At 48.6% G+C, this 72,089-nt stretch overlaps 1 long non-coding RNA gene across 1 annotated transcript; it reads left to right on the plus strand.

The window, feature by feature from the left end:
• Window positions 1-26,122: 26,122 nt before the first annotated feature.
• Window positions 26,123-51,489, plus strand: LOC140386030 (uncharacterized). The gene is made up of 4 exons (XR_011933543.1): window positions 26,123-26,175; window positions 41,178-41,269; window positions 43,012-43,121; window positions 51,180-51,489. It is a non-coding gene; the product is annotated as an uncharacterized lncRNA (long non-coding RNA).
• Window positions 51,490-72,089: the final 20,600 nt, after the last annotated feature.

A 72,089-nucleotide genomic window follows, 5' to 3' on the forward strand; every position in this document is an offset into this window, starting at 1 on the left:
GCGTGGGACGCGTGTGGTCTCGCCCGTTGTGAACTTAGCGTGGCGGCTGAGGACTCAGTCCGACGCCGCCACAGTCGGGGGAGGGCCGATCCGTGGGCAGGGGCCTTTATTCGGCACTGTGGGTGGGCGGTCCGGGGCACGCGAACGGCCGAAGGGGGGAACTACCTTTGCGGTCTGAGTACGCAGGCTGAGTCTGCCATGAAGCACGGCGCGGCCGCTGCGGGCCACCGTCGTGCGCACGCGCGGCCTCGGAACTGGAAGTGCTCAGGGCCGTATCAGCAGCTAGAGCTGCGACCCTGCCTCCCTGCCAGCCCCCAGCAAAATGGGGAATCTGTGGCCTTTTTGCGCCAGTTTTCCTGGTATAAAACACCATTGTTTTCACGCTGGTGCGGGGACTTTGTCTCCCAAACGGTGAAACCAGCTCACTAAGTTTACAGGCGGGACTGAAGCGGGAACTTTCTCAAGTAAAATAAAGGTGATAATAAGTGCACTAGGGAAGTGAGTGCGAATCCCCGCACTCCGGACAGATGAGAACTCACCATCGATCCCCAGCTCTAATTCCACATTGGCCGCTGGTCCTCCTGGTCATGCTGCCCGCACTGACAGCCGCTGCCACGGCCTCCGAGGTGATACTGGTGGCCCTCCAACCCCCTCGTAGGAACAGAATGCCCTGTCTCTCAGTCACAGTGCCAAGAAACCTATTCAGGTCGGCATCCACAAAGCGAGGAGCAGGTCTGCACGCTGCCATGCTTGTGCGTTGACTGGGAGTGAGTGATGAGGGTGCGTTTAAAAAAAGCTCCCCTTTGTTAGCGGCGAGACGCTGAGGTGCAAATCTGGCAAATCAGACGGTGACGCAGCCAGTAAGATCGAGACGCTCATGTGGGCTCATTTCCTGCACTAAGTGCCATTTAATTTGGGCCGGGATCTCGCCAACACTGCTGTCGAGAAACACCTTGCCAATCACGCCCAAACTGACAGGTAGAATTTTTCCATTAAATCGCAACCAAGATGGAAGAACAAAGGCAAAAGATCCTTGTAACTATTTATTTCAGTATAGCTTCCTTCCTGCCAATTATATTTATGAAAGAAACTCAAGACTATAATCATCTATTTATTACAATCTAAATAGGAACTTTAATATATTTTGATGATAGGCTTATAATGATTATCTACAGTGGTGGCAACTTCAGAGCATACCTTATATGAGCTTTTGCATTATTCAAAATGCATATTGTGGGCTTGTATTTCCATGAATAACTAGGACTTCAAACTATGCAACCACTGAAATACTAAACAGATTGCTTCTGGCATCAAACTTATATTTAAAAGCTTAACTTAACATGTTAGACAAGTATAAAAAGTAAAATAAAGTCACCATAATACCAGATGACCATTGGCTGCTTTCCTCTCTGAGGGGGAGAGCTGACCGGTGGTGGTTTAACCTGAGGATTACCACACCTTAGGCAAGGTTAGGCCTTCATGAATAACCTCAGTCGGTATGAGAATTGAACTCACACAGTTAGCCACACACTGTTGGTATGTCAATTGAACCCACACTGTTAGCCTCACACTGCTGATATAGATTTCATAGAATTTACAGTGCAGAAGGAGGCCATTCGGCCCATCGAGTCTGCACCGGCTCTTGGAAAGAGCACCCTACCCAAGGTCCACACCTCCACCCTATCCCCATAACCCAGTAACCCCACCCAACACTAAGGGCAATTTTGGATACTATGGGCAATTTAGCATGGCCAATCCACCTAACCCGCACATCTTTCGACTGTGGGAGGAAACTGAAGCACCCGGAGGAAACCCACGCACACACGGGGAAAATGTGCAGACTCCGCACAGACAGTGACCCAAGCCGGGAATCGAACCTGGGACCCTGGAGCTGTGAATCAATTGTGCTATCCACAATGCTACTGTGCTGCCCTAAATCCTATCCACCCAATCTATGTCCCTCATAATTTTATACACCTCAATTAGGTCCCCGCACCCTCAGTCTTCTCTGCTCCAAGGAAAATATCCCCAGCCTAACCAGCCTCTCTTCATGGCTGAAACGCTCCAGACCAGACAACATCCAGGTGAATCTCTTCTGGATCTTCTCCAGAGCAATCACTTCCTTCCTGTAGTGTGGCGACCAGAACTGCACACAGTACTCTAGCTGTGACCTAACCAGCGTTTTATACAGGCCCATCATAACCTTCCTACTCTTATATTCTATGTCTTGACTAATCAAGGCATGCCTTCTTTACCACCTTATCTACCTGCCCTGCTGTCGAGGGATCAATGGACGTGCTCCCCAAGGTCCCTCTGGTCCTCTGTACTTCCTAGTGTTCTACCATTCTGAGTGCATTCCCTTGCCTTGTTAATCTTTCCAAAATGCACCATCTCACACTTTTCAGGGTTAAATTCCATTTGCCACTGTACCGCCCGTCTGACCAGCCCGTCTATATCGCCCTGTTATCTAACACTTTCTTCCTCCCTATTCACCACACCCCTAAATTAATTGACTTGATTTCAAGCTGCCCCACTGAGCTATAAGATACAGTCCACATTTAAGTACTTTCACAATAATGGACCATGAGGCACTCTGTTCCTGCTGATGCAAGAAGGAGCCCAGAGTGGATCTTTTCACCGACCCCCAGGACTTTTGAGCACAAAAACCTAGGCTTGGCACTGCCCTAATCCGCTATCATCCAGAAAGACTGATATCATCTGAAGGGTCCTAAAATCCGAACCTTTTCCATGGATGATGAATAGGAGCAGGCCCAACATCAATTCCTGCAGAGCTGTACTTCCACCGTCAACTGGACTAAGTTACTATGTTTAACCTCTCCTATTGCAAAGTCAGTTTGCTATCCACTCTGCTTTTTGTTCTAACGCCACACACTCTGACTTCAGTCATATGTCCATGGTGCCACCCCCCCCCCTCAACCTAGCTTGTTTGAAAGTCTACACACATCACAGTGTTATGGGCCAGGATTTAGAGAACCCCAAAGTGTATCATGGAGTTCACCTGACCCACAACTTTTACTACATTGTGGTATGGGGAGCACACGGCCCACTCTACAGGTGTGGTAGAGCAGAAATGGAAAAGTAATTTTTAAAGCAAAACAATGTTTATTCTATGAACTCAAGTTAACCTTTTTAAACATACAGTGAACATCTTAGCAACAATCAATTCAAATACAACCCCCAAAGAATACAACACTAAGTAATCTGCTTTCCTTTTAACATCCATAAGACTTAAACACCTTTTACCAGAATCACATCAGGTTAAAGTCACTACTGTTATTAGTTTTAAATCACCAGGATCGATTTACAGTCTTTAGATTACAGAGACTCTAATACACCTTCTGGCTGTGACTGCAGCTATCCAGCTCTGAAAACGAAACTAAAACACACCCTGCAGCAAACAGCCTAAAACAAAAGTAAAAAGCTGACAGACAGCCCAGCTCCACCCAGACTCTGACATCACTGATAAACACCCATTTCTTAAAGGTACATTTCTTAAACACCCATTTCTTAAAGGTACTCTCACATGACAACAGCCATCGCATTTGTGGGGAGACGGTGGCAATACTGATAATGTCACTGGACTTGTGAATGCAGAGACACAGGTTAATGTCTGGGATCGTGGGGTCTGACCCCAAGATGGCAGCTAATAATAATAATAATCGCTTATTGTCCCAAGTAGGCTTCAATGAAGTTACTGTGAAAAGCCCCGAGTCGCCACATTCCGGCGCCTGTTCGGGGAGGCCGGTACGGGAATTGAACCCGCACTGCTGGCCTTGTTCTGCATTACAAGCCAGCTGCTTAGCCCACTGTGCTAAACCAGCCCCAGCCCAGCTGGTGGAATTTTAATGCAATTAATAAAATCTGGAATGTAAAGGTGGTGTTAACCGTGGTGGCCACGACAATGAAAATCAATTTTTGTCAAAAAAAAACCCAAATGGTTCACTGCTGGCCTTTAGGGCATCCTTACATGGTCTGGCCTACATGTGACTCCAGACCCGCAGACCACAAGATGTAGGAGCAGCAGTTGGCCATTCGGCCCATCGGGTTTAGTCCGCCATTCAATGGGTTCGTGACTGATCTCTGCAACACTGTGGTTGACTCTTTTGTTTTATAAATTTAGAGTACCCAATTTTTCCCCCCCCCCCCCCAATTAAGGTGCAATTCATCTAACCTGTACATCTTAGGGTTGTGGGGGTGAAACCCATGCCGACAGGGGGAGAATGTACAAACTCCACACGGACAACGACCCAGGGCCGGGTCCTCAGCGTCGTAGTCCCAGTGCTAACCACTGCACCACATACCGCCCTTACTGTGGTTGACTCTTAACTGCCCTCTGCAATGGCCCAGCAAGTCATTCCCAGGCAATTAAAAAAAAATAATAATTTAGAGTACTCAATTCATTTTTTGCCAATTAAGGGGCAATTTAGCATGGCCAATCCACCGAGCCTGCACATCTTTTGGGTTGTGGGGGTGAAACCATGGGAATTGTACCCATACTGTTAGTCTCACGCTACATCATAAACCAGCTATCCAGCCAACTAAACTAAACTGGCCTAGTGTCAATGGAATAGCCACATGTGGCTAACTGAGAATCCAGATATAGCTAATCAAATGTTTGAATAGTGAATAAAAAAATGAGTAAGGGACATGACTTTAATCATGTCAACTCAATACTCATATTTGCATGACCTAGGCATGCACACTTTACCCTTTATTGTGTATCTCCTAATAAAACAATAAGACAAAAAAAATTAATGGGTTTCTCAGTGGGTTAAGAGCGATGGATGCAGAGAAAAGACTCTTCTCATGAAACCCAAACACCAAATAATGAAGGTGCTGAGGACTGAATGATGGCTACTCGTGCATAGTGAGTTCACTTATTCAGGCCACTGGTAAGAAAAGTCTTGATGACCACAGTTGTGTCATTTGCAATGCTTTACACCAGAGGAAAGGTGGCTGCCCAGTGAAAGGTCTACACCTTGGTCAGCAGGTGTACCTTTTCTGCATGGAGAATGACAGAGGTATTGCTTCTTGCAATCTTGGCATTTGACATTAATCCGATAAAAGTGTGCACTGCAGTGTCGGATGTGACAGATGTCCCCCATAGCGGAATAGAAGGATCCGGTAGCATAAAGATTCATGTTATGGTAACATTCCCTTCATGCAGGTTATTGTGTAACCAATGATACAATTCTGGCAGCTGTTCACGTGAAGCAAATTAAAGTTTTCTCTGACATGCCCAGGTGTGACAGGTTTTCTATATATGGATCCTGAGGTAGTGACGGGTGCAGATAGAATGCCGCAGATATTGTCCATCCTTCATTTATTATCCTCTTATAAACTCAATTCCCTCATCTGAAAGTTGCAAAATTGCTTGAACAGCACCACACCCCACATAAAATAATTCTCTTCCTTATCATTTTCTTTGGTACCAATTAAATAGCAGCTGCAGCCAAGATTTAAAGACAAATTGAACAATAATAGTGACAGGGGAAAAGTAACCAAAATAGTAGCCTTGCCAATTAAGATATGGAGTAAAATACAGCTCAATTCAACAAAAATACATAAATAAACTCTTTCCTAAGAACTGTGTAATATTGACTTATTTTTCAAAGCCTACTCAAGCATGTCCATCCATAAATCCCTGACATCCCATTTTACATGAATGAGGCGTGAACAAAATTGGGAAATGGCGAACTCAACTTTTATAACGACCACTGGGCAAGGGGGTTGTGCATGCCGACAACAAACCTCGTTATGTCATGCAAAAATTCAAAATTGGCCAATTACAAATTGGGTACAATTTACACTGATGTACACCCAAAATCAATTTATATTGAAGCAAAAGTGTTAGCATAGCTACATCCTTATTTTTATCATGCAGATGTTTAGTGGGCAGGATTCCCCTGTCTCCTACGCTGAAATCGCGTTCGGTGATCGGCTCGAGAATCCACATTGGCGCTGAAATCGGGGTCGCCACCGCTTTTGCGATGCTCCGCCCTCTCCAAAATGGCTAACTCTAGGAGTACGCGCATGTCGTCGGCCGGCCTCAGGACGTTACCTGAGGCCCTCCCCGCCCTCCCCCATGCTCCACCCCCGATGGGCTGCATTCCCAACGGCGTTGGTCGCGTGTGATACTAAGCCCAGCGCCGCCACAGTCGGGGAGGGGGGGGAAGACGATCCGCAGGCAGGGGGACTTTGGCGGGGCTAGGGGCACAGGAAGGGGGTGGTCTGGAGGTGGCGGGCCTGGCCAAGGGGGGTCACTATTTGGCAGGCCGGATCTGCACGCAATTCTCCGGCCATATCCGCAACTGTGCTGCGTGCCTGCCAGCTCCCCCACCAGGCAGGGGATCGGTGGCCGTTTTGCGTCATTTCTTTAGTCATAAAAACGCCATCGTTCCCACGCTGGCGTCAGCACTTAGTCTCAAAATCGGAGAATCCAGCCCAATATGTTTGACATTGCCCATGATAAAATTAGCAAGCTCATTTCATGTTGTAGCGATTCTTCCAGAGGGCATATGAATCCATATTCATTAAAGAATGGAAAACAGAAATAAAAACAGAAAATGCTGAATAAACTCAGCAGGTCTGGCAGCATCTGTACTGAGAAACAAAGTTAACGCTTCAAGTCCATATGACTCATCTACGGAACTGAAGAGGGATAGAAATGTAATGAATTAGAAAGTTGGAGAGTGGGGTGGGGCAGAATACAAGGACAGGGATAGGTCAGAGCTAAGGAGAGATTGACAAAGAACAACCTCACTATCAAAAAGGACCCAGTGAGGGCGATATCCAGATTGTGACGTCTGGTGGAAATGGAGTTCCCAGTCTATCCTGGCCAACTCATGCCTCATACCTTTGGAGTTTCCTTAGGACCCTCCTTTTGGATCAGACTATTTACTTCCATCTCAATGAAGAATTCTACCATGTTATGATCTCTGATCCCTCCTAATGAAGAATTCTATCACTTATGGTCATTGTTCCCGAAAGGACCCCGCACAACAAGATTATTAATTAACCCCACCTCATTGCACAATACCTTGGGCGCGATCAGCTGGCCACGCTACACCAGAAAAACAGCTTACGCGGCGCAGCATGGCCAGTGAAAATTATGAGACCCCGCTCCCGGGATCTGCCTGGCCCGCACCGCCTCGCGAGATTCAATGCAATCTCACAAGACGTTGCAAGGGGAATCCTGCCCACAATGGCTGGGGTCACCTTTTAGCAAATCTGCATTTAGAGCGCGACAGCTAGCCTTACTCTAATGTGCAGATTCCCAAGGTACCTGAGGCTTTGGGATTCAATCCCTTCACCTCAGGGACCTCGGGCAGGCGCCATTTGGTGCTGGTTCCCACAAACAGGCACCAGCCTGGACAGCACTTGTGGGGGTCTCGAAGGGGATTGGAGGCCCCCCAGCTGCCTTTGGGCAGGGTGGTACCCTAGCACTGATGGTGCCACCTGGGTACCTTTGCAGTGCCAGCCTGACACAGTGGCAGTGCCACCTGTGTGCCAACCTGGCACTGTCCAGGTGGTGCTGGCAGGGGCAGTGCCAAGCTGTTATTTCTTGCTTGAGTGTGAGATTGGGCCAGGGATGCGCAGTTGGGTACTGGGGGGGCACCTTTAACAAACAATGCCACACAACCTCCTTTCCTACCTTGCCGGCTGTTCCTAAATATCCAATACCGTTGGATGTTCAGTTGTCAACCTTGGTCACACTGAAGACATGTGTCTGCAATTGCAATCACATCATACCTAGTTAATATGTCTATCTTATTGTGAATGCTACTGCTTTGGAGGTGATGCACGATCAATAACTACTAAAACGAGGTTGTATCACAAACCGAAGGCTTTAATAGACTAGAACTGTTCCCCAGCAGCTCAGGAACAGAATGAGGGCTGCTGGGACAGCACTGACTCTTATACCCCGCATATCAGGGCGGAGCTAGATACTATACAGCCAATAGTAAACCCCCAGATTTATCCATTGGAACTTCAGCCTCTCGGGTACCGCAATACCTGATAATACCACATTCACCCCCTGTTAAAAAGGAGTCCGGCGGGGGGGGGTTGGGGGCAGAGGCTACAACTGTATTCAACATGGTATGATCAGATATGGAGGTACCGTGATGCCTCCTTACAGTGTTTAGAGGATATTTACAGTCATGGTAGATATATACAGTCAGTGTTTATTATTTACAGTTACAGATCGGTTAAGATGAAGCAATCAGTCGGTCAGGTGCCCTGGTCGTCCTCTGGGATCGTCTGGGCCTCGGTGGTGATTCCGGTGGGGGTCCAGGCGTCTGCGATTCCGGGAGCGTGGTTTCAGCCTCCATGGCAGCTTCGTCATCCCTAGACGTCGCTGGTGGGGAAAGCGGTTGACCTGGGAGGGAGGCGCCTGTAGGGGGCGTTGGTGGGTGGGAGGGCCCAGGCAGGAGCGGCGGGAGGACTGACCCTCCTGTGAGGTGCTGCGGAGGGGGGTGGGGGGGGGGGGGGGGGGGGGGGGTTGGGGTGCGCATGGGGCTCCGGCGGGCGCCAGGTCTCGTAGGGAGACCGTATCTTGTCGGTCGTCAGGGAACGCCACGTAGGCGTACTGGGGGTTAGCGTGCAGCAGATGGACCCTCTCGACCAACGGGTCCGACTTGTGCGTTTCCCCGGGGGTTGTAACTGGTCGTCCTGCTTGAGGCGATGCCCTTGCTGAGCAGGAATTGACGCAGTTCGTCGCTCATAAAGGAGGACCCCCTATCACTGTGTATGTAAGCGGGGAACCCGAACAGTGCAAAGATACTATGGAAGGCCTTGATGACGGTGGTTGCGGTCATGTCTGGGCAGGGAATGGCGAATGGGAACCGGGAGTACTCGTCAATCACGTTCAGGAAGTACGTGTTGTGGTCGGTGGAGGGGAGGGGGCCTTTGAAGTGAATGCTGACGTGTTCAAAGGGACGGGAAGCCTTTATCAGGTGCGCCCTCTCTGGCCGCGCAGATTTGTCAGTCCCTGGTGGCTGTCCTGACCTCCTCGATGGAGTAGGGCAGGTTGCGGGTCTTAACAAAGTGGAAGAAGCGAGTGACCCCCGGGTGGCAGAGGTCCTCGTGGAGGGCTCGGAGGCGGTCCACTTGTGCGGTGGCACACGTGCTGCGGGACAGGGCGTCAGGAGGCTCGCTTAGCTTCCCGGACGATACAAGATCTCGTAGTTGTAGGTGGAAAGTTCTATCCTCCACCGCAAGATCTTGTCATTTTCTATCTTGCCCCGCTGTGCATTATCGAACATGAACGCCACCGACCGTTGGTCAGTGAGGAGAGTGAATCTCCTGCCGGCCAGGTAATGCCTCCAGTGTCGCACAGCTTCTACTATGGCTTGGGCCTCCTTTTCGACTGAGGAGTGGCGGATTTCGGAAGCATGGAGGGTACGGGAGAAGAAGGCCACGGGTCTGCCCGCTTGGTTGAGGGTGGCCGCCAGAACTACGTCAGGCGCATCGCTCTCGACCTGGAAGGGGAGGGACTCGTCGATGGCGTGCATCGTGGCCTTCGCAATGTCTGCTTTGATGCGGCTGAAGGCCTGGCGGGCCTCCATTGACAGGGGAAAAACTGTGGATTGGATCAGGGGACGGGCTTTGTCTGCGTAGTTAGGGACCTACTGGGCGTAGTAGCTAAAAAACCCGAGGCAGCGCTTCAGGGCCTTGGGGCAGTGAGGGAGGGGGAACTCCATGAGGGGGCGCATGCATTCAGGGTCGGGGCTATAACTCCATTTCGCACTACGTAGCCGAGAATGGCTAGAGGGTCGGTGCTAAACACGCATTTATCCTTATTGTACGTTAAGTTAAGGATTTTAGCGGTCTGGAGAAATGTTTGGAGGTTGGTGTCGTGGTCCTGCTGGTCATGGCCGCAGATGGTGACGTTATCGAGATAGGGAAACGTTGCGCGTAAGCCGTACCGGTCAACCATTCGGTCCATCTCGCGTTGGAAGACCGAGACCCCGTTAGTGACACCAAAGGGAACCCTTAAAAAATGATAGAGCCGCCCGTCTGCTTCGAAGGCAGTGTATTTGCGGTCACTAGTGCGGAGGGGTAGCTGGTGGTAGGCGGACTTGAGATCCACCATGGAGAAGACCTTATACTGCGCGATCCTGTTTACCAGGTCGGATATGCGGGGGAGGGGGTATGCGCCCAGCTGCGTAAACCTGTTGATGGTCTGGCTGTAGTCAATGACCATCCTATGCTTCTCCCCGGTCTTTACCACCACTATTTGGGCTCTCCAGGGACTGTTGCTAGCTTCAATGACCCCTTCCCTTAGTAGCCTTTGGACCTCTGACCTAATGAAGGTCCGGTCCTGGGCACTGTACTGTCTGCTCCTGGTGGCGACGGGTTTGCAATCCAGGGTGAGGTTCGCAAACAGGGAATGCGGGTCAACCTTAAGGGTCGCGAGGCCGCAGACAGTAAGGGGGGGTATAGGGCCGCCGAATTTGAAGGTCAGACTTTGCAGGTTACATTGGAAGTCCAACCCCAGGAGTGTAGCCGTGCAGAGGTGCGGAAGGACATAAAGGAGGAAATTGTTGAATTTCCTTCATTGGACTGTGAGGTTTGCTAGACAGAACCCCTTTATCTCCACTGCGTGGGAACCGGAGGCCAGGGAGATTCTTTGATTTACAGGGTGGGTAAAAAGTGAACAGCGTCTTACCGTGTCGGGGTGTATAAAGCTCTCCGTGCTCCCAGAGTCGACCAGGCAGGACGTCTCATGGCCGTTGATGAAGACCATCGTCGTTGCTGTCGAGAGTGTTCGATGTCGAGTTTGGTCCAGAGTCACCGAGGCCAGACGCAGTAGCTATGAATTTTGATAGGGCAGTATATAGTCAGCCAGGCTGGGGTCCTGGGGCCCCATCCAAGATGGTGTCTCCCATGGTCGCACATGGTGGTCGGAGATGAACAAAATGGCGGCGCCCATCCGTCCAGCGCGGTGTCCGGGGAACAAGATGGCGGGGCCCGTGGGCCGCACGTGGCCCTAGGATACGGGGGTGGTGGTGACTGCTGGCCGCCTAGGGCCCGAGGAGAAGTTCGCTGTGGCAGCCCGGATTCGCTGCTGGAGACCGCGGCCACCGCTCGTGCCCGGCAGACCACCACAAAATGACCCTTCTTGCCGCACCCTTTGCAGGTGGATGTGCGGGCCAGGTTGCGCTGGCGGGGGTGCTTTTCCTGCCCGCAGAAGAAACAGCGGGACCCATCGGAGTTGGCCGGCCGCCTTACAGCGCAGGCCTGCGGGGACACGGGGAAGGTCTGTGGGGCTGCCGCTGCGGGATTCCACACTGCCCAGGGGGCCGCCGCGCGGTCGGGCACGTAGTATTGTGCGTTCCTGGAGGCAACGTCCATGGACCCTGCCAGGGCCCGTACCTCCCTAAGTCCCAGGGTGTCTTTCTCTAAAAGAAGCTGGCGGATCTCTGAGGAGCTCATACCTGCTACGAAGGCATCCCGGATTAGGAGTTCCGTGTGGTCGCTCGCCGAAACTTGCGGGCAGCCACAGCTTCTACCCAGCACCAGAACTCCTCCAGCGATTCCCCGGGGCTTTGTCGTCTCGTTGCAAGCAGGTGACATGCGTAGACCTGATTTACTGGGCGGATATAATGTCCTTTTAAAAGTTTGATTGCTGCATCAAAGTCTTCCGCCTCCTCAATGAGGATGTAGATCCCAGGGCTTACCCTTGAGTGCAGGAGATGCAGTTTCTGCTCCCCCGAGGGTGTGCCTCCAGCCGTCTCAAGGTAGCCTTTGAAACACGCCAGCCAGTGCTTGAAAATCGCCGCTGAGTTCGTCGCGTGGGGACTGAGTTGCAGACATGCCGACTTGATTCGGCGATCCATCCTTTCTACTTAAGTCTAGTCTATTAAATTGATGCACGATCAATAACTACTAAAACGAGGTTGTAGCACAACTGAAGGCTTTAATAGACTAGAACTGTTCCCCAGCAGCTCAGGTACAGAATGAGGGCTGCTGGGACGGCACCGACTCTTATACCCCGCCTATCAGGGCGGAGCTACATACCATACAGCCAATGGTAAACCCCCAGGTTTATCCATTGGAACTTCAGCCTCTCGGGTGCTGCAATACCTGATAATACCACAGGAGGGCCTGCTTTTTAATTTATTTCCTAGCTCCCTATATTCTGCTTTCAGGACCTCATCCCTCTTTTACCTTGTTGGGACTGACATGGTCTACGACTTCCACCGCTTCACCCTCCCCCTCCAGAAGTTCCTGCAGCCCCTCAGTGACATCCTTAACCCAGGTACCAGGGAGGCAACATGCCATCTTGGTGTTGTGACTGCAGCCGCTTACAATCTGTTCCCCTTACAATAGAATCCCATATCACTCTTTTTCACCTGCTCTTTCTTTCTCCCTCCCCTGTGCAGCTGAGCCACTCATGTAGTACCAGGGATGTGGGGCTCTTGCTGCATTCCCCCAATAAACCATCTCCCTCAGCAGTATCCAAAATGGCCGACCCCTCACTCAGGAGGGAAAGTCAGGATCTTTGCAACGTTATTTACCTTTGTTTGCAGGGGTGAAAATGGTGTTGGGTTGCGTTTTTTGCATGTGAGTTTTGCAGAGGCAGCTGGGTGTAATTTTGGTGTGAGAGATGTCTGAATCCCGGTGTGTACAGATTTGACCTGGTGGAAGCAGGCCTGAACTTTATGGATTCACTTGGATAGCCAGGGTATCCATTTGAAGAGGTACTGTACCCCTTTGGATATGGGGGTATGGGACACCTTTGGAAGAGGGCAGGTGCCTTTTGCGGATGGTCAACCTTTCTTTGGGAATGATCAGGGCCTGGATTCTCCAATTCTTGGGTTATGTCCCCATGCCGGTTTGGGAACGGTGGTGTTTTACGCCAGGAAACCAGGCACAAAACGCCCACCGGTTCCCCGTTTTGCTGGGGGCTAGCAGGGAGGCAGAGCAGATCACCTGGCTCTAGATGGCGATACGGCCTGGAGAATTGCCGGGTCCGTGGCCACGCATGCGCACGGCGGCGGCCAACAGCGTCCGCAATGTCTTTCATGGCGGATGCAGCCCCCGGTCCCGGCCCGAGAAACAGTCCCCCCCTTCAGCCGGCTTGCACACCTGGACCACCCCACCACAGTGCCCCCAGCCCAGAATATGACCCCCCTGCCCGCGGATCGGCCCTCCCCCGACTGTGGTGGCACTGGACTGAGTCCGCAGCCACCACGCCGAGTTCCTGACAGATGAGACCACACGTGTCCCGCGCCATCGGGAACTCGGCAGGCCTTCGCCCAGCCCGCCTCTGAGCCTGACATCCTCTGCTCCGTTCTGGTGTTGCCTTGCCTGACTCCCAGGGAACACCACCACCTTCCGGGCCACTTTCCCTGGTTTGGGTTTACAGAGATGGAAAATGTCCCAAATTTGCACTTCGGAACCAGGAGCAAAATCCAGTCCTTGGAGTCCTTGTGCAAAATTTTACTTCCTGACATCCCCCTCCGCTCATTAAATGGAAAAGAAATAGCGGCAAGTTGAGGGTGGCACTGCTGCCTCACAGCACCAGGGACCTGGGTTTGATTCTGACCTTAGATTCTGCGGGGAATTTGTACTTTCCCCCCGTGTCTGCATGGGCTTCCTCCGGATGCTCCGGTTTCCTCCCACAGTCCAAAGATGTGCAGGTTAGGTGGATTGACTATGCTAAAATTGCCCCTCAGTGTCCAAAATGTTAGGTGTGGTTAGGAGGATAAGGTGGCACATAGGTAGGGTGCCCTTTCAGAGGGTCAGCGCAGAATCCACTGTAGGGATTCTGTGATTCTATTAAGGGTTAGTGATAGAATGATATGTTTTGGTGCCTTAAAACATTGATTGTTTTGGACATTGCAGACCTAAATAGGAGGCCAGCCAGCTCATAGAGAATTTAGCATTTGTACTTACAGATGAACTTAAGGATAATGTCATTGTCAAGTCAGAAGTGGGAGTATGCTTTCAATTAAAATTGAATTCAGCATCTTTGCTCAGTTAATTCGATGTCTTTTCTAATTTCATGCAATTAACAAAATCCGTTTCAACCAGGTTTTACAAATTAGAAATGGCCATGCAATTTCAAACTGTGGAGAAACTTCTCTTCATGTGTTTCAGAGCCAAAGGAGTGAAGGCAACTGGAGAAAGAAGCTGAACCATAATTGAAAATACGTTTGAATGAATGTGTATATTCACTATGCTAAATGCTAAAATCATGTGGGTGACTTGGTTATTTCATAGAATCATTGGGGGCTAATTTGGCGAGCCCCCAAATTCAATCATTGCGATCGCAGTGCGTGATTATCCCAGGCTTGATTGAAGTCGTGCAGACAGCCTACTCATTTCCAAGATTGTGGCGAGCAGCCCAGCACTCAAGGCTTCACACCTCAGCAGGGGGCCCAAGGTCCTGCAAGGGTAGCATCACTTAAAGTTAGCCTGCACAACTTAAAGTCAGACTACCAAAAAATGACAGTCATTGAAGTGTTGGGTACTCTGACACACAGACGAACCAACACGGTTGCGTATGGTACAACGCAGTTTTATTTCATTGAACTATAAACATAGTAAACTCTGGTTTTCAGCACATGGGGAACCTCTGAGTGGCTGGCAATGAGGTCTGTGCCCTGAGCTCTCTCCTGCTCGAGTGCCCAGGAAGTGTCGTGTTCCCTGCTTTGTACTGTGTATGCTCTTGTCCGTGATTGGCTGTCGTGTTGTGTGTGTTGATTGGTCCATTGATCAGTCCATCATTATGTGTGTATGTATGTGCTGTGATGTTCATCTGAATATCATGACAGTCATGTCTGGCGGGAAGTCAGTGCGATTCCTGTCGGGTGGGGGGGGGGGGTTTCGATCCCGATCGCAATCCACCCACACTTCGTCACTTTTCTGGAGGGGAGTGAGTTGTCAACCAGTTTGGAGACACATCATCTCCTCCCTTTCAGCATTCTGAAGGGATCATTCCCTCCTGGTCCATTCTTTTATCACCTCCTCTCCTTCCGATGGCCCCTTTCCATGGGAGCACAGGAGATACAACACTTTCCCTTTTACCTCCTCCCTTCCCACCGACCAAGATCCTAAACAGTGATTTACTTGTCCTTCTTTCAATTAGTGTATCATACCTGCTGCAGGCGACGCAGTTTCCTCTACACTGGGAGGTCAACTGCAAATCAGGTGACCATCTTGTGGAACACTTCTGCCATTTCAATGCTTTGCCCCATCCCACTCGGTCCTAACCTCCTAAACTATTCCAATGAGTCTCAATGTAAGTTTGAGGAGCAGCATCTCATCTTTCAGTTGGGCACATATGATACTGAGTTCAACAATTTCAGAACCTAACCTCTGCCTCCTGGCACTAGGTTTGCTAGTGTCACACGCGAGGGTTTAAACTAGTATGGCGGGGGGTGGGCACGGGAGCAATAGGTCAGAAGGTGAGAGCATTGAGGGAGAACGAGGGAATAGGGACAGTATGGCTCTGAGGCAGAGCAGACAAGGTGAAGTTGCTGAACACAGCGGGTCTGGTGGAATGAAATGCATATGTTTCAATGCAAGAAGTATTACGGGTAAGGCAGATGAACTTGGAACAATGATGTTGTTGCCATTACAGAGACCTGGTTGAGGGAAGGGCAGGATTGGCAGCTAAACGTTGTAGGATTTAGATGCTTCAGGCAGGATAGAGGGGATGTAAAAGGGGTGGCGGATTTGCACTACTGGTTAGGGAGAATATCACAGCTGTACTACAGGAGGACACCTCAAAGGGCAGTGAGGCTAGACAAATTTTGGTAAAGAGTTAAAACAACAGGGTTGTGGTGATGGGAGACTTCAACTTCCCCAATATTGACTGGGACTCACTTAGTGCCAGGGGCTAAGACGGGGCAGAGTTTGTAAGGAGCATCCAGGAGAGCTTCTTAAAACAATATGTAGACAGTCCAACTAGGCAAGGGGCTGTACTGGACCTGATATTGGGGAATGAGCCCGGCCAGGTGGTAGAAGTTTCAGTAGGAGAGCATTCCGGGAACAGTGACCACAATTCAGTAAGTTTTAAAGTGCTGGTGGACAAGGATAAGAGTGATCCTAGGGTGAATGTGCTAAATTGGGGAAGGCTAATTATAACAATTTTAGGCGGGAACTGAAGAACCTAGATTGGGGGTGGATGTTTGAGGGTAAATCAACATCTGACATGTGGGAGGCTTTCAAGTGTCAGTTGAAAGGAATTCAGGACCGGCATGTTCCTGTGAGGAAGAAGGATAAATAAGGCAATTTTCGGGAACCTTGGATAACGAGGGATATTGTAGGCCTCGTCAAAAAGAAAAAGGAGGCATTTGTCAGGGCTAAAAGGCTGGGAACAGACGAAGCTTGTGTGGAACATAAGGAAAGTAGAAAGGAACTTAAGCAAGGAGTCAGGAGGGCTAGAAGGGGTCATGAAAAGTCATTGGCAAATACGATTAAGGAAAATCCCAAGGCTTTTTACATGTACATAAAAAGCAAGAGGGTAGCCAGGGAAAGGGTTGGCCCACTGAAGGATAGGCAAGGGAATCTATGTGTGGAGCCAGAGGAAATGGGCGAGGTACTAAATGAATACTTTGCATCAGTATTCACCAAAGACTATACTGGTAGATGTTGAGTCTGGAGAAGGGTGTGTAGATAGCCTGGGTCACATTGAGATCCAAAAAGACGAGGTGTTGGGCGTCTTGAAAAATATTAAGGTAGATAAGTCCCCAGGGCCTGATGGGATCTACCCCAGAATACTGAAGGAGGCTAGAGAGGAAATTGTTGAGGCTTTGACAGAAATCTTTGGATCCTCACTATCTTCAGGTGATGTCCCGGAGGACTGGAGAATAGACAATGTTGTTCCTCTGTTTAAGAAGGGTAGCAAGGATAATCCAGGGAATTACAGGCCGGTGAGCCTTACGTCAGTGGTAGGGAAATTACTGGAGCGAATTCTTCGAGACAGGATCTACTCCCATTTGGAAGCAAATGGACGAATTAGTGAGAGGCAGCATGGTTTTGTGAAGGGGAGGTCGTGTCTCACTAACTTGATAGAGTTTTTCGAGGAGGTCATAAAGATGATTGATGCAGGTAGGGCAGTGGATGTTGTCTATGTGGACTTCAGTAAGGCCTTTGACAAGGTTTCTCATGGTAGACTAGTACAAAAGATGAAGTCACACGGGATCAGGGGTGAGCTGGCAAGGTGGATACAGAACTGGCTAGGTCATAGAAGCCAGAGAGTAGCCATGGAAGGATGCTTTTCTAATTGGAGAGCTGTGACTCATGGTGTTCTGCAGGGATCAGTGCTGGGACCTTTGCTGTTTGCAGTATATATAAATGATTTGGAGGAAAATGTAACTGGTCTGATTAGTAAGTTTGCAGACGACACAAAGGTTGGTGGAATTGCGGATAGCGATGAGGACTGCCAGAGGATACAGCAGGATTTAGATTGTTTGGAGACTTGGGCGGAGAGATGGCAGATGGAGTTTAATCCGGACAAATGTGAGGCAATGCATTTTGGAAGGTCTAATGCCGGTAGGGAATATACAATGAATGGTAGAACCCTCAAGAGGATTGAAAGTCAGAGAGATCTAGGAGTACAGGTCCACAGGTCATTGAAAGGGGCAACACAGGTGGAGAAGGTAGTCAAGAAGGCATACGGCATGCTTGCCTTCATTGGCCGGGGCATTGAGTCTAAGAATTGGCAAGTCATGTTGCAGCTGTATAGAACCTTAGTTAGGCCACACTTGGAGTATAGTGTTCAATTCTGGTCGCCACACTACCAGAAGAATGTGGAGGCTTTAGAGAGGGTGCAGAAGAGATTTATCAGAATGTTGCCTGGTATGGAGGGCATTAGCTATGAGGAGTGGTTGAATAAACACGGTTTGTTCTCACTGGAACGACGGAGGTTGAGGGCCAACCTGATAGAGGTCAACAAAATTATGAGGGGCATAGACAGAGTGGATAGTCAGAGGCTTTTCCCCAGGGTAGAGCGGTCAATTACTAGGGGGTATAGGTTTAAGGTGTGAGGGGCAAGGTTTAGAGTAGATGTATGAGGCAAGTTTTTTACACAGAGGGTAGTGGGTGCCTGGAACTCGCTACCGGAGGAGGTGGTGGAAGCAGGGACGATAGTGACATTTAAGGGGCATCTTGACAAATACATGAATAGGATGGGAATAGAGGGATACGGACCCAGGATGTGTAGAAGATTGTAGTTTAGTCGGGCAGCATGGTCGGCACGGGCTTGAAGGGCCGAAGGGCCTGTTCCTGTGCTGTACTTTTCTTTGTTCTTTGTTCCTGTTATGTTGAACAGTTGATTATGATTCTGCTTTGCCAATTTACTATAGACCCATCTTTTGTATCTTTACTTGTCCCATTATCACCTCCTTTGCATTGCACCATAATTCCTTTTGCCATTTACTCTCTCCTGCCATCTACTCTTCCTTTTTGTTCTTTCCTTTCTCTGTGTCATGATATGCAAACATGCAGATAATGATATACAGACAGGCTGGTAATGAACACAGAGAACAGGACATGACCAATGAGCAGGCAGGACACTCAGGGGTGGTATCTTACTAGAAAAGGCACGAGGCACTCACACTCCACCTCTTTCCACTGATGGACATCTACAGGGTGAGTCAGGGTGTATGTACAGTATCACACCTCCAGCACGTGGTTAAGAGCTAGTCTGTTTCAGTCAGACAGAGTAACCACCCTTAGGTTAGCAGAGAGTCAAACTCATAGAGAACTGTGCTAACTGTGCTACTGGTTCAATAAATCAGACTAATCTAACTTCAAGGTCTGGAGTATCTTTTGGTTAAAGCTGCACCCAGTTGCAGCCTGTGTTATCCCAGAGTACATAACACATCATGCGACCAGGAGACTGCTTAATCTAGGTGGTTTACCTCATTCAGTTCTGTGACGACCAGCGAATGTATCCCGGCACCATGGAGAAGATGCAGGCTCCTCACCAGCTCAGGACCTCCGGCAATCTCAGTGCCAACTGGCGGACATTCAAGCACAAGTTTCTGCTGTACATCGAAGCTTTAGATCTCGTGGGTGTGTCTGATGCAAGGCAGATCGCTCTTCTCCTCTCATCAGCGGGTGATCAAGCCATCAAAATCTTCAACTCGTTTAACTTCACCGAAGACCAGGACAAGACAAAGTTTCTGATCATCCTGGACAAGTTTGACAGTCACTGTGAAGTGGACACCAATGAAATCTTCGAGCGCTACATATTCAAACAGCGTCTACAAGGTACAGATGAATCTTCCAACTCCTCTTAACTAACCTCCACCTGCTAGCGCGGTCCTGCAACTTTGGTGATATTGCTGACTCCATAATCAGAGACCAAATCGTTTTTGGAGTTCACTCTGATCCTCTGAGAGAGCAGCTACTGAGAGAGCAGCTACCCTGTCAGTCGCGATTGAAACATGCACAGTACATGAGCACGCCAAAAATCGCTATGCCCAGTACAAAGTGGCTGAAAATGAGAAACTTGCCTCCCACGAGGCAGAGAGTGTGCAGGCCATCTCCCGGATGCAGCGCCTCAGCATTGATGAAAGCGGTAATTTTGTGCTCTTTTCCCGATCCCCATGCATGCGCGATGCGAACGGGATAACAAAGCGGCCGACACCCACACTGCACATGTGCGACGACGTGCGGAGCATCAGGTCGCCGACATCATGACGTGCTCGAACTGCAGCAACGGCCACTTAAAGAAACACTGCCCTGCAAGAGGCAGCCGATGTTTAAACTGCGGGAAGCCTGGACACTATGCAGCCTTGTGCAGGTCTGCACCACCAGTCAGGGGCCAGCGCTCCCAATTCCGACGACGGCGCGTTCAGAGTGTGCAACGACGATTACAGGATTCTGATCCTGACAGCACAACGGATCCAGAGGAAGAATGCCTGGACTCCGCTTACTGTGTGGGCATCATTACCAAATGTAAATATGCCACATCCAACTCATCACAAATTCAATCCATCCTCGCTGTGGATTTTGCGGACGAATGGCGTGCGGTGATGCAGGTCAACCACTGCTCCATCCAGTTTAAGCTGGACACAGGTGCTTCTGCCAACCTCCTCTCACAGGCAGACTTCAAACGCATCAAGAAGCCCCCCTTCATCCTTCCAGCAGCCTGCAGGCTCCTGGACTACAACGGAAATGCCATCACGGCACTGGGATCCTGCCATCTACTCGTCTCCAACCGGAGCACCCATGCACGGCTACGTTTTGAAATTGTCAAGCCAGACAGGGCATCCCTACTTGGTGCACATGCCTGCAAGCAGCTGAACCTCGTGCAGCAACATCCTCCAATGTGGATCTTCAGGCCGACATTGATGACATCCTCGCTCAGTATCCGGATGTGTTCGACGGGATGGGCACGCTGCCATATCGATACAAGATTCTGCTACGACCTGATGCCAAGCCATTGGTCCACGTACCACGCCGGGTCCCGGGTCCGCTAAGGGAGCGCCTGAAGGAACAGCTCAAGGATCTTCAGCAACAAGGCATGATTTCCAAGGTAACCGAAGCGACTGACTGGGTCAGCTCGATGGTCTGTGTTAGAAAGCCTTTGGGAGACCTGCGCATCTGTATTGATCCCAAAGATCTCAATAAGAATATAATGCATGAACACTACCCCATCCCGAAGCGGGAGGAACTCACATGTGAGATGGCACACGCACGTTTTTTCACCAAGTTAGATGCGTCACATGGATGTTGGCAAATCCAGCTGGATGAGTCCAGCAGAAGGCTCTGCACCTTCAACACAGCATTTGGCAGATACAGCTATAATCGCATGCTGTTTGGCATTGTCTCGGATTCGGAGATCTTCCATCGCATCATGGAGCAGATGATGGAGGGCATTGAAGGGGTTCATGTGTACGTGGACGACATCATCATCTGGTCCACGACCCCTGAAGAGCATGTTTCCCGTCTCCAGCAGGTATTCCGCCGTGTCCATGCCAATGGCCTGAAGCTGAACAGGTCCATATGTTGCTTTGGCATGTCGACACTCAAGTTCCTAGGTGACCAGATCTCTCAGCACGGCACAGACAGGGTCAAGGCCATCGAACCCATGAAGGTCCCTGAGGACAAGAAGGCGATGCTGCGCTTCCTGGGCATGGTCAATTTTCTGTGCAAGTTCATCCCGAACCTGGCCTCACACACCATGGCCCTACGAAACCTGGTGAAAAAGTCCATTGCCTTTGAGTGGAAGGCAGCACATCAGGCAGAGTGGTTGGAGTTGAAAGCCAAGCTCACCACTGCACCCGTCTTGGCATTTTTCGACCCAGGCAGGGAGACAAAGATCTTGACAGATGCGAACCAGGATGGCATCGGAGTGGTGCTGCTTCAACGCGATGGCACTTCATCCTGGGCACCGGTAGCCTACGAATCGAGGGCCATGACGCCCACCGAAACAAGGTATGCGCAAATAGAGAAGGAATGCCTGGGTCTTCTCACTGACATTCTCAAGTTTCACGACTATGTCTACGGCCTGCCAACATTCACTATCGAGATGGATCATAGGCCTCTGGTCCACATTATCCACAAGGACCTGAACGACATGATGCCTCGGTTGCAGCGCATCCTCCTCGAACTCAGAAGGTACGACTTTGACTTAGTGTACACACCTGGCAAGGAGCTCATCATCGCTGATGCATTGTCCCGCTCCATCACCTTGCCTAGTGAACCGCTGGAAATCATCCGGCAGATTGAATCCCAGGTGCAGCTGTGTGCTAGCACCCTCCCAGCGTCTGATGAGAAGGTGGTTCGTATCCGCGACGAGACAGCCAAAGACCTCTTGCAGCGTGTCATGCACCACCTCGCCAATGGCTGGCAGAAAGGGCAGTGCCCTCAATTTGACAATGTAAGGGACGACCTGACGGTGATTGATGGTATCCTCCTCAAGCTGGATTGTCATTGCACTCAGCCTCCAGAGCTTGGTGCTCCGCCAAATCCATGAGGGACACCTGGGCGTCGAGAAGTGCAGACACAGAGCCAGGCAGGTTGTCTACTGGCCCGGTATTAGCCAGGATATCTCGAACATGGTCCTCAACTGTGCAACCTGTCAACGCTTCCAGCCAGCGCAGAGCAAGGAGACGCTCCAGCAGCACAAAATCGTGACCTCCCCGTGGTCCAAGGTTGGCATCGACCTCTTTCATGCGAATGGTCGTGACTACGTGTTGATTATTGACTATTTCTCCAATTACCCTGAAGTCGTGAAGCTCTCAGACCTCACATCTCGGACCGTCATCAAGGCCTGTAAGGAGACGTTCTCCAGGCACGGTATCCCACTCACTGTCATGAGTGACAATGGCCCGTGCTTCAACAGCCACGAGTGGTCTATGTTTGCCAAGTCATACCATTTCAAACATGTCACTTCCAGCCCACACTATCTGCAGTCCAATGGGATGGTTGAAAAAGGGGTGCACATTGTGATTCAGCTCATCTACAAGGCCACGGATTCTGTTTCTGACATCTACCTCGCGCTGCTTGCGTACAGGGCGACCCCACTGTCCACTGGCATGTCGCCGGCTCAACTCCTGATGAACAGAGACCTGCGGACGACACTTCCAGCCATACACCTGCCCAACCTGGATCACCTCCCGGTGCTGCAGAAGGTGCAGAAGCTCCGAAACCAGCAAAAGCAGGGCTATGATGCTCATGCCACCGATTTGCCCGTGTTATCCCCGGCAGACACTGTCAGGATCAAGATACCGGATGGTGGCTGGTCTGCTCCAGCTGTCATTGTTCGACAGGCTGCGCCCCGCTAGTATGTTGTACGTATAGCTGATGGTTCTGTTGTGTGACGAAACAGACGGGCACTGCGCAAAGTTGCCTGCCCGTAACCGCTTTCTACTCCGTTTCCGTCCGTTGTTTTGCCACCTCCTGATACCTCAAACTACGAGGCCACCAGTCAGGCCTCCATCCCGCCTGTCAAGGCGCCGTCGTCCCCACCACCACCTCTCCGGTGGTCGACAAGGATACGGCGCAAGCTCCAGAGACTGGACTTATGAACATTTGTTTTGTTTGCTATGTTCTGTTTTCTTACATTAAACAACTGTCTTCACATGTAAATACGTTCACATATACCACCACTGGTAAATATGTTAATATATGCCACCACATGTAAGTATGTTCCCATGTGCCAACAAACCATTAAAAAAAGGGAAGATGTCATGATATGCAGACATGCAGATAATGATACACAGACAGGCAGCTAATGAACACAGAGAACAGGACATGACCAATGAGCAGGCAGGACACTCAGGGGTGGTATCTCACTATAAAAGGCACAAGACATTCACACTCCGCCTCTTTCCACTGATGAACATCTACAGAGTGAGTCAGGGTGTATGTACAATATCACACCTCCAGCACATGGCTAAGAGCTAGTCTGGTTCAGTCAGACAGAGTAACCACACTTAAGTTAGCAGAGAGTCGAACTCATAGAGAACTGTGCTAACTGTGCTACTGGTTCAATAAATCAGACTGAACTAACTTCAAGGTCTGGAGTACCTTTTGGTTAAAGCGGCATCCAGTTGCCGCCTGTGTTACCCAGAGTACATAACACATCACTCTATACTTTTCTAAACCATTATATCTCCAACTTTTTCCAGTTCTAACAAGAGGTCATCAATCTGAAATGTTTTTTTTTTCTTTTTCTTTTCAATTTGGATTACCCAATTCTTTTTTTCCAATTAAGGGACAATTTAGTGTGGCCAATCCACCTACCCTGCACATCTTTGGGTTGTAGGGGTGAGACCCACGCAGACACGGGGAGAATGTGCAAACTCCACACGGACAGTGACCCAGGGCCAGGACCGAACCAGGATCCTCGGTGCTGTGAGGCAGAAGTGCTAACCATTGTGCCAGCCTGCCGCCCCATCGATCTGAAATGTTAATACTATTTCTGACTCCACAGATGCTGCCAGACCTATTGAAAATTTCCATTTTCTGTTTTTATGATGCAGTGGTAAGTTAGATAACTGTTGTTGCTGGTGTGCATCTTATCACTTATCACTGTGTGACTGCCTAGAAAAAACCCTGGTGTAATTATTTTCAAAGTATTTTGTTTTATAATGCAATGAAATATTCCTTCCTCTACCAATAATGGATGCAGTCAAGGGATTTGCAAGACAGTTACACTTATCAATAGATTACGATTAGTTTACAATTCAACTAAATCTTGTGATTTATGGAACTGCCATGTGCCTGGTGACACGCATTGACCTTTTGATAGGTTGTACCACATAAATCATTTTTCCCAAGGAACATAAATTAAATCATTGTTTATTTAGTTTACTGATGTAAAGGCATGTCTCCTCCCTTATTTCTTTTGTTCATGGGATGTGGGCGTCGCTGGCCAGACCAGCGTTTGTTGCCCATCTCTAATTGCCCTTGAGAAGGTGGTGGTGAGCTGCCTTCCTGAACCGCTGAAGTCCCTGAGGTGTTGGTACGATCCACAGTGCAGTTCGGGAAGGAGTTCCAGGATTTTGACTCAGCGAAAGTGAAAGAATGGCGTGATATGTTGCTCGGCAGGCATGGCAGCAGTCAGAGGCGTAACCGTCGACAACTAAACAGGCAATTAAGCCATTAAGGAGTCCCTTGAAAGTGGCCCATCCACTTTTACGGTTGGTGGATGGGTCAATCATCCAGGCAGCCTTCATGTTTTCACCACAACCTTGATCCAATGCAGGATGAAATGTACGGGGTGAAATATTATAAAGAAAGATGTCTGGGGTCTGGGCACAGGTTTTTTTCCCCGGATTTTGCTGACAGGTGCTTGAATATGCAGCATAGACACCGTTTGCTGCATTTTAAAAATTCATTTAGTTTAGTTTTTACATTCCCCCCGTTTGGGGCCTTACCCCCAAACCCCCAAAATGTGCAGGTTAGGTGGATTGGCCACACTAAATTGCCCCTGGAAGTGCATTTCGCATTCGCTTCTGGGCCCGCCGATTGTGCGTGCCTGACCTGCGCAAAGTTCAGGCATGTGTGTGGAGACAGGGTGAATATTTAGAGTGGAAATGGGATGCCAATCAATCTTCCTGCTTTATCCCGGATGGTGTCAAGCTTTTTGAATGTTGTTGGTACTGCGTTTATCCAAGAAAGTGGAGACTGCTTTTGAATACTAGATTTTGTTCGATTCTTGCTTGTTAGAGACGGTCATTATCTGGCATCTGAGTGGCAGGAATTTTACCAATCAGCATGAATATTGTTCAGGCCTTGCTGTATGTGGGCAGACTGCTTCATTATCTGGTGAATTGGGACTTGAACTGAACAATGTACAATCATGAGCACTACTACGACTGACCTTACGATGGAGGAAAGATCATTGATAAAGCAGCTGAAGATCCTTGGGCAGAGAACACTGCACTGAGAACTGCTGCAATGGGAATTTTTCCTGGCCTTCATTGAAGTTACTGTTGCTACGACTTCTTGATGCCACATAAAGTCAAATGCTACCTTGTTCTCAAGGGCAGTCACTCTCACCTCACCCCTGAACTCAGCTCTTTTGTTCATGTTTGGACCAAGGCCAGTGAGGTCAAGTGCTGAGTGGTTCTGGCAGAACACAAGCTGAGCATCAGTGAGCAGTTTATTGTTGGAGAAGTATCGCTTGATAGCACTGTCAACAATATCTTCCATTACTTTGATGATGATTGAGAATGGGCCAACATCAGGTTACCAGTAATAATATATTGCCAATCCCGTTCTAGTTAGTGATTAGTGTAGTAAACTGTAAAGTGTCCCACTGGGAAGATGTTCTGAGACTAAGACACAGAGTCTGCCTTGGGCCGCCAGTAGTGGAGTACCCGGTGAGGCTGAGAATCCGGCCGGGGAGAAAACTAGCTGGCCACTTCAAAATCTCTCGAGCATGAAGGGAGGTGATTGGAAAGCACTTAACTCTGCTTGAAATGGTTGATGTTTATAAACATTGAGGTTAGAGCACTTGAGAGTCACTCAACTGTGAAGGAAGATGAATGGAGCAAAACTGAAAGCTGAGTGTGTGTGTGTGTGTGGAAGCTGTCAATCACAGCCTAGTAAGGGAAATGAATGAATGTTTTGCAGCTCAGGATCTGAAGGGTTTAAACACAGCTGACTAGTTTCTCTTTCCAGGAATTGACATGTGGCGCTTCCTGTGTCTGAGCCAGCAGGCGTATTGCCCAGGTGAGTGTTACAACAGTAATTTATTTCACTGTCTCTGTCTGAGCTGCCCTCTAGTTTCCAAACAGAGCACTGGAGAATCACACGGGCCCAGAAAATATGGTATCTGGCTCACAAAGTGAATGCAAATAGATCTTAATGACCCATTCGCATGCTCCCGTTGGCGCGGGGCATAAACCCTCGATCCCAATGCCACCGGGCGGGCCAGAGCATCAGAACTGGATTGGGCCCCTGAGCTAATCCCGTTTTCTTTACAACCGCTGGATTCTCCGTCTCACCGGGAACTCCGCTACGGGCGGCACGAGGTGGAGAATTTCGCCCATCATTTTGTTCTTGCCATACAATTTTTGTCGATTTCCGATAGAGGAACAAAACATTCTTCAAATTTTCAGTGTTTTATTTCTAACATTTGTCAGCTTTAAACTGATCCACGAGAAATGATGGATTTCTAATTAGGAATTAACAAGAATCACAGGCGTGACTTTGAAACAACTTTAGTAGTAAATTTATGCTGAAATTCCTGTTTGATGAAAGCAATTTTATTGAACTTTGTAAAATAATATTTTATTATTATCATTCGCTTACTGTTTGAGAGCACACAAGAAGCACATATCGTGGGCAGCAAGGTAGCACAGTGGTTTGCACTGTTACTTCACAGCTCCAGGGTCCCAGGTTTGATTCCCGGCTTGGGGTCACTGTCTGTGCGGAGTCTGCACGTTCGCCCCGTGTGTGCGTGAGTTTCCTCCGGGTGCTCCGGTTTCCTCCCACAGTCCAAGGATGTGCAGGTGAGATGGATTGGCCACGCCAAATTGCCCTTAGTGTCCAAAAAGTTTGGGTGAGGTTACGGGGATGGCCTGGGCTTAAATGGGGTGCTCTTTCCAAGAGCCAGGGCAGACTCGATGGTCCGAATGGCCTCCTTCTACACTGTAAATTCTAAGATCAGTCATATAAAAATTACATAAATAAGGAAACAATTATTCTTGGAGAATACATGGTAAATAAAATAATTTCAGCTTCCAGATTTGTGGTAGAAAATTGATTTATGCATACCAAATTGATCATTTTTTGTTAAAAAAATTATTAGACTAAATCATTTACAAATATACTTTCAAGGCAAACGAACACCAGATCTGGGGCGCGATTCTCCACTCCCACGCCGGTTGGGAGAATCACCTGGGCCGCCAAAATTTCCCGCGACGCCAGTCCGACGCCCTCCCGCGTGCTGGCTGACGCTGAGCAGGGAGGAGGTGAGCGGACTGTAGCGCAGCGCCCGGAGACCGGGTCGGCTTCCCTGAGAAGGCTGCGGCCAAAGGAGGGGGTGCGGGAGAGTGTACAGGTGGGAGGGGGGGTGCGGGAGAGTGTGCAGGTTGGGGGGGGGGGTGAGGGAGAATGTGCAGGTGGGAGGGGGGTGAGGGAAAGTGTGCAGGTGGGAGGGGGTGCGGGAGAGTGTGCAGGTTGGGGGGGGGTGAGGGAGAGTGTGCAGGTGGGAGGGGGGTGAGGGAGAGTGTGGATGGTATCGTCCATCCGCGGATGCCACATATCAGCCGCCCTGATATGGCAGGACGGTGACGAGGACACGGCCGCAGGGTGCGTGTGGCTGATGGGCACAGGCGAGTGGCACACTGGTGAGCAGTACGGTGTGAAGTGACTGTTGGGCGCAGACAGTGACCAGGTGTTAGGCTGGCTGCGTGTCTGCAGCGCGATCAGGCCACCGGGGCACGCAGGGATCCCAGGCAGCCCGGCTGACAAGGTGTGGAAGAACCTCCGTGTAACATGTCGTTTCTCTGGCCCCCACCACCCTCCTGCAGGTCACCATGTATGCCACCCAGACAGCGATGTTTACTGCCATGGTTGGAGCTGCAGTTCTGGAGTTTGCCATCCGGCAGCATAGAGTCGGACGGCCCACAGTGGCTGCAGATGCAGCGGTTGCCGGTGCAGCAGAGGGGATGGCCGCGGAGTGGCCCGTCGTCGACACGCAGGCCGCAGGCGCTCAGGACCCGAATGTACAGGGGGATGCCGAGGGGAACATTGACCGCCAGACGGCGAGGAATGCAGGGGAAGTGCTTGGGGGGGAGCAGGAGGAGGAGGAGGAGCTGGTGGAACAGGAGGATTCACTGATGGTGGCAGGGCACCACAGGCGCCCAGCAAGGCCGAGGGTGTACCGTGACAGAATGTCGTTCGAGGCCCTACCGGACATCACATGCAGGAGGAGACTACGGTTCAGCAGGGAGACGGTCGCACATATATGCCAGCTCGTGGCGCACCTCGCACCACGTGGAATGGGAGGAGGACACGCGATACCAGTCTCCGCCAAGGTGACGGTGGCCCTAAACTTTTACGCTACCGGTTCCTTCCAGGCACCGAGCGGGGACCAATCCAGGATCTCACAGGCATCAGTCCACAGGTGCATCAGGGCCGTCACCGACGCCTTGTACGCCATCGCGGACAGGTACATTCAATTCCCCGAGGACCGAGCACAGCAGGAAGCACGGACACGTGGATTCGCCAAGGTGGCCGGGATACCGATGGTCCAGGGTGTCATCGATGGTGTGCACATCCCCATGCGCCCACCTGCAGTGTACGTGTTCATGAACAGGAAGGGCGCATACTCCAAGAACATTCAGGTGGTGTGCGACCCCCACATGAAGATCATGCACGTGTGTGCAAAGTACCCCGGCAGTGTGCATGACACCTACATTCTGGCACAGTCGTTCATCCCCGCAATGTTCGATGGATGCCCCCCCCCCGGCTGAGGGGCTGGTTGCTGGGCGACAAGGGCTATCCGTTGAGGTCATGGCTGCTGTCGCCAATACGGAGGCCTCACACCAACGCAGAGAGCCTATACAACGAGGCACATGCAGCAACCAGGGGTGTGGTGGAGCGGTGCTTCAGGCTGCTGAAGATGCGCTTCAGATGCCTGGACCGATCAGCAGGGGCCCTGCAGTACCGGCCCGACAGGGTCGGTCGCATGGTTGTGGTCTGCTGTGCGCTGCATTGCCATGCAGAGGGGAGATGACCTGGTGGAGGAGCCGGAGGGAGGACCCGACGGCACCGGAGCTAACGCAAACGAGGGGGGTGGGGAAGAGGAGGATGCAGAGGATGAGGATGATGGGGCGCATCAGGGTGGGGGGAGGGGCGCAGGACGCAGACACTGCCCGGCAGGTCGTTACGCCTAGGAGGCTGCGCGACGGCACCGCTGGGGACAGCATGGTAGCATTGTGGATAGCACAATTGCTTCACAGCTCCAGGGTCCCAGGTTCGATTCCCGGCTTGGGTCACTGTCTGTGCGGAGTCTGCACGTCCTCCCCGTGTGTGCGTGGGTTTCCTCCGGGTGCTCCGGTTTCCTCCCACAGTCCAAAAATGTGCAGGTTAGGTGGATTGGCCATGATAAATTGCCCTTAGTGTCCAAAATTGCCCTTAGTGTTGGGTGGGGTTACTGGGTTATGGGGATAGGGTGGAGGTGAGGACCTTGGGCAGGGTGCTCTTTCCAAGCCCCCGTGCAGACTCGATGGGCCGAATGGCCTCCTTCTGCACTGTAAATTCTATGAATTCTATGATTCTATGACGCGTTGGTGGCCGCACGGTTCACGCACTATGGGGGTGGGATTCGCTGAACACTGCTACTTGCACCATCAGTCCTGCACACGGGCACCACACACCAACCCCCACCCCCCCGCACCCTGCACCGCGTTCACGGCAACAATTCCACATCACCTTACCATTGCGGAACTACAGGATTGCACAACATTGATGATTGGGTAAGCGGGTGTGATCAGTGCCATGTTGAATGATGACAGCCCGTTCTGCGATGAGCTGTGTGCTCAGATTCGCCAGCCGAGGTCTGACTTATGGCTATAGCTGAACCGTGCACTCCGGTGGTCACAGCCTTCCTGACGGATATTTCACCACATGCCCGTGTGGGGTGGCTGGCGTCGGTGTACCGAGGACAACGGTGTCCGATTATGGGTGGGGCGGGGGGGGAAAGGGTCAGCACATCCGGAACAGACCTTGAACGGCTCGTATACCACGACGCCAATCGGGCACCCTCCCGAGCCCCCTGGCACCGGACATAGCACACAGTCTTACAAGTCAAATTTAACAGTGCGTTTATTCGTGTGGTGAACATAGGTGCCCTACCCACTATAACTAGACTGTGCCCTGCACCCGTGCCAACTTCTTACATGCCTAACGACTTTGCCTTACGGGCCCTACCACTACGTCTAGGTGTGTTCCCAGATGGTACAGCAGGAGTGGAGGTGGACTGCTGTGAATCACGCCCTTCGACATGGCTTCCCTTCGGCACACGTTTCCTGGGGCGGCCCGGCTTCGATGGGCCAGGCTGCTCTGCGGGCGTGCTGGATGGCGTGTGCCACCCTGACCTGCCCGCTCCCCACCAGATGCGCCAGGGACGGGACGGGGGGAGGCCGAGTGTATCGGGACGTCCCTTAGTGGATCTACCGGGACGGGCCCCAGAACCTCCTCCTCCCTCGGGGAGCCCGGTGGCCCCCGGGCCTCACTGTGGGACGGAGATGCGCTCGGAGACATGCCCCGTCGCACCCCTGACACCTGGCGCTGCCAGTCCTGGAGGCCTGCAGCGGTATCGACCACGGTCCGAATGTTCGCCAAGACGGGGCCCAGGGAGTGCCACATTCCTGCCAAGGTCTGTGCTATCTCAACCTGTGAGTGCGCAACACCATCTATCACGTGTGCTAGGCGGTCTATGCTCTCCGCGACTGACTGCTGGGACTGAGCCATCGCTTGCTGGGACCAGGCCATGGCATGGTGAGACTCAGCCAGGGCCCGGAGAGCGGCGGCAATGTCCTGTTGGCTCTGTGAGATGGCTGCCTGTGAGAGGGCAGCCCGCTCCTGGGCCATGGACGACGCGTGCACGTGAAGCCCAACGCCTTGCAGAACCTGACCCATGGCCAAAACCCCTTCACCCATTTCCTCCACCGCGGACGCCACCCGTGCGGTATCGGCCTGGGTGGCTGCGATGAGCGGCACTACTCCCTGCTCCTGGACGTGGATAGACTCCTCCAGCTGCATGTGCAGGTCCTGGAAGATGGCCCTCATCCCGTTACTCAGTCCCTGGGTGTCCACACACATCGGATGTCCGGGTGGGTCAATTACATCCAGGAACCCGGGAACCGTCTGGGTGGCAGCTGGTTGCTGGGCCTGGGCTGCCCTCCGACCGTCCAGCCCCTCGGCTGCTCCAAACACCACCTGCTGTACCGGCTCGGCTGTGGGGTGCGCACCAGACAGTGACCCGGGAGCCTCATCACTTATCTGCCCAACCGAGGTGAGCGTCTCTGTGATGGTGAACGGTGTGGGAGACAGCAGTGCCGCAAGCTCGAGGTCATCATCCGTCAAGAAGTCTGGTGTGGACTGTTCCCCCTCATGGCCAGGCGCAAGCTCCATGCGGGCCATGTCGTCATGACCTCCAGTTTGATCCAGCGGGTGTGTGGCCGTGATGTGGGCTTCGGCATTACTGTCCACCCTGTGCCCCTGACTAATGTCTGCCCCGGAGGTCTCAGCGTCCCGGTCCTGTGTCCCAGACTGTGAGGCCTGCCCTCCTGTCCGACCAACTGCCAACCTCTGGCGTGCGTCCCTGGGCGCCGTTGCGGTGGGTGGCGTTGCGCTGCTTCCTGGGCGAGACGTCCTGAAGGTTCGGCGGATGGCCCTGGGGAACATAAAAGATTCGGGGTTCGTTAGACACGGTGGCCCGGGTGTATGGTGGTGGTGGGAGCACAGTGTGAGGGGGGGGATGGGATCTGGGGTGCAGTGGCCAGAGTGTGAGGGGGCTGGGATCTGGGGTGCAGTGGCCAGAGTGTGAGGGGGGATGGGATCTGGGGTGCAGTGGCCAGAGTGTGAGGGGGGCGATGACGGGTTGGGGTGGGGAGGACATGCAGGGTTCTCTCACTTGCTTCTGCGCCTCCGACCTGGCATGGCGCGACCTCCCGGGTGGCGGATCCCCCAGCGAGGTCCAGGGCCCTCTGCTCGTGAATGGTTAGGGGGTGCAGGACCGGAGAACCCCCTCCGGTTCTCATGCGCTCCCGCTGGTTATGTGCTGTCTTGTCCTGGGGGGGGGGGGGGGGGGTTGGATAAAGCATCACCATTAGGCGGGTATCATCAGGGTATGCAGATATTGACAACATTGTTGCTGGTTCAGGAGACAGCACGCCATGGGTTCGCTCCAGGGGGGTCCCGGGGCTCATGTGGGTCGAGTAGATAGCTGGGCACCGTGACACCCCCCAAACCCCCTGACCCCCCCCCCCCAACATCGCCCCTGATGCCCCAGTACCCCCCAACACTCTCTCGGTACGGCTCTTCGGGGCTCAGCCATCTCCTCAATTCACCTCCGGGTCCTCTGTGCGCGGTTCGCGCAATTTATGATGCAGCGGTGCGTTATTCGGGCATCGCACGGTGACGACGCGGCCTTCGCGGAACACCCCCCCGAGGTTCTCGCGGCCCCGATCCTAGCCCTTTTTCGGGCCCTGAATCGGTCGGGATCGGGGCCGGTCCGCGCCGTTGTGAACCTCGACAGCGTTCACGACGGTGCGGCCACTTCGGCATGGGAGTGGAGAATCGCGCCCAAGATGTTAAATTGCTCTGGTACATGCATGGCTGTAAAGCTGACTCTCGTCACTTAGGACTTTGTGCTTGCTTTGGGGATGGGAAGCAGGAGCTGGGACATTTTCTCGGTCCTAAAGCTGGTCCGAGTCATGGAGCTGTTCTGCTGGTGGCATGGCACTGTGCTATCCGGGGTTTGCTCTGCGGGATTGGTTTAAGAGCTGCTCCCCCCGTTAGCGGGGTGTTGCCGAGTGAGCCAGCCGAATCCTGTGGGCATCATAATGAAGCCCGTGGGCATCAGTAAGTGCCCTGATTAACATTAGATACCAGCGATGGCCAGGTCGGCTGTGGGAAACGCCTGACTATTCCCTCTTGCTACAACACTTAGGATCTTTTCCGTTAGATCGCTCCCAGTATTTCAATGTTTGCTGATGACACCAAGGTTTGTGGGAATATGAGTTGTGGGAAGGATGCCAAGAGGCTTCAAGGAGACTTAGACAGGTTAAGTGAGTGGGCAAGAGCATGACAGGTGGAATATAATGCAGGAAAATGTGAAGTTATCCACTTTGGAATAACAAACAGAAATGCAGGGTATTTCTTAAATGTTGAAGTTTGGGAAGTGTTAATGTCCAATGGGACCTGGGTATCCAACCAATGGGCACCCTTTTCACATGTAGCATAAATTGTCCCTTTTGAAATTTGGCATTCGTGAGATTCTATCCTGATGAGTGCAAGACGAAATGTTTCGACAATATCTCTCATCTGTCAGCAATACTCAAGGTCTGTACTACCAAGTGACCATCTATTCTTTCCTGGCTTGTCATTTGTTTTCCTTCATCGACCTTTTAAGTAACAGGTGACATTTATTTTACATCAAAGTTGGTATATAAATGTGTTGTTGTGTTGATGATAATTATATCATAAACTATTCTTGTGAGAGACAATTTTCAGCAAACATTAACCCAATTTTCAAAAATACCCTCCCCAATCCCCAAGAGGAAAATGAAAGATTTCAAACCAAAAAAAACAGAATAAAAGTAGAGATTTGTGTTTATAGAATGCCTTTCACGACCTCAAAACACCCCGATGCACATGACAGGTTTTTAGGACCTCTCATGTGAGAGTCCCTTTGAGAAAAGTGTGTTTTATCAAATGGCTGCAGTGATGTCATTGTGTGGGTGGAGCTGGAATGTGATTCTGTCTTTTACTTTCGTTTTGAGCTGGGTGCTGCTTTGTGTTTTACTTTCATTTTAGGTCGTTGGGGAGCTGCATTCAAAGCAAGAAGATATACTGATTGCTCTCTCTGCAATCGGAAGAATGTCTTCAGATCACTTGATAATTTAAAAGTGATACCTGCTTTCTGTAGTGAATTCAAACTTGCTGTCTTTGTTAAAAAAGGTTTTTGACTTATGGATGTTGTTAGGAAAGTTATTAAGGGTTATCTATAGAGTATTGTATCTGTGGGGATTATTTGTGTTGGTAGTTGATAAACTGTTTACTGTGTGTTTATAAAATGTTAACTGGATTCATAGAATAAACATTGTTTTTGTTTAAACATACTTTAGATCTCTGTTGCATCACACCTGTAAAGTGGGCCCTTGTGCTCCCCATAACCAAAATCTATTCAAAGTAGTGGGTCAGCTGAACTCCATGATATAATTTGGTGTTCTCTAAACCCTGGCCTATAATAATGTGCAGTAACTTTTGTAATGTAGGCAAATGCAGTGTTCATTGCAGTGTTAATGTTAGCCTAATTGTGACAATAAAGATTATTATTATTATAAAATGCAGCAGCCAATTTACACACAGCATGAACCCAGATGGAGCAATTAAATAAATGACCAGATATTCTGGTGTAGTAATGGGGAGTAAGTAATGTAGTAAGTGGGATAAATATTGGCCAAGGTGCTGGGAAGGCCTCTTGCTCTTCTTCAAATAATGCCATGGAATCATTTACACCCACCTAAGCGGACCACTGGAGCCTTGCTTTTAAGTCTCATTCCGAAAGACAGCACCACTCCCTTTGTACCATATTGAAGTGTCAGCCTGGATTATGTGCTCAAGTCTCTCGAAAGGAGCTTGATCCCATGACCTTCTGACTCCGAAGTGAGAGTGCTACCACTGAGCTACGCTGACACCTGGGTAACAAAGGTTGGATCTAGTGGGAAAGATGTGTGCCAGCATCATGTGTTCTTTATTGTGTATCAGAACCTGAGATAAATTATATGGACTGAATCAAATTAGCGTGGCCCAGAACAATTCACGATAGATTCATTTTATTGTGAAATGAAAGTTTGATGATTCATAGTTTCGGAGAGATTGCAGAAATACATTTTTGAGAGTTATGCTTCAGTTCAGGTCAATTTATTGTACAAGAAAATATCAGGCTACATTCATTTATATTCAATTTCTACAATGGTAAGATGTTCAGACACACTTACCGGAGTGACGGGTGTCATTAAATTAGTGGAGATATCTTAGGTAGAACTGAATTTGTAACAAAAACTTTAAAATAGGAGAGAAAAATATCTAGAAATAATAACGAGGATTTTTGTTTAGTTAATGCAATGCTTTGAATCCATAGAGCTCATATACTGCAGTAAAATGATTTTGATATTGGACGAGCTTTTTTTTTTACTATAGATTATAGTTTAATTATGTGCAATAGTGCACAGATAATAAACTTACAAAACTGTCCTGCTCCAGGCCATTTCTCCAGGTCATTTGGTAGCCTAATGTTTAAAACTTGAATATAAATATGTTGCCAGTGAAAGTTTAACTAAAACTAATAAATATAACAGAAGTAATTGCATTTCATCTATAGAAATAGCAATATTCTATCATTAATAGTAGCCGACGCTCACACACAGAAATGCAGAAATATGAAAGGAAAAGGGCAGCTAATCCATCTAGCTTTTAAAAAATGTTTGAAATTAAGGGGCAATTTTAGTAAGACCCACGCAGGCATGGGGAGAATATGCAAATTCCACACGGACAGTGACCCGGGGCCAGGATCGAACCCAGGTCCTCGGTGCAGTGCTAACCACTGCGCCACCTTGCCGCCCTACTCCATCCAGCTTGTGCCATTTGGTCATGTTGCAACGAAACATGATGGCCTGAATTTCCGCTTCTGGGGTGAAAGCCCAGAGACGGGAGGATTCCCGGCTTGGCAAACTCGGCTTCTGAAAAGCAACCCTGGAAATTCCAAATTTCGTTTGGGGAGGTGGGGTGGGTCGGGTGAAATGAGAGTCTTACCCACCAAACTCACAAACCATTCAGAAGCAGCAAGGAGGCTGTCAAGTGCAGAGGCTGATTGGGTGAAAGGCCAGCTGCCGTAACCCAGCATTTGACCCAGCTACGAAAAATAAATCAATGAAACAAAAACCACCCTCTAGCCTTCACTCCCTTGCACCCAGCCACACCCCATACACTCCCCATGCCCCATCCATGCTAACCTATGCCACCTCATGCCACCCGTCCACCTCATGGCCTGTCATGCACTTCATGCAAACGTATGTCCCTTTGTCCATCCCCATGACCCTCATACCCTCCATAACAACCAATGGCTCTCCATGCACCTTCCTTTTATAGTCACTCCATCAATCTCCATAACCCTGCAAAGACTCTAGACCAACTCATGTCAACCCATGCCCCAACATTCTTTGCCCTTACACTCTGCATGCCAATTAACCCAGTTTCCACCATTGGCAGACCCCAGGACCCACACTGAGAAAAAATAAAATGAAGTTCTGAGCTTCTATGATGAATTCACTATTTAAAAAAAACAATCTCATTGATTAATTGTTTTGTTTTTTAAAAATATTTTTTATTCTCCTCCTTTTTCACATTTTCTCCCAAATTTACACCCACCAAACATAAACAATAATCAGTAACAAATATGTCAATCCCCATATCAATAACAATGATCCCATCCTCCCACCAAACCCCATATCAATAACAACGATACCATCCTCCCACCAAACCCCAAACATTAGCCCGCATGTTCACGTAAACAAATGACAAAAAGGAATCAGGAATCACCCATAGTCACCTTAACACACACCACCCCCCTCCCCCCAACCCTCCCACCCACCCCCCCAACTAATGTTCGATGTTATCCAGTTCTTGAAAGTGCACAATGAATAATGCCCATGAACCTCTCCATCTTTCCTCTCAGTTCAAACTTAACCTTCTCAAGAGTCAAGAATTCCAACAGGTCCTCCCGCCATGCCAGGGCACAGGGTGAAGAGGTTGCTCTCCAATCTATCAGGATCCGCCATCGGGCGATCAACGAGGCGAAGGCTACAACATCTGCCTCCGCACCCATTTCCAACCCTGGCTGGTCCGACACCACGAATATGGCCGCCCGGGGGACCGGGTATAGTTTCACGTGCACCACTTTAGAAATTACCCTAAAAACCTCCTTCCAGTAATCCTCTAGCTTTGGACAGGACCAAAATATATGAATGTGATTAGCGCCACCCCCCCCCCCCCCCCCCCCCCCGCCCCCCTGCAATGTTCACACACATCTTCTACTCCTTCAAAGAATCGGCTCATCCTCACCCTTGTGTGGTGTGCTCTATATACAACTTTCAGCTGTATCAGCCCCAACCTCACTCTCAGGTGGAGGCACTCACTCTCCGGAGCACCTCACACCAGAACCCCTCCTCCATATCCTCTCCCAACTCTTCCTCCAACTTTGCTATGATCCCTTTCAGTGGTGCCTTCTCCTCTTCCAAAATAGCCCCGTAAACCGCTGACACTGCCCCCTTCTCCAGTCCCCCTGTCGTCAGCACCTCCTCCAGCAATGTGGAGGCTAGCTCGACCGGGAAGCCCTGTATCTCTTTTCTGGCAAAATCTCGAACCTGCATGTTTGTAAACATTTCCCCCTGCTCCAGCCCATACTTTGCTTCCAGCTGCTTCAGTCCTGCAAACAGACCCCCAATAAACAAATCTTATAGTGTCTTAATCCCCTTCTCCTCGCATTTCTGAAAATTTCCATCCCACCTCCCTGGCTCAAATCTGTGGTTCCCCAGAATCGGCATTTCCCTTGACCCTGCCCCCAGCCCAAAGTGTTGGCAAAACTGCCTCCAAATTCTCAATGAAGCTATTATTACCGGATTCCCTGAGTATTTCCCCGGGGCTATCGGGAGCAGCGCTGTTACTAGTGCTTTCAATCCTGACTCCCTGCACAAACTCTCCTCCATTCTGACCCACTGGGAATCAACCCCTCTGACCCAGCTCCGCACCTTCTCCACATTCACCGCCCAGTAGTAATACATCAGATTCGCAAGACCCAAACCCCCTGCCTGCCTTCCCCTCTGTAGCAGCACCTTTCTAACTCTGGCCACCTTCCCTCCCCATATGAACGACGTAATCCTTCCCTCAATCTCTCTGAAAAAAGCCTTTGGCAGGAAAATCGGCAGGCATTAAAAAATAAACAGAAATCGTGGCAACACGTTCATTTTAACCGCCTGTACCCGACCCGCCAGTGACAGAGGGAGACCATCCCACCTTGCCAGACTTGATTAATTGTTTTTACTGCATTTAAATTCCTTCAATCAATAAATTCCTTATAACAACAAGCATTTCTATTCATAGTCCCATTTCAAAGACTTTATAAGCACTTGGAGCTGTCAATCAAACTGTGAACCGACAAGTACCTCGCTGTGATAATGATAGGTTGTGAAGTCAGTCATTCAGCACTAATCCTATAATAATAGCTCTCAGGCTTATTCCACCAGAGTGAAATAGGAAGCATTGATTTTTTTTTAACACAGCAAACGGTTTTATTCCCAAATATTTAAGGCCAGGAGATCAAAATGTCATGGAAACTTGACAGCTCCCTTGACAGCTCTCTCGACAGTTCCCTTGACAGTTCCAGTCGGTTTATCCACTTTTTGCCTCTCCATCAGGGTACTCTACCTCTCCAAATAACTCCCTTGACTTTTGTACTTCCCCTGATAGGTCTGAAATGCACAACATCTGAGGACAGCATGGTGGTGCAGTGGTTAGCACAGCTGCCTCACGGCACCGAGGTCCCAGGCCCGATCCAGGCTCTGGGTCACTGTCCGTGTGGAGTTTGCACATTCTCCCCGTGTTTGCGTGGGTTTCACTCCCACAACCCAAAGATGTGCAGGGTAGGCCTCGCTAAATTGCCCCTTAATTGAAAAAAATCAATTGGGTACTCTAAATTTATTGGGGAAAAAATGCACATGTTTGGGACATCTCACTTGCGACAATTGGTTCTGACTGAAGGCAACTACACTTTAACATGTGAAGTTTCCTCTGTCAGCCATGGTTTCTCAAAGCGCAACTCACCCCCATTCCCTTCACCGTCAACCACCACCCCTGCCCCCACCCCCACCCCATGCAGAAATAGTGTGGACTGGATTTGGGAGCAGGACATCCAGATCAGGACCTCTGGTGTCATTACCACATGACGGAGAGCTTCTCTGCACAAACATTTAGAACCATGGTGCTCCTTACCTGGTAAGATACTAAAAAATAAATGTAAATCAAAAAAGGTAAACAGGAAAAAGATACTCATTTCACTGGTGTCTTTTTTAAGCTACATGGACACAGATTGATAAAAAGACTTCGAAAATGAACCTTGAAAGTCAATTTGTATTTTGTTTTTAATAGATGTGGTTCCGGTATAACATGTAATCAATATGCTATATCTGTATTGCACAAATCTAAGCAAATTTTTAGATGCAATTTTACTTGGTTTTTGATTCTGCATAGGCTAGTTTGTATCAAAACAGTACATAAAATTCTGTGTGATAATCTGTTCGCTCTTATATTGGGGCAGTGAACTAACTGTGTTGATATTTACAATGCCATAATGCAAGAGCCTATAAAAGATTGGCTTATGTTCAGACGAATAACTTCAGTTTACTACAGTTATTTACAATATATAGAAATATCAAAGTTTCACATAATGCTGTAATTGTTTCAATCTAATTAGCATATTTATCAAAAATAGAGCAGGACTTATTTAGCTTGCTGTCATTGATTCATAATTATAACCTAATCTTCCTGAACTATATTTTCTTATTTAACTTCTGCAATTTACGTGGTGTTCAGCGCTATGGATTTTGCCCTTAAACTTTAGTCTCTCAATTTAATATAAATACTTATTCGTATTAAAATCATGTTTAAATGTTTATGGAATTAATACAGGTGTGATTCTTTACTGTTAACTTCAATTAAATCTATCTGACAGCTGTGGGTGCCTTCATGCCTATGGGTGGATTAATGGTCATTAGTGTCATTGCATTTTCTACTGTGAAAACTGTGACCGGGTTTCAAAGAACCAATCAGGATTGACCACCAGTTACACTTGATTGATTATTCCCCCGACTACTAAATGGATCAAGCTCAAAACTGGAACCTCTTTCCAGGACCTGTCTTCAGTTTTGCTCTTTGATTTCCTGCAGACACCCTGGATGGTCTGTTAGTAAATACTGTTGTAGTTACTTTTCCTTTAAAATTTTGGCAGTGAGCACTAATCCTGGCTACTGGCAAGAGCCTAGCCTTTGCAACGATGACTATTCTCCTTCATACGCTAAGTAGATCTGATTGTGATAAGCCTTTCTGGAATTCCTGTCTGGGTGTTCTGTATGACCTGGGTGGTAGTCAGTGAAATTCATTCAACGCATTGCTATACTTGTTTGAACTTTCCACAGTCTGCATCGCACAAAGGAGATGCGAGTTTAACAATGAACTTTTTCACCTCTGCTACTTCATTCACATGTACATTCTGATTAATATTTGGCATTTTTCTTTAATATAAATGACAAATTTACACTTTTGGACACATACATTGAACAATGCGATTTTTAAAATGTGATGAGAACATAGCAGGACTCTCACTGGCTACAAAACTATCAAAGTGTTTCTAATTTGCCAACTAATTTAACTGTTTCCACGCCTCTCCCCAGGCAGCAAAAAGAAACTGCCTGTGAAATGTGATGAAAAATAATGGAAATTGCTGTAATCTGCAAGGGGCAAACGGAGTCAGGCACAACATTTATACTCACATTAAATAGAAGTGTGTGGCTATTTAAGTAGAGCTGTAAAATGTACACTTAGAAATATGAAGAGACCAAGTCTTTGAAATTGTTCTCGGTGAATATTAAGATATAAACATTCAGTAAGTTTCTTGGGAACAGAATGCAGGATATTGGTTTCTATTCTCTGAAATTTAAAAGACTGAGGGATTGATCCAAATAAAATGGGAAAGTGATTTGTTGGGGGTGATATAGAAAAAAACGATTTCCTCTGTTAGGACGAGGAAGGAGACCATTTAGGAGAGAAATCAGGAAGGGCTTCTTCACAACGGGCAGTGGGAACTTGGAATTCTCCGGCCAAAAGGAGCTGAATCAATTAAAACTTTCAGGACTGGGTTTGACACATTTTTCTTAACCAAGGGTATCAAGAGATCCGGATCAAAAAGCAGATAAATAGAGTTGAGTAACAGAACAACCATCATTTAATTGAAAAGAAGAAGTGGGACAGAGAGGTGAGTGGTTGATTTGTTTATCTTAGCTACGGACAAAAGAATTTAATTTGATTTTATTACATTTTCCTGCTCTTATTCACTAGGTATAAATCCAATCTCTGTGCATGCAATAAACAAACAAGCATCTGAAAAAAGGGTGAAAGAAGTATTGAAATATGGTTTTCTAGGGAAATATTTTCAGATTAGTCCCGGTGAATTTTATTTGTAACACATTCGGCAACAAATATGAAATTGACTTGTTTATAAGGATCCTTGGAAAATAAAGAAAGCTCATTGAAAAAGTGATACAGGGCAGTATTTAATGGAGATGATGGGGATTCTGCCAGCCCACTGGGTAGCTGGTGAAAGCCCTCTGATGCCTCTGTAGCCCGCGATATTAAGTGTAACTCAGGCAATTAGTTGGAAAACCAGCAGTTCTATTGAAAAGCAGTGATACCTGGGTGACTGTGGCTACTACTGGCACAATACCCCCCCCCCAAAAGCTCGGTAGCCCACAGGAAACCCACATGGGGTTGTCGTGTTCCCCACACGGAGAGTCGCCCTCCCCTCCTGCAGCTGGATTAATAACAACAGTGATGGATGAGGTCCCGAAGTGGGCATTAATTGTCCACTTACGGGCCTCAATTGGCGGAGAGGTGGGAAGGCCATCCAGATGCCTTCCCACCAGGGACTTTATCAGGATGGAGACAGGAAGGTGGCAGGGACCCCTCCCACCATTCTCCCACCTTAATACTACCCCCGCCCCCTCCCCACTCACACTCATCACCACCACCAAACTTGCCACAGGGAAGGGCATTAAATTCCATCCATAATTATAATGACAACAGCATCAGGAAAAAATGATAATTGCAAGAAAAATATCTATGTTTTACTTGTTATATATATTTCTTACACATATGCAAAAAAGTAAGTGGATGTGAAAACAAATTGTGTTATCTTTTCTTTTGAAACACAAACAATTTAGAATGAGGTCATGGGGTTTGGTCTGCGTGATAAATCATTCTCAGCCCTATGCTTTTAAGTAGGCAATTCTAAATGATTTTGACAGTCTGTTGATTAAGTTTTTCCAGGCTGATAGTTTTTTTCCTTTTGATCTATTAATTTTTGAATGGAAGAGTAAATAAACCGAATCTTATAACAGTAGATCCCAACACCCGCCAAGTTTGAACTTGTACAATTTCTGGAGCTTTTTGTGAATCACCTTTTATGAAAACGGTTGATACTGTTTAAACTACTTCCTTTAGTCTGACTTAAACATGGCCAATCCTCAAAACACTAACAAGCTCTGAAAGAAAGTTAAAAAGGGAATTTTCAGCCAAATTGTAAGCAGTCTCCGATTACCCAGTTCATGTTTTGGATTGTGCACTTACTATTCTAATGCTTTGTTGTTTATAAGTGGGGGTATTAATGTGACTCCTCCTGAATAGAATGGAATGACAGAGCTTTAAACGTGAGAACTGTGTGTTTTAGACAGTTATTGTGCTTCTAGAAAAGTTAATTAGGAAGTGAAACCTTAGGTAGTTGACAGTGCGCTTTGTTGCCTGCCCGAGCTCTGTGACAAATACCACTGAAAGGCACTTCACTTTTTTTTGTAAACAGAGATGTTAGGAATTTGAACAAAAATGCATTTGTGAAGATCTGCATTTCATCTGTGTCTAACTGCATGGGAAACAGCACTAATAACTTGTTTTAATAAAGTTCAGTGATGAAACATTCATCAACAGGCGCTTCTCTCGTTTCAGACTTATGCATTGCTTGATCAGGAGGCTTTCATCCCAGTCAGTCACATCATGCAAGTCAGAGTGAATGATAACCTTGATGTTTTAAAGCAGCAACTCTATGGCCTTCTAGGGTGAGTCAACAAACCATTTAACATATAGTGGGATAGCTGATGACCAACACCAACAAGCCAAGATAATATGGATGTGGAAGATGACATGCTTTCAAAATTGCCATTTCTTTTAATTGGGTACTTAAATACAAACTGTAGCACATTTACAAGAATTTTCATTAGTCCGGTATAAGTGGTTAGTGTGATGAAGGTACTAAGCTGAGTAATTTGGAAAACACTTGTTTGTATTCAGGTAGTTGATGCTTAAATGCCCTCTGAAATGGTAATTCGATTGAAGGATAATTAGGGATGGGCAATAAAAACTGGCCTAGTCAATGAGGCCCACATCCCATGAACAAATTTTAAACAAAATTAGTGAGAGAAATATAAACACAGAAGATGGATGTTCCTTTTAATAATAATAATCTTTATTGTCACAAGGCGGCTTACATTAACACTGCAATGAAGTTACTGTGAAAAGCCGCTAGTCGCCACACTCTGGCACCTGTTCGGGGGGTACACAGAGGGAGAATTCAGAATGCCCAAATTACCTAACAGCACGTCTTTCAGGACTTGTGGGAGGAAACCAGAGCACCCAGAGGAAACCCACGCAGGCACAGGGAGAACGTGCAGACTCCACACAGACAGTGACCCAAGCCACGAATCGAACCTGGGACACTGGCGCTGTGAAGCCATAGTGCTAACCACTGTGCTACCGTGCTGGTGCCTGCAATTCAGGTGCACCGTGTCTGTGATTTGGATTTGATTTATTGTCACATATACTGAGGTACAGTGAAAAATATTGTTCGGTGTACAGTTCAGACAGATCGTTCCATACATGAAAAAACATAGGACATACATACATACACAATGTAAATATATTGACACAGGCGTGGGATGAAGCATACAGGAGTGTAGTACTACTCAGCAGAGAAGATGTGTGATAAGATCAGTTCAGTCCATAAGAGGGTTGTTTAGGAGTCTGGTAACAGTGGGGAAGAAGCTGTTTTGGAATCTGTTCGTGCGTGTTCTCAGACTTCTGTATCTCCTGCCTGATGGAAGAAGTTGGAAGAGTGAGTAAGCCGTGTGGGAGGGATCTTTGATTATGCTGCCCGCTTTCCCCAGACAGCAGGACGTGTAGACAGAGTCAATGAATAGGAGGCGGTTTTGCGTGATGGACTGGGTGGTGTTCATGACTCTCTGTAGTTTCTTACAGTCTTGGGTCGAGCAGTTCCCACACCAGGCTGTGATGGAGCCAGATAGGATGCTTTCTATGGTGCATCTGTAAAAATTGGTAAGAGTCAATGCGGACATGCTGAATTTCCATAGTTTCCTGAGGAAGTAAAGTGCTGAAATGAGAGGTGCCTGCTATTTTCCAATTCATGGTCATTTGCAAACTGGGCACCCTGCCCAAATGATTCTGTTTCCCTGGCAGAACTTTGTCCAGAGATCTTGGAGGAGAGAAAGAGGAGCTTCAGGTCTGAGTGGATTGCAACTTCACAACCAGCACTGGGGCTTTCAGACTGCTACTGGGGAGCACCAGGCAGACGGCACCAAGCCTAGAAAATTATTCTGCATGATGCAGGATTGGGAATGCAAAATTGAAAATCATTTTCTAACTTTCCAATCCACGGGCGAAATTCTCCCCAAACGGCGCGATGTCCGCCGACTGGCGCCCACAACGGTGCCAATTAGACGGGCATCGCGCCGCCCAAAAGGTGCAGAATGCTCCGCATCTTTGGGGGCCGAGCTCCAACATTGAGGGGCTAGGCCGGCGCGGGAGGGATTTCTGCCCCGCCAGCTGGCGGAAACGGCGTTTGTTGCCCCGCCAGCTGGCGCGGAAATGACATTCGGGGCAGCGCATGCACGGGAGCGTCAGCGGACGCTGACAGTTTCCCGCGCATGCGCAGTGGGGAGAGTCTCTTCCGCCTCCGCCATGGTGGAGACCGTTGCGGAGGCGGAAGGGAAAGAGTGCCCCCACGGCACAGGCCCGCCCGCGGATCGGTGGGCCCCGATCGCGGGCCAGGCCACCGTGAGGGCACCCCCCGGGGTCAGATCGCCCCGTGCCCCCCCCCAGGACCCCGGAGCCCGCCCACGTCGCCTTGTCCCGCCGGTAAATAGGTACTTTAATTTACGCCGGCGGGACAGGCAATTTCTTGGCGGGACTTCGGCCCATCTGGGCCGGAGAATCGAGCGGGGGGGGGGGCCCGCCAACCGGCGCGGCCCGATTCCCGCCCCTGCTGAATATCCGGTACCGGAGACTTCGGCAACCGGCGGGGGCGGGATTCACGACGGCCAACGGCCATTCTCCGACCCGCTGGGGGGTCGGAGAATGACGCCCCACATTATGACTCCCCTTGTCTCCCTCCCCTCAGAACCTTGGGAATGCTCTATCCTACTAGAATCTTGAAGAAAAACTGAACCACAGAGTTCTTTGGTCAATACTTCCCTGGGATGCTTCATGGTTGGATTGGGATGCATATGAGATGGCAGCTACTCTGTTGATCTCATTTGAATGGCAGACATAGCCCATGGAAGAGTGCCAAGAAAATCCCAGTTTGGCAACGTGAAGACAGGCATCTGACATAATTAATCTCTTTCTTTTATCCTTCATTGTAACTGAGATGCATCCGATTCCACCCCTCCCCCTTCCCCACTACCGCCTTCCCCTGAAGAATGAGGCCCAGGCATTTTCACTCCCAATGTTACGTTGAAGCCTCCCCTCACTAGCTCCCAGTCCGTAGGAATGGTGCAGTGACAGGCGGGTGGGAGAAGAACAGGTAGCTGCAGGTCACCTCACGGAAACAGACCCCAGCAAAGTAAGCTGCATATTTCAGAACTGAAACAACATAATGACATATTATGGGAAAATAACTGAATGGCATGTTTGAACCCCTCCATTTCAATATACGCATGAGGCCTCCACATTTGCAGAAACTCAAGAGTTAAAATCGTAGGGCACAGAAATGTTGAAGGCACGCAGCATATTCTGCCATGTCACCAATTTAGCTCAACCGTTCCCGCTGGGTGAACATGATTCAAATTGAAGCTCCTGAATCCTGAATCCTGAATCAAGTTATGCTCAAGTGAGTTATGAGAAGACTCCAAACTGAACGAAAGTAGTGCACAATGTGAAATGAAAACTGTGTAGCTAATCAAATTGCCCTACTTCCTTTGGTAACTTTAATTTAAATTTAAACCATAAGACATAGGAGCAGAATTAGGCCCAGCGAGTCTGCTCCACCATTCCACCATGGCTGATAAGTTTCTCATTCCCATTCCCCTGCCTTCTCCGCATGACCTCTAATCCCCTTATTAATTAAGAACCGTTCCATCCCTGTCTTAAAGACACTCGGTGACTTGGACTCCATATCCGTCCGTGGCAATGAGTTCCACAGATTTGCATCTTCCCTGTAAATATACTCATTACATTTAGCTGGGCCAGAATCAGCGTTACACTAAAATAAAAGTCAAATAGTGCAGATTCTGGAAACCTGAAATAAAGAACATAAAGTGCTGGAAATAATTCAGCAGGTCTGGCAGCATCATTCCAGGCCGAAAATGAGCTAACGCTTATAACATTCTGAAGAGTCATATTCAACTCAATATGTTTCTCCCTCCACAGATACTGCCACACCTGCTGAGCATTTTCTGTTTTTATTTCAGAGAATGTTACTCTAGTCCACTGCACTTATATAGGGTTTGAATCTCCGGCCTTGTAACGCTATCACTCAAGTGTAATGAGGCCGGTGAATAGCGGGGGAGGCCAAAAACAAGATCCTCACCAGGCGCTAAACAGTTTGGGATGCAACCGACGCAAAATCGGGATTTCGCCGTAGGGTGCCGAGAAACCAATTATCACCACTTAAGCCCCATTTCCATACAATCAATGAGAGCCACTGCATATCCAAAGGCCTCCCATCATTCAGCAGCCTCCCCAGCAGGTGTTCATGCTGGCGCTGAATAGTAGTCCTTTTTAGAAACGTTAATCTGGTGGCACGACTTCTGTGGGGAGCCGAGGAGGTGAGTAGCAATACTTGTTAACGTGGAAAGCGCCCAGGCATGCTGGAATTGCCACCCCTAGTGCTCGACGGGAGATGGAGGACCCTCCGCAGGGGTTGGCCATCATGCAGGGAGAGGCTCTGGGGGGGGGGGGGGGGGGGGGCAACCGGAGGCAATTGCTCACGGCACTACCATGCCAACCCCAGATCCCAACCCCATTCCGGGGGGCAACCCTTCTCCCTGCCTATCTGCCCCACTGATCACCCATAACCCCCACCAACTGCTGAGGCCTCTGGTCATGCAGCTGATGGCTATCGCTATTAGGGAATTGGCAATTGTGGTTAAGTGTGCACTTGACACATGCTAAATGGTTTCCCGTGGGTGGGCGGGTCATATAGTATGTGGGAGTCATTGCCTAGCATCCCAGTCACATCTTGATGCCTGGACACTGTGCTTGAATACTGCAGGAGGCAACACACACAGGCAACATCTGAACACTCAAGAAATGGGACTAAACTCCGGGGACATGACCATGGCCGGAGGGTGGGTCGGTGCCACCGAGGGGGCGGGGGGGGAGATGCCTCGAGAGATGGGCAAAGGGTTCGGGAATCAGCTCGCATTGCAGAAGAACGTGACAGAGGCATCATAATGATTGTGCAAAAAGTTGCTTAATGTGTTGTACAATACCCCATTCCTTTTTTTCTATTTTTAAAAATAAATTTAGAGTACCCAATTCATTTTTACAATTAAGGGGCAATTTAGCGTGTTCAATCCACCTACCTTGCACATCTTTGGTTTAGAACATAGAACATAGAACGATACAGCGCAGTACAGGCCCTTCGGCCCACGATGTTGCACCGAAACAAAAGCCATCTAACCTACACTATGCCATTATCATCCATATGTTTATCCAATTAACTTTTAAATGCCCTCAATGTTGGCGAGTTCACTACTGTAGCAGGTAGGGCATTCCACGGCCTCACTACTCTTTGCGTAAAGAACCTACCCCTGACCTCTGTCCTATATCTATTACCTTTCAGTTTAAAGCTATGTCCCCTCGTGCCAGCCATTTCCATCCGCGGGAGAAGGCTCTCACTGTCCACCCTATCTAACCCCCGATCATTTTGTATGCCTCTATTAAGTCTCCTCTTAACCTTCTTCTCTCCAACGAAAACAACCTCAAGTCCATCAGCCTTTCCTCATAAGATTTTCCCTCCATACCAGGCAACATCCTGGTAAATCTCCTCTGCACCCGCTCCAAAGCCTCCACGTCCTTCCTATAATGCGGTGACCAGAACTGTACGCAATACTCCAAATGCGGCCGTACCTGAGTTCTGTACAGCTGCAACATGACCTCCCGACTCCGGAACTCAATCCCTCTACCAATAAAGGCCAACACTCCATAGGCCTTCTTCACAACCCTAGCAACCTGGGTGGCAACTTTCAGGGATCTATGTACATGGACACCTAGATCCCTCTGCTCATCCACACTTCCAAGAACTTTACCATTAGCCAAATATTCCGCATTCTTGTTATTCCTTCCAAAGTGAATCACCTCACACTTCTCTACATTAAACTTCATTTGCCACGTCTCAGCCCAGCTCTGCAGCTTATCTATATCCCTCTGTAACCTGCTACATCCTTCCACACTATCGACAACACCACCGACTTTAGTATTGTCTGCAAATTTACTTACCCACCCTTCTGCGCCTTCCTCTAGGTCATTGATAAAAATGACAAACAGCAACGGCCCCAGAACAGATCCTTGTGGTACTCCACTTGTAACTGAACTCCATTCTGAACATTTCCCATCAACCACCACCCTCTGTCTTCTTTCAGCTAGTCAATTTCTGATCCGCATCTCTAAATCACCCTCAATCCCCAGCCTCCGTATTTTCTGCAATAGCCTACTGTGGGGAACCTTATCAAACGCTTTGCTGAAATCCATATACACCACATCAACTGCTCTACCCTCGTCTACCTGTTCAGTCACCTTCTCAAAGAACTCAATAAGTTTTGTGAGGCATGACCTACCCTTCACAAAGCCATGCTGACTATCCCTGATCATATTATTCCTATCTAGATGATTATAAATCTTGTCTCTTATAATCCCCTCCAAGACTTTACCCACTACAGACGTGAGGCTCACCGGTCTATAGTTGCCGGGGTTGTCTCTGCTCCCCTTTTTGAACAAAGGGACCACATTTGCTATCCTCCAGTCCTCTGGCACTATTCCTGTAGCCAATGATGACATAAAAATCAAAGCCAAAGGTCCAGCAATCTCTTCCCTGGCCTCCCAGAGAATCCTAGGATAAATCCCATCAGGACCCGGGGACTTATCTATTTTCAGCCTGTCCAGAATTGCCAACACCTCTTCCCTACGTACCTCAATGCCTTCTATTCTAATAGCCTGGGTCTCAGCATTCTCCTCCACAGGAGCGAAACACACGCAAACACGGGGAGAATGTGCAAACTCCACATGGACAGTGACCCAGAGCCGGGATTGAACCTGGGACCTCGGCGTTGTGAGGCAGCAGGGCTAATCCACTGCCCCACCGTACTGCCCCACAATACCCCATTCCTGATGGTGCCGCCCTCCCAAACACCCCAGCCTCCAACACCCCCCTCCCCCTGCCAAACCCACACCCCCTCCCCCGGTGCCCTCAGTGATCCTCAACGGGCCTGGCCCTCGTAGCTCTACCACTACGTCTTGTTGTTTCCCCAGGATGCACATCAGAGATGGACGTAGCCAGCTGCCTACCTCGCCCCGCAGCCTTTGATGCCCCTGGTGGGCACCCTCTGGAAGCCCTGGGACTGGAGGGCCCCGGCTCACTTGTCGGCAACACATGCACAGCCAAGCCATCCTGTACCGTGCGCTGACTGCAAGACGCAGCCTCCTCAGAGGGGTGGAACTAGGCGAACTGGTGGCCACCGTCCCCACTCCATGGGACAGGTCTGGCCTGGCAAACAGCGCCTCTCCTTCCAAACAGTGCCCATAGTGCCCTGGGGTTCACCTCTGGATGGAGGGGCAGCTGGTTCTGGTCCTGCCTGCCCCTGCATCGTCTGGTTCTGCAAGCCCTGGCAGTTCCTTATGGTCCGCATCATGGTGTCGACGTCCTCCGCGATGCTCCTCAGTAACTGGGGCATGCTCTGCAGCGCCTCCGCCATGCCCATCTGAGAGCAAGACATGTCCCGCAGAACCTCATCAAGGTTAGTCTGGTGCTTGGTGACATCCCCCAGCTTTCACTGGGCATGGCGCATATCAGCCATTAGGCTCATTTAAATATGCATTCTCCGGATCTCCCCAGGCCTGGTATTCACCTGCTGCGCCTGGGAGACCTGCCAGGGCAGCATTTATTACTGGTCCATACAGACGGGAACCAGTCATAATGGCACTTAGGGGCCTCCCAGGCCATAGGAGTTTGGGCATTGGCAAAGGTCAGGCATTGGGTACTCCAGCTGGCACCTGGGCACCTTGGTACTGCCATCCTGGCACCTTGGCAGTGTCACCCTGACACTGTCAGGGTGCCTGGGAGCCATTCCCAGGCTGGCAGGGGCACAGTCATGCTGCCAGGCTGGCAGTGCCAAGGTGCCCAGGTGCCAGATTGCCCATGCCAGGGGTTGGGCCGGGGTGCCTTGCCCATAAGAGATAGCGTGAGTGGGGGGGCTCGGGGACACCTGAAGAAGTAAGTTGGGTGAAGTGGGGGTGTGCGGAGGCAGTTGAAGAGGGTCAGGAGAATGGGGTTGCCTTTAAAAATGACGCCCTGATCCACCAGTCGTCTTCCTGCACTGGTGGGCTGAGCTGGCCAGGGCAGGAAATGATTAAGTGTGGCCTCGATGGGGAGTTCCTCGCCTAGGCCAGAATAAACAACAAAGTGCCATTGGATAGCGGGGGCTTTCTCAGCACTGCAGGCAACAGAGATATGTTTCAGTTAAATCGTGCCTGTTATCCCAACTGTCTGAACCAATGAATTGTTCAACATTATTCCGATCTTTTAATGTCTTGTTTAGAAAAGCAGGTGGCTTTTTAAAAACTATTTTAATAACTTGTCTTACTGTTCTCTTATTTGTTCACAGAGTGCAGATGACCCTTGCATAGTCACATTTGTTGCACAATTACTCTGAGAAAGTGACGGTGGACCATCATCTTGAAAAGCTGCAGTCCTTGCGTTGTTAGGGAAGGAATTCCAAAATTCTGACTGAGAGTAAATTAAAGAATGACGATAACTGAACAATTCAGGATAGTGACGGGGATGGATACTGAGTCCAATGACAAAGATGTCAATCAAATACATTGCATCATTCTAGGTGGCATCAAAATAACCTAAACTGACGGTTTATGCATTATATGCAAATCTTTATAGTGTACTTCTTGTCAGCAATAAACCTTGGCAGATACTCTGGTGTGGTTTGATTTTACTTCTTCATTGTTCAGATAACCTGGGATACTCCAGTAGTTCAGTATACAATGCACTGCGAGATATGAAACTGAGCCATGCAGGCTTAGAAGACTCTGGATTCGATCTCTTCTGTGTTGAGTTAGCCTACTTCAACCACAGCATTGAATCTTGTAATTGTTCCCAGTATTCCAGAGTAGTAAGAGGAAATGTAACCATAGCTCCTGCACTTAGGGTGCAGATATAGCTATTAGCTGAAGATGGTGTCAGACTTGGCTGCAATGACCCATGCCCACCCCATAGTTGACTAACTTCCAAATGCTCATTGTCTAGCTCACATGTAAGGACAACATGGCTGGACATAAAAACAATGAAGTAAATTGGTAAATAGTATACTATAATGCTCAATGCACTTCAGAACAAAGTTTGCTCTCATTTTGTAATAAGCATTCTCTAAGAAAACCCATTCACGCTGTGTGGGCAAACCTAATATAGGGACATTTGTAAGAAGCTACCGTTTAAAAATAGTTTGTGAACAAAGCAAAATAGCTGTCTACAAATCCTACTGATATTAACACAGCTAAGTACTAGTCTCAGCTTCTGGGATTCAACACACACAGTATAATCCTCTGATGACTGACAGACACTTCATTTAGGAAAACAAACATGTTTTCTTTATCGAGGCATGAAAGAACTCCCTTTGCAATCTTATTATCTGTGCCTATTCTTTACTTTAAGTATTATTAAATTAGTGGAACTCTTTGCAAATTTACAGTTGATTTGAAATGAAGACCTTGAGCAATGAGGAATAGTTTACTTATAATTCAGACCCTAATCTCCAAATATTGGGCTGATCTTTCCTTGATGGTGACTTTGTCTAGTTGGCTGGTGAAGGATGCTCACCAGCCACGCAATGATCCCAGCAGTAGGCCATGGGGCTGGTGTCAATATCTATGGCCTGGCCAGCCTCCTGCTGGACAAGATGCAGCTTTGTATCGGCGAGCAGTTTTTGACCCGGTGGGGTAATGTAATGTGACAGACAGAAAAACGGAGAATGCTGGGAAAAAACTCTGCAACTCTGGCATCATATGTAGGGAGAGAAAACCCCCTTTTGGGTCCAATCGACTCTTCATCAGAACTAAAGAGAGGGACAATGTGTTGGATAATGTCTCTGTGAGATTTCAACAAGATGTAGCAAACTCAAGAACAAGAGGTGGCCCAGTGTGTGATGGCAGAGAGGGAGGGCTTTTGCATTGAGACGACAAATGTATGGGGTATTTTTTTTAAAAATTACAGCATCTACAATGTTTTGCTTATTGGAATATGACAGGAGTCCAGTTGGAGCATAGATGAGAATTCCTGCTCCTCCCAGGTTCACTGAAATGCAATACAATGTTCCTTTAGGCTTCTCTTTAAGTGGTTGCCAGCTAATACTGTGGTGCATATTCATCTAATACTGCTCTAAAATGGCAAAGGTGGTTATATACATATATATATAGCTGCAGCAACCCAGGCCTCGCCACAAAGGAAGGATACGACAGAGAAAGCAGCATCAGAAAGGGGGCAGCAAGTCACCCCCCAATATTTTTGTGGTCCTACTATCCCTTTTCTAATGTGGATGGGAGCTCTAAAAATCTTCCCAATTAAATCTGCAGATATGTCAAAATAGGCCAGTGTAAATACTTCACATTATCCTTTTCCAGAAAATAGTGGCTCAGTACACATAGTCAGTTGAATTTCTTCCTGCTATGTTTATGTAACACTTCCTGTTCCCAGTATTTACTGATAGATACAGTGTGACGCCAAGGTAATGTGCTTTACTCACAAAATGTCACCAGAGTTTAATCATTTCTCTATTCCTAAGATCAGTAGATTTCTGTATGGCAAAAGATGGCAATTGTACAATGCATTGCACAATGTATTTGGATTCTTCAACCAGACAGCTGTGACTGTAAACACTGAGATCCAGTCATCCAGTGTGTGAAAGCTGTGGAAAAATAACTATTGACTCAGCTGTCCCATATTGTGGCAAAATCAAGTTCCGAGGAGAAAATACCTAAGCATGATTCTCCGGCTTCGGTATGCTCTTGCTCAAGAGAAACGAGGCCGGTGAATAGCGGGACAGGCAGAAAATGAGAACCGCGCCAGTCATCAAACAGTTTGCGATGCAACTGGCCCGCTCCCGTAGGTGGAACCTGGATCTCGCCGTAGCGTGACGAGAAACCAGTTATCACTACTTAAGCCCTATTTCCATACAATTAACAGGAGCCACGCCATATCCAACGGCCTCCCATCATTCAGCGGCCTCCCCAGCAAGTGGTCAAGCTGGTGCCGATTAGTGATCCTTTTGAAAAATGTGAACCTGGCGGAAGGGCTTTTGTGGGGAGCTGAGGAGGTGAGTTGCCATCTTAGCTCACAGGCAAAGAGCCCGGGGGTGCTGGACATTCCACCCAGTGTTGGGTGGTTTGGTGGGGACCCTCGGCTGGGGGTGTGGACCCTCCACAGGAGTGGGCTACCATGGGAGGGTAGGGGGGAAGCACTGTGGAGGCAACTGGGGGGCAACCACGCATAGCACCACCATGCGAACCCCTGGATCCTGTGTACCCGTCCCGGGGCTAACTCCTCTCCCCAACGTCTGCCCCACTGATCACCCATAACCTCCAGAGACTGCCGAGGCTTCTGGCCATGAGGCTGAAGGCTTTCGCTAGTATGGAACTGGCAATCGTGGTTAACTGAGCACTTCACACAACCCAAGTGGATTCCCGTGCATGGGCGGGCCATGTAGTCATTACCTAGCATCCCAATCATACGTTAATGCCTGGACACTGTGCTTGAACACTGCAGTAGGCAACACCACACGTGCAACAGCCAACATCTGAACACCCAGGGGATGGGACATGTCCACAGCCAGAGGGTGGGTGAGTGCCACGAGGAGGGAGGGATGCCTGGAGAGATGGGTCAAGGGTTCGGAGGTCAATGCGCATTGTGGAAGAAAGTGACAGAGGCACCATACCAGTTGTGCACAAAGGCGTTTATTGTGTTTTACAATTCCGCACCCTCCTGATGGTGCTGCCCCCTCCCCCACCCCCAGCCCCCTCACTCCTTACCTACCCCTCACCCCCTCAGTGATCCTCGATGTGCTTGGCCCCCCCTAGCACTCCCATTACGTCTCAGTGTGTCCCAAGGATGCACATCTGAAGTGGAGGCAGCCAGCTGCTTATCATGTTCCATGGCCTTTGATGTCCCTTGCTGGTGTCTTCTGGGGACTCTGAGGCCAGAGGGCACTGGTTCACTTGTCGGCGGCCGTGCCGCCCTGTCCCCTGTGCTGACTGCGAGACGTGGCCTCATTAGAGGGGTGGAACCCGGGGAGCTGATGGCCACCGTCCCCGCTCCATGGGATGGGTCTGGGTTGCCACCCAGCACCCCCTCCTCCCGCAGGGTGTCCATAGGAGTCTGGGTTTTACCTTGGGATGGAGGAACAGCTGGTTCGATCCCCAGCTGCCCCTGCATCATCTGGCTCTGCCAGCCCTGGCGGCTCCCCGATGTCTGCACCAACGTGTCGACGCCCTTGGTGATGCTCCTCAATGATGGGCCATTCTCTGCAGTGCCATGGCAATGACCACCTGCGACTGGGACAAGCTCCACAGCGCCTTGGCCATGCCCACCTGAGAGCGGGACCTGTCCCACAGAACCTCATCAAGATCAGCCTGGTACTGGGTCACACACCCTACCCAAGAATTATCTTCCACAAAGTCCTTTTCTTTGAAAGTGGCAATACAAGTGGACAAGGTATTCAAGAAAGCAAACGGAATGCTTGCCTTCATTGGACAAGACATGAAGTATAAAAACTGGCAAGTCATGCTACAGTTGAATAGAACCTTGGTAAGGCCGCACTTGGAATATTGCGCACAATTCTGGTCGCCACACTACCAGAAGGATGTGGAGGCTTTGGAGAGGATGCAGAGCAGGTTTATCAGGATGTTGCCTAGCCTGGAGGGTGATAGCTATGCGGAGAGGCTGAATAGACTCAGACTGTTTTCATTCGAATTACGGAGGTTGACGGTTGACCTGATCGAGGTCTACAAGATTATAAGGGGCATGGATAGAGTGGATGGGCAGGCACTCTTTCCCAGGGTGGAGGGGGTCAGTCACCAGGAGGCATAGGTTTAAGGTCCATGGGGCAAAGTTTAGAGGAGATGTGCGAGCCAGGTATTTTACACAGAGGGTGGTGCGTGCCTGGAATGCGTTGCCAGGGGAGGTTGTGGAAGCAGATACATTAAAGACGTTCAAAAGGCATCTTGACAAATACATATTGCATCAAGAAGGTTTCCTGGATACACCTTACAAACTCTGTTCCATCCAAACCCCTAGCACTAAGTGAATCCCAGTCAATATAGGGGAAATTAAAAACCCCTGCCATAACAGCTCTGTTACTTTTGCACCTCATCAAAATCTCTCTACCTATCTGCTCCTCTATCTCTCCCTGGCAGTTGGGGGGCCTGTAATAAATGCCCAACATTATGATTGCCCCCTTCCTGTTCCTGAGCACTACCCAGGTTGCCTCATTATATGAGCCCTCCAAGGTGTCCTCCCGCAGTACGGCTATAATATTCTCGAAGCCAGCGCTCTGGTTCCCATTCTCCTGCCATAATCATTCAGGAAGGAGGCCAGGAAGGGCCACATAATCGAGGGTGGAGGTTGGGAAGGGTCACACCATTGAGGGTGTAGGTTTGAAAGGGTCACATCATCGAGGGTGGAGGGTGGGAAGGGCCTCACCATCGAGAAAGAAGGTCGGGAAGGGCCACACCATCGAGGGAGGAGCTCGGGAAGGGCCACACCATCGAGGGAGGAGGTAGGGAAGGGCCACACTTCGGCGAGTATTTAAACTAGTGTGGCAGGGGGATGGGGGTCCCAGAAATAGGATCAGATAGGTCAGATTCCGATCAGGAAAGTGGAGGTAGAACATTAGCTCGTGATGTGGAAGATGTAGTGATAGACTTTGAATTACAGGAGAAGCAATGTTTAAAAAGTGTCCAGAAAGGGAAATTGATGGGGTTAAACTGCTTATTCTTCAATGCAAGGAGCAAGGAGCATTACAAACAAGGTAGATGCTTCGGGGCACAGGGAGACACTTGGCAGCAGGATGTCATTACTATGACGGAAACCTGACTGAAGCACGAGGGGCAGCACGGTAGCACAAGTCGCTAGCACTGTGGCTTCACAGCGCCAGGGTCCCAGGTTTGATTCCCTGGGTCACTGTCTGTGCGGAGTCTGCACGTTTATCATAGAATTATCATAGAATTTACAGTGCAGAAATTCTCCCCGTGTCTGCGTGGGTTTCCTCTGGGTGTTCCGGTTTCTTCCCACAGTCCAAAGACATGCAGGTTAGGTGGATTGGCCATGCTAAATTGCCCTTAATGTCCAAAAAGGTTAGAAGGGGTTATCGGGTTATGGGGATAGGGTGGAAGTGAGGGCGTAAATGGGTCAGTGTAGACTCAATGGGCCGATATTTTTGTCTCCGTGTTTACAAAGGAAATGGATGATACAGATATAGTAGTCTAGGAGGAACGCTGTGAGATATTGGAAGGGATAATTATAAAGAGAGAGGAAGTACTCAAAGGGTTGGAATCCTTGAAGGTTGATAAGTTGCCAGGGCCAGATGGATTGTTTACGAGACTGCTGAAGGAGATCAGGGAGGAGATAGCAGATGGTCTGAGGATGATTTTCCAATCCTCACCAGATACAGGGGAGGTACTGGAAAAATGCAAGCAATTACAGGCCAGTTAGTTTAATGTTGGTGGTGGACAAATTAGTAGAATCAATCTTGTGAGATATGATTAACTGTCACATAGAAGGGCATGGACTATTGAGGGATGGTCAGCATGGAGTTGTTAAAGGAAGGTCTTGCTTCACAAATTTGATTGAATTCTTTGAGGAAGTAACAAGAAGGGTTGATGAAGATAGTGCAGTAGATGTTGTGTAAAGTAAATAAAAGTAACGTTGTCATAGTCCCAGATGACCATAGGCTTTGAGGGGGAGAGCTGACTGGCGGTGATTTAATCTGGGGACCACCATACCTCAGGCGAGGGGCAAGGTTGAGAAGGCGGGCCTTCATGAATAACCTCAGCTGGTACAGAAATTGAACCCGCCCTGTTGGCCTTGCTCTGCATCACAAACTAGCTGTTGAGCCAGCTGAGCTGAACTGGCACCAATGGATTTTAGCAAGGTGTTTGACAAGGGCTCACATAGCAAATTGGTCAAAAAAGTAAAAACCCATGGCAAACAGGGTAATGTGGCAAACTGGATGAAAAGTTGGCTTAGTAATAGGAAACAAAGGATCGATGGATGCCCTTTCGAATGGAAAGTTGTTTCATGTGGTGTTCCACAGGGCCCGGTGTTAGGAACCTCACTGTTTGTGTTATATATTAATGATTTGGTCGTGAACATAAGGGGCACGATGGGGAAATTTGCAAACGACACAAAGATTGGTTGAGTGGTGAACAGTGTAGAGGATAGCTACAATCCTGGGCCGTAAAGTGGCAGATGAATTTTAACATAGAGAAGTGTGACGTCATACATTTATGGAAGTCAAACAGTTATAGGGAGTACACAATAAATGGGAATATACCAAGAGGGGCCCCTAAAGGCAGCAGTTCCAGTACACAAGGTGGTAAATAAGGCATGTGGAATGCTCTCCATCCTTGGTAGAGGTACAGAATATAAAAATAAGGATATAATACACTGGTGAAGCCATAACTGGAGTATTGTGTGCAGTTCTGGTCACCACTATACAGGAAGGACATAAGTGCTGTGGAGAGAGTGAAGAAGAGGTTTACAAGAATGCTGCCAGGGCTAGAAAATGTGTCTCCGAGGGGAGATTGGATAGGTAGGATTTCTTTTCCTTGGAACAAAGAAGGCTGAGTGGTGACTTCATTGAAGTGTATAAAATGATGAGGGAAAGAGATAGAATGGATAGAATGAAATTGTTTCCATTGGTGGAGAATTCTAGAACCAGGGAACATAGATTCACGATAGGAGGCAGAAGGTGTAGAGGGAACATGAGAAGAATTTTTTTACGCAGAGGGTAGTGGGAGTCTGGAATCCGCTGCTCTAGTTGGTGGAGGAGGCAGAGACCCTAAATTCTTTTAAAAAGTATCTTGCTCTGCACCTTAAGTGCTGCAGGCTACAGGGCTAAGGGCCGTTTGGAGGAAGGTGGGATTAGAAAGGGCACCTAGGTGTCCATGGGCTGGCATGGACAAGATGGGCCAACTGGCCTCCTTCTGTGCTGTAACCTTTCTGTGGTTATAAGTAGCCTGTCAGTTGGCATTATCTATGGGCCAGTTTGACTCCTTTGGACAGTTCTAGCAGTATCCACGGAAACCAATCTGGCACATAGACCATCCCGATTGTCAGGCTACTCGACCAATGACTGCTTTACTTCTGGAAGTGAGCCTGTGTGCCTTGGAGCACGGGCCCTGGTGTACATGCTGTGTGCCCTGGAGCACGGGCCCTGGTGTACATCCTGTGTGCCCTGGAGCACGGTCCCTGGTGTACATCCTGTGTGCCCTGGAGCACGGTCCCTGGTGTACATCCTGTGTGCCCTGGAGCACGGGCCCTGGTGTACATCCTGTGTGCCCTGGAGCACGGGCCCTGGTGTACATCCTGTGCGCCCTGGAGCACGGGCCCTGGTGTACATCCTGTGCACCCCCCTTCCCCAGTCCCTGAGTTCAATGTGTAGAATTGCACACAATGTTGCAGATGATGCCTAAGCAAAGATTTTTAAAGTTTAGCATGGTTAAAGTTTAACATATTATTCCACCTTTTTCAGTGGAACCCTGAGTTTGGGGACTGGTGCTTACGAATTAGAAGTGCTTCCAAACTTCTAAGGATGTTCAGCCACAGATATACAAGTAATTTATATATTTAAAAAAAGAAAGACAAATGGGGAATTGCAGTCATGAATGGTGGGAGGTTGTCCATGAAACACTATTTGCAAAACAAAATTGAGAACTTGCTCAATAGGGGATATCTGTAATTGCCAAACATAAGCAGCAGGAAGGTCACATTACAGTGTGAATAGCTCACAGGATTGATATCTCTGGGACTTAAATGAGTGCCTTGAACCTGTGCACTTTGAACTTAGACATCATTGCAGTGATCAGTCATAATTTCTTTTGTTATGCTTTTTTCTGTTTGTATTTGATGCAATGTATGTCCTCAATGGAGGGCAGACTACAGTTTATTCTTTACATAATGGTTTCCTCAGTCAGCAGTATGGATAATAGAAGAAACTGTTGTGCTTTTCCTGGCCTAACTTTAATTTAGCACCAGTTTTAGAGTTAGGAATTATCAGATGCTTCAGCGCCAATGTGTTTAACCTGTTGCTCTTATGATCAGTCAGGTTGCAGACTGTCAGGGCCTGGGAGAGGGGGGTGCCCAAAGTGTAAAGCACGGAGTCTGAGGGGCCTGGGCTCATTGGTAGTGTCCAAAGCAACAAGTCTGCACATAGACCATCCCAATTGCTCGGCCACTTGGCCAATTATTGCTGTTTGTCTGAATAGGACGCATCTGATTTCCCAGTCTCTCCGTCCTAATTTGCCTCGTGTGTGGGCTGCTCTGTTTCTGTTGCACATTGTGGCAGCCACTGCTTTCTTCAAACCTAACTGGAATGCACGTTAAGGTAGCACTTGGCTTATCTGTGTTAGGCTTACCTCCATATGCTTATTAGGCATTCTTTCCTCATGAGTGTCCATAAGTTGCGTTCTTTACTAAGCTTCCCAAATCCCTCCCTTGATGGTGAGGCCCTTCCCGACTTCCTCCCTCAATATTGTGGCCCTTGTTGTGTTATGCTGCTTTGGATAACACAGGCTGCTACTTGATGCAGTCTTAACTAAAGGATGCTCCAGACTCTGAAATGAGTTCAATGTGTTTATTGAACTATTAACATAGTTCTCAAATGAGTTTGACTCTCTGCTAATCTAACTGTAGTAACTCAGTCTGACTGTACCAGCTTGCTCTAAGCCGCGTGCTGGGGTGTGATGCTGCTGATCAACCCTGTCTGACTCTCTAGATGTTTGTCTGTGGAAAGAGGCAGGGTGTGAGTGCCTCATCCCTTTTATAGTGTTTATGTCATGCCCCCTTGTGGTGATGCCACCTCTGAGTGTCCTGACTGCCCATTGGTTGTGTCCTATTCTGAGTGTTCATTGGTTGCATGTTTGCGTATCATGACAGCCCTGTTTTCATTTTACCTGCAAATTGGTTTATAGAGTCCCTTTCATGACCTCACAAAACTGCTTTTCAGCTGTGAAGTATTCTTGTTGTCAATATTGTAAGGGTCTTTCCTGTTTATTCCTGCTTATTCCATGTTTATTCCCTTATTTCCCCTTTCTTTTGTTTTTGCTGTTACATTGTTGATCCATGGATGTTTAATGGACCTGTGACTTTAAGGCAAAACGGCCTGTACCTTTAATTCAAACAGGAGGATCCAAAAGGCTGTGCTGTTTTAGGCTGACTCTGGCTGACATCAGTGATGACTCGGTTTGATTGATTTGGTTGGTGGTCAATGAATTGGGCCAAAGGGCTCTGCCTGCTAACAGGTGGTGATTGGATCTGATGCCGCTGGAATGTTTTTAAAGTCACATGTTTCCAGTTAAGTTGCACTTTTGATCCTGAAGCTCGGATGGTGGGTTCAAATTATTTATCTCCCAAAAGATCCAGCTAAGCTGTCTTCAGAAGGCCACTGTGAGGGCTGACTCTCTCTCCAGCAGGTTGGGGCATCATTCTCTGGAGGCTGCAGAGGCCTGAAGTCAAATCACGAGCTGGAAGCAAGGTTTGATGTGAGGTAAAGTGCTTCAAAAAGGAAATAAGCAGGAATGTGAACCTTGAACTGAAGGCCTAGTTTAATAAATACTGAAGTGTCTCTCTGGAAGAAAGCCTGCTTCTTGAGGGTACTAAATGAATGTCTCTGCAAGGAAGACCATTACCAGCTGTAAACTAAGGACTTTGGTCAACCAGCATGATGTGAGGAAAGCAAGCTAAGGACCAATCATTATAGCAAAGTCTCGTATCTTTTGACACTCATCCTTATTATTGTTACCTCCCTTCCCCCCCCCCCCCCCCCCCCAAGTACTTGTCTGTCTTGTGTGTGTGGGTAGAAGGTGGGACAGATAAAGGGGCATAGTGGGTTAGCTTGCCGTTATTCAGTTGCATTTGCTCCATATTTCATCATTACTCTGTCATAAACAGCAATTATGTTTCAACTTACAAACCTGGTGACTGTAATCATTGGGCAGCTGAGGGCCAAAGACTTCAGGAATTTTTATAAGAATTATTGGTTAATTCACTTGTGCTGTGACTCCGGGACGGGTGGGGCTGGAATTGACCGTGCACTTGCCCAGGGTGTCGTAACAATATTGCTATGTAAGGAATTCTGACACCCAATTTGCACTTAGCAAGATTCACACACAGAAAGGACCAGGTGTTGTGGGTGATGTTGAATTTTCGAGTGCTACCCAAAGTTCTGATACAAAATACCATATTGGCAAGGAGTTAACTGGGGTGATAAGGGCCTGGAAACGGGAGAAACATAAGGGGTTCATGATTTGTCTTCCTGGCCTGGAAACTGTATATAGCTGACAGGTAGAGTGGAAAAGGAAGGAACTATCATTTATAGTCAGGAAATTCCATCCATTAATCATATCATCTAATTTATGAATGGGATAATGCTTCCCAGTTGCCCAAAGTATTATGGAATGGAATGCACCTCCATTATCTGTGATAAATGAGAAAAGTTGTAATGATTCACGGTCAGTCACCTCTCGTCAGTCACCCATCCCCGTCGGTCATCCCAGTCAGTCACGTCCAGTTAGTCACCCCCATCTGTTACCTCCTGTCAGTCACACCATCAGTCACCCCATCAGTCATGCCTCCCCATCAGTCACCCCCAGTCAGTCACCCCCACATCAGTCACCTCCCATCTGTCACCCCCGACAGTCAACCCCCATCAGTCACCTCCCATCAGTCACCCTCCCGTCGGTCATCCCTGTCAGTCAGATCCAGTCAATCACCCCCATCAGTAATCCCCCGTCAGTCACCCCATCCGTCATCCCCCCTCAGTCATGCCCACCACCAGCCATGCCCCCGGTCAGTCACTCTCCTATCAGTCACCCCCATCAGTCACCCCTCCTGTTAGTCAACCCCCCCCTGTCAGTCACCCCCCCACCCATCAGTAACCCCCCCCCGCCCCCCCGTCAGCTTTCTGCTGTGAATAAGAGGAAGTGAAACCACTTAGTTCCGTTTGACATGCTGTCAATCATAGCATGAGTGTTTATTAACATTGTGATTAGATTCAAAGCATGGATGCATTCAAGTGTGAAGGGAAAGATAGATAAACAGTCTCTGGAGTAATAAAACTATCAATCACTCGCTAGTGCAATGTATTGCTGTGCAAAATTAAATAGGCGCTTTGCATTTTAAAAGCTGTCAGGGGATTTGAAGCCTTTTCAAGTGTACTTTGTTTTCGAGGAAGCCTGTGACACTTAAAACGGCTGCTGCTTTAAATACTTTTGTCTGAGGCAGCTGATGTTAGGGAAGGGTAAGTGAAAATGCAGTGATCTTTCACTGTACTGGCTGGACTGCTGTTTTCAGGCAAGGGTTGCTAATGGGTGGTCTATTATGGGGGGTCTCTGATGACTGACAGGGGAGTGCTGGGGGGTTGGGTCACCCTCTTGTGTGCGTGTTGTGGGGTGTGATTTATTACCCCCATGGCGGGAGGGAGAATTGCCTTCTTTGTCAGCGGGGTGAGAGGGGGCAGGATTAGCACTGTGGGGAGAAGGGGGCGGGTGGCCTGTAGCTGTACCTCGGGATTGGACAGTCTGCTCAAAATGGCAGCCTAATACCAGGATTCCGATGGGATCCGACGAGCTCGCCACCATATATATATTTCCATGGTTGAGGAGAGAGACTCGCACCTGGGCCCCGCTCCCAGCACCTTTGGAGACCAGTCCCGATTCCCCTCTGGTGGGAGCACTTAGTCTCCAGAACGGAGAATCCAGACCGGTGTTAGCGCACATTCCCCTTCATGTGGGAAGATGTGTCGATAGCAGGAATAATAACAAAAATCATTGGGCCAGAATTATCGTGAAAGTATGACTGAGTTTATTCATTTCCATCTTTTTCTGAAACCACAAGTAAACCTATCTTCACATTGTCGGCACATCATAATGCACCAAATATTTGATCAAAATTTGCGGGTTATAATTGGTCTTTCATCATTCTCAGAAGCAGCTACTGAAATATATCATGAAAATGCATGTAGGGAACTTTAAAAGTACTGCATCCAACTGTGTCGTCTATGGGTCAAAGTGCAAAAACAGTAGTGCTGTCTTGCATTGCAAGTCCTCGAAAAACATTGAGTAATCACCACGTTAACTAAACAGGTTAAAAGCTGGCTGTAAGTTCTAAACCATGTAATTAGATAACAGTTAATGCTCTGTGATGAATGGAGTATATCGTTTGACCCCCACACAATTCATCTTTTTTGTATAAACACATTGCTTGCAATAACAAACACTGCTTATCAAACTTAAACTGAGGTAATCCACTGTTAGCATTATCTATCAACATCGAGATGCTTCACTATATTCCTGCTATATGAACCCCTTTGCCCAAGAGTTTCTCGCCTGCTTCCCTGAAGTTTTTCACACATGATAGGTTGCCAGTGCCTCATCTAAGTCGGCCTTTTCTATTTATGATTTGAGACAGTTAGTACCAGGGAGGCTATCTGACAATGGGGAATGTCACATCCTAATCTATCCTGCCCTATTCGTTGGTGTGTGGATTTTCAAACGTGGAATACTGTCTGATATTTCCTCTGCAGACGAGACAAGTTCTAGTGCTCAAAATCACTGTTCTAAATTAGAATCAGCATCGACTGGAGCTTGAACCGAGGCCTTTATCAATATGTATGATTTAGTTATACATTACAATGTGCCTATATGAACAAATAGATCATTCCATTCACTTCTGTTTTCTCAGCGTTTTTACTGAAACAGTCTCGCAAACTGATTGATAGATGTTACTGAGCAAGGTAGTGTGAAGCAGTTGAGTAAACATTAACATAGCGAACACCCAGCAGCACTTTAGGATTGATACTGTTTCAATTCAATGCTAATTTGGTATCATCGCATTGTCTGTCGGCCCCATCAATGATATCATGAGCATCAACTGCTGAAACAAATAAATTGAAAAGAGCAGCTGAAATTTAAAAAATCTAAAGGGCACCATTTGACATAACTCATTTTTGAAAATAAATGAATAGTGTTAATCTTGCTTTGCCTGAGTGCGTACTGCTTACAATGGGTAAGATAAACTTGGCATTGGGCCAGAAAACCAGGCTGCTTAATGTTGGATTATGTTGAACAAACCGGACAGCTTTGGTTTGAACTTCCCCTTTTTGAGAAATTCTGAATTGTTCCGATATTTCTAGCTGTTACAGATTTGACTGACATTTTCCCTGCAATGTCAACACAAAATTAGGTACCACTGATTCACAAAAGCAAAATAGTGTAGAGGTTGGGAATCGGAAATGAATACAGAAAATACTGGAAATACTCAGCAGGTCAGGCGGTATTTGTTGAGAGAGAGAAAGAGTTTCAGGTCGATGACCTTTCATCAGAAGTGGATGATGTTACAGGCTCCCTAAAGTCCGAGAGGTTTGATTTTACAAGTTGCTTCCACTAGCCAGTAAGGTGAAAAGAGTCAACTCTGAACAAAACCAATGTAATACTGTGCAAGTACCAAATTTCTTACTTATGCATAGTGAACAAAGTGCAACAAACATATTTTATCTGCAGGTGGCATCCAAACTCGCCATGTTTATCATGATGACTTTTAATAATAAATTACACAAATGATTGCTTGCTCCATGGGAGAAAATCGCAACTTCACATTGGAGGAATGCAAATGTCTTTGGCATTGACTGCTTATTGCACGCTGAAGTTATAAATAAGGGAATTTGAATCATCTTGCTCAGTGAACATCAGGAAAGGTAGGCAGTGATACACAGGCATATCCACTCACATCCTGACCATTTATGATGCTAGCTCGCAGGGGAAATAACACCTGATCGAAAGCCAAGAGCCTCATGTATTAATGCAAACTGGCATCCTAATTCTTCAATAAGTCTTCAATGTAATTTTAACTGGAATCTGAGTGGGGATTCCACCATCCTATCCTGTTTGATAAAAGCAGGCCTGAGGTCTGTCAAGTAAGTCTTAATATTTCTTTCTTGGGCCAGGCTTTTATGGACTCCACAAGGAATGTCACAACATCCCTTGCTGAGGACTAGCCACTCCTTATCCCCTGCCCTCCCCTACTCTGTTCCATCACTCATACCAAAACCCCCCAAATCCTCTCCTCAGCTAGAAACTGGCAAACAGTCCTCCAGTCATCTGCGGACAATTACTTTGTGTCTTCTTCAGGGCAGGAGGTTGACCGACAGCAGTCAAGTGTGGCCTGGGGGTTAAAGTTGACTCTGAATTCTGCTACCTCGGTTGGGCAGAAAATCAATTTGCCGGAGTGATTTGCTGCCGGAAATCCGCTCGAGCCAAAATCTGCCCCACATTTCTCTGTCAGTAATATAAGACATACATATCTGTCTTTCTTGAGAATTGTTTCCGTGTATTTCAATAGAGCATCGTCTTTTATTTGTTTATTGCTTCAAAAAGTTGCAGTGCAACTTGTGCAAAGTCACCTCAGGGAAGAGAGGCATGATCACCCCGAAGGAATAATGTCACCCAGTTCGATTTGCACTATTTTCGGAATATTAAAAAATGTCATTCTTATGTATTTTAATATTAGAAGAGAGAAAATCTAAATACCTATTAGGAGTTGCTGAATGGAACTTTGCATTGGCAGGAGACAAGTATCTATACTTCACTGATGCCCTGAGGACAAATAATAGCAAATATGAAAACTCGGGTGTCTTTGATCTATTTCCAATGCTTAAAATAAGGTATTGCATTGTCCTAACATCTGATTTTCTCTCACTCAAGCATAAACAAACTTTCTGATTGTGGAGGAGGGAAATGGAGCCTGACCAACCTGCACAATATTTCTGTTACAAATTAAACAGATGTTTTTTTCCCCGAACATGAACCTTACATGTGCTTCTGTTTAATCCACATAATTACCAAGCTATGCAGAATGTCCCATGTGGGATGGTCACTTGGAAGAAATTGCATATAGGTGGGAGGATTTGCATTCCATCAAAGAACGATGACAATGCTTTGGAATGGGAAGCTTTTCCTATTTTGGAATGAATAGCAATGTCAAACATTCCCACCTCTAGTGTGGTATGAATCCAATTCAATATGTGACTCATTTATAATCGTTTGACAATGTGCTTTAACACCAAAGACTGCTTAATAACATAGAATGTTCTTCTATAATATTTTGTGTCCTTTGAGGCTTTCACAAAGATTGCCTACTGTGTGCCAATTGATGTTGAATTTGAGGTTAGTCTTGTGCTGTGAGATTAATGTCTACTGGGAAAGAGGCTGAGAATGCTTGAACCAATTGCACTCATGGTTGATTAGAGTTGCTCAAGAGAGAGGAAACTATCATCCCCTTCTGCTGGACCCAGTTCCAAAGTCTTTATAAGTACAAAACATTTTTTAAATTAAAAATTAATCATAATATTCTCTTCTGATTACAGCTTCTTTATTGAATCTCCATGAGCAAAGAGGCCTCAGCCCTGACTCCAGCAGCTATAGCTTGATCGACCTGTCAGAATACTGTGGCTTATTTGTTTTGGGCTTCTTCACGTGCAATACCATTACATTTTCTGATAAATTTCATCGAAAATTAACATTGATTGTATTTTTTGGGAAAACCTTTTGCTCCAATAGGACAGCAAATAATACAGAAAATGGGATTTGTTTGTTTATAACACAATAGGTTATTAACTTTGCTACATCAACCTTGGAATGAATGGCTGATTGAACTTGAACCCAAAAAGTTAGAAATGAGTGGACATTGCACCTAGTCTTAGGGCATTCCACATGAATCCCAAGACTTTGCTAAATATTACTGGCAAACACACCAAAAGCATTGAAGCCAACTTCATGAACATCATTTTTTATTTATGAGTCATTTATGAGTCAATTTAACAACTGCAATTTTTTTTATCCAACTAAGTCTTAACAGATTGGGAAGATTTTAAAGATGTCTTGGCTTCTTTGCTTAGAAGATTGTTTTCTGTCATTTGCTCTGGCTAATCAATTAGATCTTAAGAGCTATGTTGCTGGATTTGTCCCCTGCAGAGCATTTTTACTGTTAAACTCATGGGCACAAATTTTATGCTGTTAACTTGCTTTTTGCTGTCCTCCACACTTCCTATCCCTTTCAAATCTGTGGTTCCAGGTCTGTTGACGGCCATTGGTTGTTGATAATGTTGCCTGGGAGCTAAAAGAATGTTTGAGTTTGATTTTGTACAGGAACAGACAGTTCGGATTCACTGCAGTGTGGTCCATTGTGATTTCCCTTTTGCCACCACTTTTCCTCTTTTACCAGCTCCAGCACTACACAATGTAAAATGCTTGATTTCCACTCACAGCAGCAATAAACATAGAACATAGAACATTACATCGCAGTACAGGCCCTTCGGCCCTCGATGTTGCGCCGAACTGTGAAACTACTCTAAAGCCCTTCTACACTATAGAACATTACAGAACATAGCTCATTCAAAACAACTGTGCTAGTGGTAAAACAAGATGCCATGGGCTGGATTCTCCGGTCCCCCAGCCATGTGTTTCCCGCCGCTTATCAGTGAGATTTCCCATTGAAGCCACCCTATGCCGCTGGGAAACCCACGGGCAGGGGTGCACTGCCGGCAGGAACAGGGAATCCCAATGGCTGGAGAATCCAGCCCATAGCTTGAATGCCTCAGCAGTATAGAGAGAGCATCCAGTTTAGCTAATGAGACTATGAAAGGTGGCACAATAAATAATGTAGACGGGAGCATTAATTTGCAATGTGTCACTGATAGATTAAATGGATGGGCAGATGCAGTTCAATGAGTGTGAGTGAGTTCCTCCATATTGGATCGAAGAATGATAGATTAGAGCATTTTCTAAATATTCTAGATTCTAAGAACTATGGAGGAGCAGAGAGAGATTTAGGGGTCTTTCTGCAGAAATGACAAAAAACTGATGATCAAGGGCGGCACGGTGGCGCAGTGGTTAGTACTGCTGTCATTTCTTAAAGTCTCCTGGTGTGAATCAAATTGGCTGAGGACTGACATCCGTAAAGCTGAGGACCTCAGGAGGAGACCAAAATGAATCATCTACCCGGCATTTTTGGCTGATGATGGTTGCAAAATCATCAGCCTTGTCTTTTGCATTGATGTGCTGCCTTCCCCATCATTGAGGGTGTGGATATTTGTGGAGCCTTCTCCTCCAGTTAGTTGTTTAATTGTCCACCACTATTCATGACTGGATGTGACAGGACATTAGAGCTCGCAGCATTTCAAGGTTCTAGATAAATTATCAGATTGCTCCCAGTGGCCGTCAAGGTCACTGCAGCCCTGAACTTCTATGCCTCAGGATCATTCCAGGGCTCGAGTGGGGACACATGTGGCATCTCATAAGCTGCAGCCCACAAGAGCACCCGTGAGGTAACGGATGCCCTGTTTGCCTGGGCAGCAAACAATATAAACTTTGACATGGATCAAGCTCAACAAGATGCCCAGGCAGCAGAATTCTCTTCAATCGCCATTGCCGGGATGCCCCAGGTCCAGAGGCTAATAGATGGCACGTATGTCGTCTTGCGTTCACAGGGCCATCTGGGAGTGTCTTACATCAACAGGAAGGGGTTCTACTCCCTGAACATCCAACCCGTGTGTGACTTTCACATGAAGATCATGCACGTGTGTGCACACTTCCCAGAGAGTGTGCAGAGTCAGACATACCCTGGCCTCTTTGAGGACCACCCCAGGATGGCCAGCTGGCTCTTGGGAGAAAAGGGGCACCTGCTGAGGACTTGGCTAATGATGCCAGTACTGAGGCTGGAGACCAATGCGGAGACCCGATACAACGAGGCCCCCCGGGCTGGCATTGAGCGGTGCATCGGACTCCTCAAGATGCAGTTCTGATGCCTCAACCGCACTGGTGGTACCCTGCAGTACAACCCCCAGAGGGTCACCTGCTTTGTGGTAGTCTGTTGTGTCCTCCACAACCTGGCACAGCAGCGGAGCGACAAGCTGGGGGTAGAGGGGGAGGAATATGTGGCCACCTTCGAGCAGGAGGAGGATGACGAGGAGGCGCCAGACCAGGAGGGGCTGGAGGACGAGCCCGGGAGGAACCACAGGACCAGCCAGAGGATGGTGGTAGCAGCAAGGGTCTGCTAAGCCCGGAGGTCCAGGGAGGCCCTCATCTTGCCTGCTTCACATAGGATGTGGCCTCATCTGTCATTCCCCCTCTCCCAACCCCCCTTTCCTGCACCCCACGCCCATCACTCAGCTTTCCCCCTACCTCCCCCACTCCCCCCTTCACCATTTCTCATTCTCCCAGGGTCTGTGTAACATTACTCCAGGGTGATGGGAATGTCAGCTGGTTGAGAGCAGGAGCCTGATGATAACCACTGAGAGCTGAATACTTGTGCTCTTCATTCAATGCTATAGTCTGACCACTGCCTATATGCTGAGTGCTCGCTCACACCCATCACCTGCCAGGGTGGGAGGGGTGGGGGGTGGCGCTGCTGGGGTGCGGTGGGAGGCAGAAGCGGCATCCAGGACCTCCGTGTCCGGGGTGATGGAGCAGGGGAATGGTGCCCGGCCGGCATTATGAAGGAAAGTACCAGAAGCGACATATTGTTCAAGGTCAATGATTTTTATTAATTATACATATGTCCTCAACTACCCCAACGCCCTGAAAGTGCCAACCCCCCCCTCCTCTCCACCCCTCCCAGATCCTGCCCCTATCCCTCCCCTGCACAAAGCTCCCAACTCCCCCTTACCCAGTCCCCACACCCACTCTATTATTGCCTCTAGGTGTGTCCCCAGGATGCATATCGGAGGTTCCGGCAGCCTGCTGCCTACCTAGTCCCGTTGGCTTCGATACGCCTGGTCTGGGGTCAGCGGCCCATGCCACCTGCCAGCAGCCCATGCCCAAGATGCGCCGTTGTCAGTGGGTGGGTCATGGGGGAGCGGGTGGCCACCGTCGCCACTCCGTAGCTTGGCTCCGGGTTGGCACCCAGCACCCCTCCTTCCATTCGCTGCCCGTAGGACCGTGGGGTTCACTTTATGACAGAGGGGCAGCTGGATCGAGCCTTGGCTGCCCCTGCGTTACCTGGCTCTGCCATCGCTCCCGGCTCCCCAATGTCTGCACCTTGGTGTCGAAGCCCTCAGCCATGCTCCTCAGTGACGGGAATGTGTGCTGGAGTGCCTCCATAATGTCCACCTGTGGCTGGGACATGCTCTGCAGCACCTCTGACTGAGCCATGCCTTGGACACCTCCATTCATGGTCCTGATGGTTGTGCACCAAGCTCTCCACTGTGGTCGTCATCCTAGCAGTGTTGGTCTCGGTGCCACACATTTCTGGCACCATCTCCTACGCCCGTAGCCTCTGGGCCTGCTCCAATCAGCTATGGATCTGCTGGAGTGTTGCTGACATGCCCCTCTGAATTTCCCATGGGGGTGAGGGGGTCTGTGGCCAATTCATTTGTGCGGCCCGGTGGAGGTCGTTGATCTCCTTACAGCACTGGGTACTGGTCCTCCTAGTCACACTCCCCGAGCTGAAGGATGCTGCAACTTCCTCCCAAGGGGCACCAGCTGCCCTGTGGCTGACCCTCCGAGACCCTTGGGGGAACAGGGCATCCCGCTTGGCCTCGACCGTATCCAGTAATCTGCCTGGGTCGGCATCCCCGAATCGTGGGACTGGTCGTCTCGGTGGCATGGCTGTGAGCTGAGTGGGGTTGGCCGTCCATGATTGGTTTAAGTGCTGCTCAACCTTGTTAGCGAGGGGCTGGTGAGCGCGGTCCTGGTGAATCATCCGGCAGGAACATCATTTGCGGCGTGAAGTCCGTGGGGCCTCGTTAAGTGCGCCAATTACATTTTATAGCAGTGGCGGCCTCGCTGTGCTGAGCGTCGGGAAGCTGGCGGCAGTTCCCGCTCGCTACCACACTTAGAAGCGTTTTGGTTAAACCTTGTCCCTTGAGTTGTCGTTTGACAGCTTGAGAGTTTGAGACAGCCATTCAATTCGAAGTTACTCTTTTGAATTTGCCAGCACCCAGACAGCCCTTCCTCTCCTGCTCTGTTCTCGCCACCTTCCCTCTTCCATACCTGCCCGCAGCCGAACGCCCCCCTCCCCATAACCGCGGTCTTGCGCTACAGATTTCAACATAGCCAACCACATACCTTCATCATAACTGCACAAAGCCAACTGGTGCATTTCACCTTTAAACGATTGTGAACTGGGTCACGAAATTCTCATGCGCCGCTAACATTGCCATTTACTGAAAATTGTTCCATGCTGATAAGAAGTCATGACATATAAACTTATAATAAGTATGAACCCGCCACACGCTGGTGTG

This window comes from Scyliorhinus torazame, chromosome 11, assembly GCF_047496885.1.
Source record: "Scyliorhinus torazame isolate Kashiwa2021f chromosome 11, sScyTor2.1, whole genome shotgun sequence".
Classification (NCBI taxonomy): Eukaryota; Metazoa; Chordata; class Chondrichthyes; order Carcharhiniformes; family Scyliorhinidae; genus Scyliorhinus; species Scyliorhinus torazame.